A 67,818-nucleotide genomic window follows, 5' to 3' on the forward strand; every position below is an offset into this window, starting at 1 on the left:
GCAGCGTTCAAGGCGAGGCCACACCAACGCTGAATGCAGCGAGACAATCACCACTTTTGTCTAGCTGGCTGTGCTGTGTATAATGCACCCCAAAAAGTGGTTTGCCCTCATGCTGAGCCTGCTGCCACCAGCACCCCCAGGTCCCTTTCTGCTGAGCTGCTCCCCAGCCACACAGCTCCCAGTCTGTGCCTGGGTCTGGCATTGCCCTGTCCCAGGGGCAGAACCTGGCATCTTCTCTGTTGAATTTCCTGCCCACTTCTAAGAGAAAAACATCAAGTCATACTAACAACCCAGCAATTATTTTAGCTGCAAAACAGGAATCAAAGATCTTGATATTTTAAAGACCATGAATAAATGACAAGGAAAAATAAAATAAGAAAGCTAACTCGTGAAGCAACTGAGTGTAATTATTCTTATAGCTGCTCCTTTACAAACTGGCAGAAGCTGAAGCTTAGCGTTTTGCTTCTGGCTGTTCCTATTTACACTTCATCCTCCTTCAGCATCAGTATCTTTTTTAATTCCCCTCAGAGACAGCACATTGATGCAATCCTTGCTGAGGTCATACTGTATCGGTACTCAAACTCATTCTGCATTATTTGTGTATTCTTTTCAAGGGCACAGATACCTACCTCCTAAACTGTCAAGGTCTTCAAGTATCCTTCCAAACCTGTAAGATACATTTTTGACAATTAAATAACTGCTTCCAAAAATACCTTAAAATTAACACTTTCCTGTATGTGTAATATATTTACTTTGTTACCTTACACTGTTGTATACATTCAGATACTTCTCTCTTATTTGAGGTTGACTTCCTAGAGGCAGGATAACTTCCAAATAGCTATCTTTCATTCTTCTAGGGGGCAGATCTTCCTGACGTTTTGCCAGTAAAGTATGGAGAGCTTTTCTTTCTTGCATTGCTTGCACATGATCCCTAGTAAGAAAAGAAACACTTCATCTGGAGTATGAGAAGAGTATATTGGACAGCTGAAATTCTCTCTAGCTAAAAGATGTCACACTGAAAATTACCAAAACAAACAAAAAAAAAAAATTAAAGATAGGAAGACAAAGTAAGTGCGTCTTGAAAAGAAAGAGAAATGCACATAATCAGATAAAGGAAGACTACTGCCAAAAAGTTTTAAATAGCTTTGTGTACCAGTTGCAAGCACATACTTTTGTACTAAAGAGACAAATTTAATTTATACAATTCTGAATGCTACAAAAATAGTTCCCCTTGAAAACAACTTAGTTTTAACAGGAAAAAAAAAACACAGATCACGCCTAATTTAACCTATAAGGTTTTATGTTCATTCACACCTTCTGTAGCTACTGTATTACAACTCTTCCTTACAACTCTTCCTACAGTGTCAGTTTTACAGGACTGTCAACTTAATCTCTCAATGTCTCAAAATGTCAACTGAATCTCTCTCAAGGAGTAAAGCAGATGTACAGTACTGGTTAGCACTGACAACAAAGAGAGCTGATCTGGTAGGAATTGCTATCACCTACAGATGACTTCTTCCTTTACAGCAACAACTGTTATTCATGCGGCATACATAAAAGAGGCACATAAAAAAGGGAAAGTTAATTTACATATTTCCCTTTCTACCCAGTCGTCTTACAACTGCACAGGAAAGGTGTGAAAATAAATAACACAAAAAAGGGAACAATTAATTCAGAGCTGCTTTTTCAGCACCGTGAGGCCAGAGAGGTTACAAATCTCACAAGGGAGACAGCGCCAATGTACTGTCACTTCTTTCCAATTCTTTCCAAGCTGGTTCCTTGCACATGTATCTGTGATACATAACAGCAACCTTGCCCAACACACTCTCTTGCCTGTTCCTCCAAAGCACCCTCCCTTTAGAAGCGCAGCCTAACTAATAAAGCAAGTATTTCATAACATCCCTAGAATCAATAACAAAGCACTAAATAAATGAAAGTTAAGCATGCAACAGTTCAGGCAAAAATCAAAAGAGTGTGCACAACTATTAATCAATTTTGTGGTGTTTTATGCCTTCTCATGCTCTAAGTAACCAAACATAATTTTAAACTTGTGATGAATGTGCACCATTCATTCAGCTGTGCATGCTGTACTGTTGTGATTTGAGAGCCACTCTGTTCAATAAGGCCAAAAAAAAAAAAAACAAACAAAAAAAAAATTAAACAACAGAAAGAAGCTTTTCACCAAGAAGCTCATCAAAAACTTGTCCTCCAAAGTTTTCACTTTGGATGAATTCTGGATATTAGTCATACTTTAAGATGACAACTTTTATGGCTTTGTTTTTTATTTTTGGGAGAGGAGGGGTAGAAAGGTCACATTTAAACATTTATACTCCCTCTTTGCTCTTTAATAATTTTGGGGGAAGTGTGAATCCATAATCAGACAGTAAAGGTTTAGCAGAAAATCTCTCTTTTAAATTTTACTGTTTATAAACATATGAAACACAGCTTACCTCACCTGGGCAACATGACAACTGCAGAGTTCAGAAAAAATGAAAAGAGAACAACCTATTCCAGTGTGTTTATGTTTGAAGTTGGGCCACTGCATAGAAATAGAATATCCTAGATGACTAAGGAAAGGTGCAATGTCCCAGATGATGCTCCTTTATGGGGGTGGTTTGGTTTTCGTATTTGCTTTTTTTTTTTTTAAGGTTTGCTTTCAAGGGCTTTCATTGAAAGGTTTAAGAGAAATCAGTCAGAGACTAAATAAAAAATTTGACTACAAACATATAGAAAACAAGTGATAAAAATGCAACTATGCTCTGTTTTCACCAGTCCTATCCTGGCTCCTCTGAGGGCAGCAGCAGAACTCCTCACTTTGCCTTCAGAATGTACTCTTCATTATATAGAAATATTGGGCTCAAGGCAATAACATTTTTCAATGGCCAAGTACTTCTACATCCTGCAATTATCAGTCATACAGTAACAATATTTCAAAGTATTAATTAATAGCTGCCCAAAACATTCTGGGAAATTGCATTATTTGTTTCTGAAATGGCTACAACTCTACCTAAACCCTAATGTAAGTCACCCCACAAATCTGTTATCAGATTGTACCCCAGACAAATTTTACAGGCCTTCTAATTCAGTGAATTAGTTAATTCTTACTGACTTCAATCAGGTCTAAATCCTCCATAACCTAGATCTAATATCTTTGTGAGACCTATAATAAGAATCACTGCACTATATCAGCAATGAGCAAACTCATTGTTTTAGTCACACGGGTAGGAAAGCAGAAGGCATTTATAAGCAAGGTGTTACTTTTTAAAACAAAACACCACTGACATTTACAAGAGAAATCATGAACCAAAGCTTCCTTTCAGCAAAATTAATAGCTCGAAGCATTCTCCCAACACACGCCTCCCAGCAACCCAGCTGGATACGCATCAGGCCCTCACAGTCCTTCCCCAGCTCCCATTTCACAACCCTATCAAGCTCTTTTCTTGGGTCGGTCCCCTCTCGTCATTCCATGGTCTAACTCGATGAAAGCACTGGCTGTTGACCCTCCACATTTATCAACTCTGTGTCAGTCCAACATAAAAGTGGGTTCTCCAAGTCTACATGACCCACATCCTCCAAACCCCCCCAGATATTAAATTAAGCCTGTCATTCTCAAGCACTCCTGACAAGGGGCTTCCTTCTTCATGGCAGTTTGCAAGACACTGTATGCTTCAGCTGTTCCTGTTGCATTTTTTACTGCACAAGAAACGCACCTAGACTCAGTACAGTAGGGGGAAAAGAAATGGATGGAGGATCAGATTTGACCAGGGCCCTCTAAAGCCTCACTCCTCAGGTGGTATTTCCACGTGGCATGGTTCCTCCCTAGCCACTATGGGCTGCTGGAAAGGCTTTCTGAAGAGCCATCTTCTAGACTCCTTATAAAAATTGCAAGCCCCATGATGCTTAATTACCAGTCTTCCTAAACAAAGCTCAACTTCCCCGATTCAGGCATTTTCTTCAGCAGGCCTATAATGCCGCTGAGATAAACCTATTCAGAGGGCCATGACATAGCAGACACTCCATCCAGGCAAGCCCCTTTTTCTTTCCTTATCAGTCCTCAAAATGTGTAACAGGAGCTCAGCAAATATGGTCATAAGATAATCACCCATCAAGAAAATAAACGTGGGGTCAACCAATCAGCAACACAAGTTCCCCTGATGGCTACAAAGTGTTAGCAGCTGCAGGATTACAGGCAACTCTGGCTCATCCATGATAACAGAGGGGGAGGCAGGTACACTGGGCAAGCCAAAATTTAGATGATTTAAAGCAGATGTAAATTGGTCTACAATTAAGTTCTGGCACAGAAAAGAAATGCCTCAGCTACACCTGACCAGGATAAGTCCGCCAGCAGATAAATCAAGAGGTAACTGCAACATAACATTTCCAGTATGGCCCTAAAGCTCCCAAACTTCCATCAGATTCCAGGGTCGCAAGAGAATCTTGTAAGCATCAGGACCTTGCATTTTGTTCCCCCGGTGCCGAGGATCTGCCAGAAAAATCTTAGCAGTTTGTGATCCACAAAGTAACAATCCAAGAGCGTCTGCATTACTTTTCAGTTTGAATTCACATTTCTACTGCAACTCTGAGCTCTCTCCACGTTTGACAAGTGAAGTAAAATACACTTAATGTACACTGTACCTCCAGTTGGTAGATGCTCCCACTATCTCCCTCAATCTGCTTCGCACTGAAACAAACAAACAAAAAAATCAAAGCAAACAAAGCTTAGTTGGGCACGGGAAGAACGCGAGGCTGGCTGCCTGGTGCGAAAAGGCACAGTCCTCATCCCAGAACAAACAAAAATTAAGCAAATTCATGCAAATAGAAGCCTGAAAAACAAAAGTTTGGCCGAATTCACTGATGCTGTTAGTAGGCATATCACAACAATGGACTGAGTAACATGATTGTGTAGCTTATTTTGTACAGCCAATAGAGAATGCATTTAGAGAGGTTGTTAATTAGCACTGCAGGCATTTGATTGCATTAACAACTGAAAGAGACGGCAGATCAAGACCGGATTGAGGAATTCTGATGTGAAAATATTTCAGCCTAAACACAAACAAACAGCGGAGATAACGCAGATCAGAAAGCTGTAAAAGGAACATTAAAAGGACAGTGCAGCTGGGAGACAGGGAGTGAAAAAAAAAGTATTTTTTTAATTAGACCTACACATGAAGGGCAGGTAACACCAGCAGACAGGCTGCTGCCAGGAGGGTTTTATAGCCTAAACTTCTAGAAGCCTCAAAGAACACAACATCAAGACACTGAAGTGAGACCTGTAAAATTGCTTTCCCATACTGGTTGTGCTATCAGAGTTAATACCAGCTCTGCATAGGCAGCTCTTTTCTGCTGGGGCTATTAAATGTGCTAGGGTCTCACCAAACCTACCAAGATATCCTGTCTCTGTTAGGCAGGTGAATATGTGCTACCCAGAAACACTTGAAAACAAGCAGCAACGATTCCCAAATTCATAACTGAATAGAGCTGAAAATTGGACAGCAGGAATCCCTTGCTTATTCCCAAAGATTTTTAATACGAGAGGGCTGAAGTAACAGGATAAAATAGTGACACATCAGGGAAGGGCTACAGAAATAAAGTGTCACACAAACAGAAAGAGGGCTGCTGGTGACTCATGAGCTGATTCTTTTTACTTAAGTTTTGGGACACCATCACACACTAAATGCCAGGTCAGAGTACTCACAGCACTCAGCTAGCTGTTCTGTGACCCCTGGAGCTAACAAAGCCTGATCCCTATGGACTGAAATCACATACCCCTCCCGCTAGCCCCCCATTTGCTCATCCCCTACTGCAACACCTTCAGCTCCCCGCCCAAACCTCTAAACCACCCTCTGCTTTGCCAGGCCTCCAGCCAAGCACTGTTAGGAGCTGCGGTTAGCCCAGGGCTCTGCCAAGCTAACAGCTGGCCACTACAAAGACCCCAGGAACTTGGCAGCTGCCATCAAACACAGGCTGACCCGCACACAGCACTAACTCAGGCACCCTATCGAACCTCTGACTCAGAAGCTGGTTTTCACAAGCCTTGTGGGAACACAGTTTGGGATTTGTGCTTATCTGTCTCGGCTGGCAGCAAGCAACAAAGGAGTCTGGAAGAAGAAAGGGACAAGAGGACAGACAAAGACAAAAATAGATTACTTAGGCCTGGGTTCTTTCGGAAATTAAGCTGAAAATACGTTTTGAAGTAAGACAAGTTCCATTACTAATTCCAATAACAAAAAATATTGAATGAAAAATAACTGATTGAAAATTTTAGAGCTGATTTTTTGGAATGGCCAGAGGGATCTGATTCTCTTTTTTTTTTTTTTTTTAATTAAGAAGCAACAGGCTTGTTTACATAATAGGAATTACTACTTTCCTGTTACTCACACTCCACCTGTGAAGATGCCATAGCATGCACTGATTAACACAGTGTTAGCAGAAACACTGTCATAGCTTCTAGAACACAAAACCTCAATTTTCCAACAGCGTGCAGCACTTTCTCTGTCTTGGCTTAAACTAGGTTCATCTTCCTTTTCAGCTTTAGAGACGTAAAAAGCTCTGAAAAACCTCGAGTCCAAACCTGCAAACATGTATACAACATTAGTCCCATTTAATATTTCTGATTTTAGGTATACAAGTAAACATTTGCCAGGCTGAGACCACATAACTTTCATTTGAACAATAAAAGGACAAAGCGTAAAAGTGTTTCTAAGATTTTGCCAATCTAAATCTAGTCCATTTACAGGCTCAAAGCCTGTAAGTCTTCTCTTCTTTCTTCCCCCTAGGAAAATTATACTGCTTTTCTAGATTTTAATGATTTTATAACATAAACTTCGGTAATTAAGCATAAAAATTCATGCATTCTCTCTTCTCATTGGCAAATGTCTTAGACACACAGAACAATTCCAACAAATGGGTTTTATCCATCATTAACACACCGCGTATTTCACACTAACTCCTCAGCTGTGGTCAGTGGATCACTAAAGCCAGAGCAGCAGGGCCTGAGTTTATTTGAGCTGCACAGCACAGTAACGAAGGACACGAGGGCAGCTGAACGAGCTTGCTGCATCCATCTCTGCCATCCACAGCCCCTGGTGCTGGTGCTTCCCCGGGTTCAGGCAGACCACGCGGGTGTTTTACCACCAGTCTGGCGTAGAGCTTTGTCTGGCCTTCTGTGAAAGATGCAGAAATCCCCTGTGTCTGAACCACAGCCTTTTTTTTTATTCCAATGTCTAAAATGAAGCTATGTACTGCAGGAGATGCTACATAGGAGATTTTGTATCCCACAAGGCTGTTAAAAAATGCATTATCCAGCATGCCATCAGAAATACACTGTGCTGTCCAAGACCTAGTAGGATATTTCCAGAAAGATGACCAGAGACATTCACTCGTCATGACTCACAACATTAAAGAAGGCAAAGGGGCTGTAAGCAAGTCGGCAGAGAAGAAGTTTTCATTTTTCATGAGCAATAAGGTAAGGCAAAACAGTAGCTCAGTAAGTTTAGCATTGTAGCAAATATCAAAATATGTTCAGATTACCACAACACACCATTATTCACATGAATGGGTAAGTGTCCTGTGGAGCGGAAAACACAGGTTAGATTAACAATTACAAGAAATGATGCAAATGACATCCATTAAGGGGTTACCTGATTATCTCACCTGCTTAAATTCCATTTAAGTACATGTCCCTTAACTTTAACCAACTCTAAGCAAGCTGCCCTTGCTCACTGCCAAGGTTTAGGGCCAGTATCTTTGTGATTTCAGTTAAGCCAGTCACCTCCCTCAAACACAGCTTTCCAGTTCCTCTGTCTGCTGGCTCTGCACAGAACCTGCTTGCAGTCTAAGTCCAAACATTTTTTTCAAGTTTGGTGCTACCATTTATTGCTGACTAACAGTTTTGCAAAGCCTATCTGCAGCATTTTCCAGGAAAGGAGTTAACTCGGAGGAAGCTTCTGAAGATCCACTTGGTGTGCCTCTAGGAGTACCATGGAAGAACTGAGGGTGTTCACAACTGGGACCCACCGGTTGGGAGGAAGCACGTGAAAAGCTAGTAAGAGTATCTGGTGTTTTGTGAAAGCACATACACCAAATTAAAGGGAATTGGTTTATATATCAACACGAGTTTGCAAAATGTTACTTAAATGCTGCAGTTTTAGAACAGAATCTTGAATATCTGCAGCTATTATAGTCCAAGAAATATTAGCATCCCTTAGAACAAAAACAGAGGCAAGGCCAGGATGTTTCCACTACTTTTACTGGCCTTCTAGATAGCATCATCACAAAACACCCAAATAAAAGAGCAAGGTAATATTTGCAATTATGCAACGTCCTGTATCCTTGCTTCTCTCCTTCGACCTCCCAAATTACTATCTTTAACCTATAGTTTTTGTGTTTGTTTTTTTCCCAATAGTCTAGATAAATGTCTATCTAACAACCAATAACTTTCTTCTCTTTTACTGGATAACCTTGAGGTTCTATTTCAGAAACAAAGAGGAAAAGAAAGCATTAGAAACAAGCAGAACTCCATGAAGGAATTCTTGGTATCTTGTTTCAGCTCTTTTTCTGCTCTCCTTTTCTCAGTACATGGGATAAGAATGCAAGAAAACATTCTTAAAGCTTCTGAAACAGGAACACTGGTTTATTATTATTAGAGCATTAAAACAATCTTTCCACACAAAACTCTATTGAGAGAGTGCATTTTCATGAAATTAATCTGATTAAAAAGTTCCTTTCACTGTGTGAAATTAGCAGTAGTGACACCCTAACAGTTCTGTATGACTCATTTCCACTCAGTTTCTCTATTTTTCAGCCATTCTAGCCAAGCTCCTCAGCACCTCTCTGTATCGCACTGACTTTCTATCTAGAGCCTCCTCAAGGAGCAGCTGTCCCTCTAAAAAAGAATCGCATCCTCTTCCAAGTCTAAAGAAGCAGAGTAGCCACTAAGCCTGTAAATTCAGTGTCCTATATGTATTTGTAGCCAACGATCTCCAAACACGTACACTCTGATACTTCCTGAACATTTATACCATGAGCTATGGTATAAATGGTACAAACATACACGTGGTATAAACAGTCAAGGACATGCCCAGATGCGATGTGTGCAAACCACAACAACTAATTAAGGGCCACCACCTGAAAGAATAACCTCTTCAGAAACATTTCCAAATCTCCTTCCAAAGCACAGCCAACTACTTTACCTTCAGCCATGTCTGGAAGCAATGGCAAGCCACTGGTCCCAGAAGTGAGCGTCCGGGCCAGGAAAGAAGGAAGCTTCCACATGGTGCACAACCTATAGACAGAGTGGGAGAATTTGGTGTCATTAGTTTTAACGCCATGAAAATAAGTTATTTTCATAAAGATTACGATCTCTTCAAAAAGATTTCATTAAAAGTTATTTCTGAATGTCACCGATTACTCCAGAAACCCCGCTCCTTATTATCAGCCTGATTTTTTGAATCAGGCACAGTCCGTACAGCACTTCAAGCCGGACGAAGCTCAAACCAGCACCTGCCATTACCTGCACACAGGAAGGAAGAGTGATTCACTGCAGGCACCCGTTCTTTTCACTGACTACTCAGAGGCCCTGTGACAACCAGCTCAGACTGAATGCCAGCTTTAACACCACGGACATCCTGACACGGTGGCTGTGCACATCTAAAAGCCACCCGTGACTCCAAAACAGTCACTTCTTCTGCGCCTGGCTGGCACCCCCTCGGATGGGGATCGCAAGGTGCCAGCACAGTGCCATTCAGCCAGCCCTGGCATCCCCCCCACGGCTCAGCATGGGTGCAGCTCCGAATAAGCCTAACGTGCAGGGTCACAGCGCCATGAGGGCTGGAAGACGCCTTCAGGATCATCCTGTCCAACCACCTCCACACTGCCAGTGTCACCCACTGAGCCCTGTCCCCAAGCACCGCGCCCAGCCTTTCCTCGAGCACCCCCAGGGACGGTGACCCCACCACCTCCCTGGGCAACCCGTCCCAGTGCCTGACTGCTCTCTCTGAGCAGAAATGTCTCCTCATTGCCAGCCTCAACCTCCCCTGCTGCCACCCCTTGGGCCCCGAGCTGAGCCCGGCAGCAGCGCAGAGCACAGCGTTAAGCTCCCCCCCGGCCCGGCCCGGCCCGGCCCAGCCCGGCCCAGCCCAGCCCAGCCAGCAGGGACAGCCCCGAGCCCGCAGCCCCCACGCACCCGCCCTGCCCGCAGGAGCCGGCACAGGGGGGAAAAATCCGCCCCGAGCCCCCGGGGCAGCCCCGGGCCTCACCGTGCGGCCGCTCCTCCGCCACCCGCCGCTGAGGCGCCGCCCGCCCGGCCCCGCCCGGCAGGCGCCGGGCTCGGGGAGGCTCCGGAGCCGCTGCAAGGCCCCGGGCCCGGCCCCGGCACCGCCCCGCGGCGCTGCCTCTGCGCCCGACAGAAAAACGGGCTGAATCGGCGCCTGCCGCGGCTGCTTACAGCGTGTCCTTCCCTGATTTTGTACCCCCCCATCGCTATTTTTTTACCCCCAGGCCTAATGTTATGCCCCCTCTCGCATGTGGGAGATCTGTGGGTGCAGCGGGAGGTGGCTGAATCCCAAATTCATCACCTCACACTATTACAATAACCATCCCAATGTGCCGGCTTATAGGAATAAACTCCTAATGACCCAAAATACGACCTCATAGCAGCAGCCCAAAGCGGCCATCCTTTCATCTCCAGTACATGGACATCCGTGTCATTTTCATCACAGAATCACCTAGGTCAGAAGAGACCTCCCAGATCACCCAGTCCAACCTCTGACCTAACGCTAACAGTCCCCACTAAACCATATCCCTAAGCTCCACATCTAAACGTCTTTTAAAGACCTCCAGGGATGGTGACTCCACCACTTCCCTGGGCAGCCTGTTCCAATGCCTCACAACCCTTTCAGTAAAGAAGTTCTTCCTAACATCCAACCTAAAACACCCCTGGCACAACTTCAGCCCATTCCCTCTCGTCCTGTTAGTACATATTTCTTACAAGTTTGCATTTCTCCCAAATTCAGAGCAGTGCTACTGCAATATTTGTTTACTTTCCTGACAGGAAATAGTATTTTTTACTACGTATGGCCTAGTGTAGATAAACCCTTACTGTAAGTTGCTTGAAAAATAAGAAACTCTGAACTGGAAGCAGTTGTGAACTCATCAATTCAAGTTCTGAGTATTAGGGGAAAAAATCGCTGAAAATGCAAAGTGAATCCCGAATGTTGTCCAGAGACTAGTCAGGAAAAGTAACAGCTCAACAGCAAATACTAACTGAACATGCATTCTCTGTATTTTGCTCCAGAGATTTGACAAAGAGATACAACTTGGATTGAAATGCTTGAGAACAATTAATACTGTAATCAAAAAACAATTCGCTCACTGCATTTTAGTGTGGAATAAGCAGATCTTATCCTTCCCTCTTTTATTTGTTATAAACAGTGAACCTTAGAGGCATGAGAGAGGCATTCATATAGGAATTTGAGGAATCTTTCCAGTGAAGGAGGAAATCAAAAATTAAAATACCAGAAGAAGAGTTTGATTAGTGGAACACTGAAGAAAGCAAACTGGTGCCCACTACGAGCCTTTCCCTCTGGTCTCCAAGATAAGAGGAAATTCAGATATTTAGATGCAAGTAAAAAGTATGCTATCTGTATGAGTGTCCAGCAGAGGTTCCCCAACTCTGCTAAATTGTCAAGTCGCGTCACCATGACAGGGTCCTGCGGAACCAGCAGGGCTGTTTCCTGTAGCCTGAGACTAAACAGGACTTCCATCTGCTGAGGATGTGGGGGAAACGTGCCTCAGTAACATACATAGCATTCTGAATGCTTTTATTAATACCAGTTCCTACTGCATGCTTGAAAAGAAATTACTGCTTGCTTTCTTCTGTTTTGCATTTCAGAATCACAGAATCATCTAGGTTGGAAGAGACCTCCCAGATCACCCAGTCCAACCTCTGACCTAACACTAACCAGTCCTCCACTAAACCATATCACTGAGCACTACATCTAAATGTCTTTTAAAGACCTCCAGGGATGGTGACTCAACCGCTTCCCTGGGCAGCCCATTCCAATGCCTCACAACCCTTTCTGTAAAAAAGTTTTTCCTAGTATCCAACCTAAACCTCCCCTGGCCCAACTTTACAAAATCACTGTAAAGAAAATGTACAGAAAATTACATCTTCTGTCTCCTCACTTACAAGTAAGCTTAAGAGAGAAGATAAAATGAGAATGAGGGGATAAATGTGTAGGATCTTTTCAGACAATTGTAACCATTTTACCCCTCAAGCACCAAAGTATCATCTCTTTTGGTGAAACCACCGATAGATAGCCAGCAGGCTCTGTGTGCAAGAAGCTGCTGGTTGCTACCAGAAGAAAGAACTGATCCAGACTTTAGTGCATATTTCATTGTAACAGGTTATTTCAACATTGTTTTACGTTAATGGCATTTGCTAACCACTTTACAGCACACATATTTACATATTTTTTCCACACATCATTTGAAAAACCTTGATCTTTTTCAGGAATCTTACACTACTTATTCCTGTCCAAAGTGCAGATAAAATAGGCTGACTGCTCAAGGACAGAATATGAGCCCTGTGGAAGTTGTAAGGAATTTCAGTATTGACTTCAACTACATCAAGATGTTACGAAACGTTCTCAAAGGTGAACGAACCTGAGGCAAATCCTAGAAGATGCCTTCCTAAAGTACAAGGCCCAGAAGTCTGATTTATTCACAAAACTGAATTATTTCAGAAGCTCTTTGTAAAATATACTTGCCATTACGCTGAAGAAAAAAAAAAAAAAAAACTACAGTAATATTTATCTAAAAAAAATGCAGCGTAGACTCTGAAATCTAGGTATCTTAGTCATGTGTTGTATCATCTTTCTTTTTTGTGTCTTTTTTTTTTTTCTTTTTTTTTTTCTGTATTTCCTATTGGTTCACAAAACTATTTTGACACTTTAGGAGTTTTTTAAATATTTTCTGCTTCTGCCTTATGATTTCGAGAGATAACTCCAGTGAACTGGGGTAACAACATCGGCATATTTCTAAGCTAGTTAAAGCAGGACTCTCAAAAACAGTCAAGCTGGAAAGTTTTTTTTTTTTTTTCCTGAAACTTCAGTTTCTAATATCACATGACTTTTCTGACTTGGAATTGAAAGAAACCAGGCACTTTCTGCTCTTACACAACAGTAAGTTTTTTGATAGTATGACTTCCTCATTTAAAACGGAAACGGGTTAAGACAACACAAGCACTGCCTGACAAAGATGGTATCCCCTCTTTCTGGTCCCAGAGTGATTATTTCTAGGATGTGGAAAGATGTATGCTCATGGAATCCCTTGTAGTTAGGCTAGGTCTATATTTTGGTAGTTTGTCCAGTCTCCCTACCAGAAGCTCAGTCCCAAAGGATTTCCATATCCCTTACTGTACCAATCTTCTACTAGCCATTGGCCTTAACGTCTTGTTTTGGAAATGCTGCTGTTCTGTGGGCATCTCAATTTTTGCTCCAGCAGAGGGTAAACTGCTTTTAGGGCGTTTGCATAAATTCAAAATTTCTCTTCCAGGACTCTAAGCTTGTCCCACTGCATGCCACAGGATTTTCTTGACTCACGGTGGCCACCAGAATACACACTTCTCCATGCAAATCATGCAGTATCATGTTGCATACCGGCCCCTCTGTCTAAATGAAAGGTGAACCTCCTACGTCATTGTACACATACTGAAAAATAGGGTGTGAGTGTTGTGAGTAAGTTTAGGAATCCAGGTTTTAAGGACTGTTACTCTGCCTGACTTAATGTCTTCCCATACCTGAAATTGCTCTTAAAACAAGTCAGATTAAGCTAAATATAAAATAAGGAGTGGACATGATAGTTACAAAGGTTATAGGAGAGGGTGTAAAGAAAACCACGCGTATTCTGAATAATTACTTCTATACTTATCCAGGCGGCCTCGTAGTGGGCCTACAGACACGCACATCACTGCGGTCAGGATCCAGGTCCCGCTCTGCAGTATGCATTTATGTTAGCTCTGGGTTGTGTTCAGGGGAAGAAGAACCAGGCTGGGGATAATTCCTCCTTCCTTTTGTAGTCCAAAGCTGCCTTGGGGAGCTCTACTTATTCAGGCTGAATTTCTTCAACACGCTTTTGTCCTCCAGGACGTTCACACCTCCTGGACAGAGTATCAGCCTTCCTTAGAGCAGACTCCTGGCAGATTTCCACCTGTTGCTGCCCTCTGTGTGCTGCTCCTCCCTCCCCGGTAAGGTTAGTCAGCCCGGTCACTTACGGTTCTTGTAAATGCTTTTTTTTTTTTCCTGTCAGGCAGGAATACGTGCCCAAGGCAAAACTGTTGTTTGTTTTGAACTTTTTTTTCCCTATATAAACAGCTATTTGCAAATCCTACTCTGTCCTAGGAAACAAGCACGACTAATAATGTAAATTACCAGGTTTCATTCAAACATAGCTAGAAAAAAAAAAAATTTAAAGACTGGGGGCTGCAACAGATAGAAGGATTCCAGCCCCCCCCCCCATCCTGTCTGTGAGCAGCTGGACTCAATATTGTGCCAGCCCCCTTACAGCCTACATGGTTCCTCCTCTCCTCCAGGGGGGCACCTTTGTGTTAAGATTTATTTATTCTTATTTAATGGGTCTGTGTTTGGTCTTTCTGCCAGGGAGCGCGGGCAACCCGGGTGGCTCTGTGTGCCTGTGGTGAGCAGAGGCCTGTGCCGGGGGAAATTCGTGGGGTACAGTTTATCAGTTTATGTGATGCTGCTTGGTCACGTTGTGGCCACCCAGCTCTGGTTGTCACTCAGCTCCCCGGCCCCACAGGGCCCGTCCCTGGCCCCACAGCCCCCGTCCTCGTCCTCGCCCCCGTCCCTCAGCGCCCCGCCGGGGGGCGCCATAACGGGCGGGGGGGGGAGGGAGGGGGGCCTGCTGTCACGCGACAGCCGCACCAGCTGTTGCTGGCAGGGCGAGGCAGGAATCCGCGGAGCGGCGCCGCCATTGGCTGAGGGCGAGCAGAGCGGGCGCTCCCATTGGCTTGTGCGCGGGGGGGGCGGAGCGCGGGCATCTATAAATAGGGCCGGCGGAGCGGCCGGCTCCCCAGTCGGGGTCGGAGCACCGCCGAGGGAGCAGCGGGAGGAGGGGGAGAGCCGCCTGCACGCCGAGCGCCGCCGGGACATGCTCGCAGCCTGACTGACCGCAGGTGGCCGCCGCGCCCGGGACACGAATGAAGAAGCAGCTGCTCCTCCTGTTCACGCACCGGGGACTCGTCAGCCGAGGGGGCCGCAGGGGGAAGCGCCGTCGAAAATGGCTTCGTTCAGTATCCGCGCCGCGCGGCCCGAGGACTGCCCCGACCTGCTGCGACTGATCAAGGTGCGGCCGTTGGGAGGCCGTTGGGGGGCCGTTGGGAGGCCGTTGGCGCCTCAGGAGGGGGCGGCGGGGCTGGGAAGGGGGCGTTGTGGGTGTTTTTGGGGATGTTGGGGCGAGGGGGAGGTGTTTTCGGCTGCTGCCTGGTCGCAAACAAGGCGTTGCGCAAGGCCGGGCGGCGGGGGGGGGGAGGAGGGGACGGGTGAGGGCCCAGGGGAAGGGCTGTTGACATGTCGCTGCCTTCCAGGAACTAGCCAAGTACGAGGACATGGAAGATCAAGTGGTGCTAACTGAGAAAGGTGGGTGTGAGGCTTCATCTTGCCTGTGAGGGTGGCCCGGTGGCCATGCCTTGAGGCTTAGGGGCTGCTTTGTTCTGCTTTTTCAGAGCTGCTTGAGGATGGCTTCGGTGAGCACCCTTTCTACCACTGTCTGGTTGCTGAGTTGCCGAAAGAGCAGTGGTCATCCGAAGGTGAGGCTTCCTGCTGCTTATTTTTAGATGCTAAACACACCAAAGATGTCTTGTATTTAATGCTATGCATGATATATAAGGTTTCAGCAATGAGTTGGGGTAGGAGGAGCAGGCTAACTGTTAAATGCAGTAACATATAGTGATACTCATCTGGAGTAGTTGCTAATCCTGGAGATGTGGGAAGATCAGGTGTAAACAATGTACTTAATTCCAGTTAATTAAATGGCTTTTCTTGTTTGACCCTAACTTAACTTAATGTAATCCTGTTGAATCACATTTTTTCTTTAATTTGTCCCCAATCTTCAGGTTACAGTCTCTAGCTTCGCCATGTACATGGCCCTTCTGTGTACATGGATGGGCGGGGAGGTAACTAAAAGATCCGTTACACAATAAAGTAGATGATCATAACATGAGGTAAGGTCTACAGGGACAAGTGCTATTCCCAAACCTTTACCAAAGACACAATAGAACAGAAACTTGTTTGCACGCTTCTCTTACAGTATGTGCAGAGTGTTACAGCAGATGTGGTTGTAGTTCTCAGGGTTTAGGTTTGAGTGTGCTACAGTTGGAAGAGTTGGTTTCTCTTTCCTCCTGAGTCATGGAATTTTACTTGAAGCTGTAGCTTTACTTAGCGTGACCTGTTGGTGCTGAAGATAAGAGTGTGATAGCATCAGTGCGAGTTGCAGTGCTAGAAATGCTGCTGTAACAGTTGTTTGTGAGCATGCCTTCTCTCAGTATTAACTGAGGAATACACCTTGAAGTTCTATTTAGAGTTTAGTAGACTGTTTTGTTTGCCAAGAAAGCAGAGTTGAGCAGTTTTCTAGGTTCTGAACTGCTCTGTAATGTTTTTATTTGCATTCCAGAATGTAAATACTGATAAATCAGTAGGGTTTGTATTTGTAGAGAAGGGCTTGTGTTCAGTGCTTAATATAATGTTGCTCTTGAGCATTTCAGGGTGCGAAGAGGGCAGTCTTCATTCTGTTAGGCTGTTAAGTTTGTATTTGTATTTTCAGTTGTGCACTTAATTGTTATTCTAACCTAATAGCAAATGGCTGCATGTCACAGCATCTGTGTATTTAAACATGCATGTAAGACTTGAAAATAGTAATTTACCTTTTTAATTCAGACTGGCTAAAGCTGCACATCTTGTTTCAGAACACAGCATCGTGGGTTTTGCCATGTATTACTTCACCTACGATCCATGGATTGGGAAACTGCTGTATCTTGAAGATTTTTATGTGATGGCTGAGTACAGAGGTATGTGTTCTGGAATCAGACAGGTTGCTTCCCATGGGGCTTCTTTAATTTTAAAACTTACTGTTGTTTTTGTTCTTTTAGGACTTGGCATTGGGTCAGAAATTCTGAAGAATTTGAGTCAGGTATGTTGCAGTGATAAGCCTAAAGGAGCAGAATGGTGGATGCAGGATAGTGGTGGTGCTGTGCTTCTGTTACCTGCATGCCAGCTCTCCTCGAGTGCTACTCATTAACCTGTCTGAGTTCAAGGAGGTTGACGGGGCAGCAGGCAGCTTTACACCCTGTCCGGGCTGTTAAACAGTGACAAGTGCTGAGCTGGGAGGTGGAGTGAACTCGATGACTCGCAGTGATAGCAGTTGGCTCTTACCTGGCTTACCTGGGGCTGCTGTCGAAAGGTGTTGTTGCACTCGCAGGTCGCTGTCAAGTGCCGCTGCAGCAGCATGCACTTCCTGGTGGCGGAGTGGAACGAGCCGTCCATCAGGTTCTACAAGAGGAGGGGGGCATCGGATCTGTCCACGGAAGAGGGGTGGAGGCTCTTCAAAATCGACAAGGAGTACCTCCTGAAGATGGCGACGGAAGAGTGAGGCGATTCCAGCGACTGAGTTCTGCCTATATGTGCTCTGAATAAACTTCTTGCTTCGTGTTAGTAGTGGAATAAAGTAGTGTGGTTGCTAATGCCAATGCTATGCAAGCGTGGTCATGGAGTAAGTGGTACCATGAGCTGGAGTTGAGGCATCTGTGAAGTTGAGTGTGCTCGTATGCATCCTTTACCAGTGTGGGCTTGTAATCTTTGAAATGTATGTAAAACTTCATTCTTGTAAGTCATTCAAATGTGTACAATGTACACACTGGTAGGGTTTGTTTTAATTATTTCCTTTTATAAGAATAAATAGTTTTCACTTCACGGTGGTGGTTTTGGCTTTAATTCTCACATGCAGCCTGTGTACCTTCAGTCACCCAAACACCTTCACAAGCAGGGTGCTATTTACCACGGTTCCCAAGAGATGAGGTGGCTATGTGTGCCTCTGGGACCTGGTGGTGATAAAGTGCTTCCAGAAGCACTTTGAATTCCACCTACACATGACTGGACCAGAATGCTGGCACTTGCGGGGCTGTGTGGCTGGCAGCAGGGGTGAGGCACCTCCAGGTAGTGAAGTGCCAAACGGGAAAGCTCACACCCTGCATTCAGCCTCTGTGAAAGTGAAATCGTTGCCTCTCATCAGCCTTCTGATCCCTTCCCAAGCACACGCATCACCTGGGCTTCGCACTGCTGCCTCTGCCTTTCTCCTGGGTTGGTGGTGAAAGCGGGTGTGTGCTGGTTTCACATCGCTCTCCTCTTGCCCTGTAGGAACCCCCAAATGAGAGGCTGCTTCTCACTTCAAAGGAAGGAAGTGCCTCAAAACATGCACTAGGTTAAACGAAACGAGGTTTTGAACTGCTGTTGGCTGTTGCACAAACCACGCATCATCTGGAGGATGTCTTAGTGAGCGGTGGCTGCGTCAGCCATGGGCAGCCAACCCTGACCCAAACGGCACACCAAGACACCCCTCTGCCTAGCTCCTTCAGGAGGCTGTGCAGGGTATTCAGCTGCTGCTCTTGGTTTCTGTTTGGTTTCTGACTAAGGCGTGGGCAGCCATGTGCTGCCTCTGCCCAGGCGTGAGCTGCTCAGGGGCAAGAAGTAGAGGAGCTCCTGGAGCTCAGCTGGGCGTGTGTGTGTCCGAGGGGCTGTCTGGCCAAACAGGCAGGCTGAGCCCAGAGTCAGTCACTGGATTTCACTACTGGAATCTGGTTTAAATTACTTCAAGCTGGTGCTTTTTGCCCTGTGTGTCAGTCCAGTGGGCTTAAACTACTAGCGGGGCAGTTTAAGAGCGCTTTTATTCTCGAATTAACAGCTCATTAGGTATCTGGGACAGAACTGCTTGACACTCAAGCCCCAGACTTCAGGAGCACAATCAGGCTATCAAAGCTGCATGACTGAACGCAAGGAGCTAACTAATTAGGTGTTGTAATTAGGAAAGTAAACAGGCAAATTTTCAAGCAACTTACGAGTGTTTATATCTCACTCGTTTCCTTCTGCCGATGGCAAATGAGCAGACCTTCCCCAGCCACCCGTAACCGCGGCCAGCCTTCACAGCTGCGAGGACAGGCACTGGCTGAACTTTCTGGATGTGACTTGTGTTAGGAGGCAGGGTTTTGAAAATCAGCAGCACCCCTCCTGTGGCTATGACGGCAGGGCTTCTATCGGAGTGATGTGGCCGTGGCCTGGCTCGAGGGAAGACCAATGCTAAGAAGTCCTTGGATCACTTCTTCTCGCCTTATTGTGGCAGCGATTCCTTCCAGCGCAGGAAGTGCGGAACCAGCCCAGGGCTTGTGTGGGGGCTGCAGGCAGCGCGGTCTTCTTATTTATCTTATTTCCTTGTTACATTTCTCCTGCCTCTGGGGAAGAGCTGGAAAGCAGGTGTTACGACAGAGATGGTGATGTCTGTGGGGGAGGGCAACGCTCACCCTTGCTCTCAGGCTGGAGAGAGTCTCTTTACACCAGGCGAGCCAGCAAAGTCGCCTCAATTAAAGCCTTTCCCATGTGGTGGGGCTGAAAATGTGGCCTCGGGCGGAGGGGAAGGACCCAGGGACAGGGACAGGGACACTTGCCGCCGTCTCACTGCTCCTGGTGTTCCTGCTCACAGGCTCCCTCGCAACCGTAGCCATAGAGACAGCGCAGAGGGTGGCTTTTTATCTACACCACTGCAATTAAAACATAAAATGTGCGAGACAAACACCGCTTCCCCCTCCCCTCCTTGTCCTCGCAGGGGTGGCTGCGGAGCTGTCCCGAGAGCAGCCCGGTGGTGCTTGTGGCTTTGGCCTGGGAGCTCTGCCCCGCCAGCTGACTGCAGAGGTCTCGCTGACACGATGTGGAGGGGAAAAACACCAGTGACGTGTGGAGCAGAAAGGCAGGAAGCGATTGCAAAACGTCCTGCCCCGCGGGCAGCGCTACCAGCGGCTGGGCTCTCCCCTCGCTCCCTTGTGAGGCCACAGGGAGGAAACGCGGAAGGCGAGACTGCCCCGAAGGAGGAAAGCTTGCAAACTCTTTGGGGCAGCCTGAAATGCTGCAAAACCAAGCGGGTAACTTAAGCTGAAGGGGAACCAGCTGCCCCTTGCCCAGGGAGCATCCCCCGTGCCCCTGTGCCCCGGCACTGCAGCCCCCCGGCCCACCCGGGTTGTTCTGCAGCCGCATTTCCAGGGGACCCCTCCAAGCCTGCGCAGTTGCTTTGGTTCTGTGGGCAAGGTTGCTTCAGTGGGGTTGGGGAACTTTGGTTTCAGAGGAGTGGCTGCAATTTAAATCAAGGCATCAGGTGCCCTCTGAAGCAAAACAAAACACAAGCTCGTGTTTTGGCTGCTGGTGTTCAGGCTGCAACCTTGCCGTCCCGGCACAGCTCCCTCCCTGTGCTCTGCTTTCCCCCAGGACCTGGCTGATCACGAGCCTTTGCAGCCAGAAACCGTAGCCACATCTGACAGCAGAATAAAGCACAGGTACACCCTGTGACCAAAAACAGGGTGGGGAAAAAAAAAATCCATCTTCCAACTGGTTTTGGTTTCATTTCACAGATTTACAGGAGGCCAAAGCAGAAGCAAAAGCCCCAGGGGACAGCTAGCTCCCGAGGGCAGAAAACAAACACCGGCTGCGGAACCTGCTCTGAGTTAAATGGTTCGGTTTATTCACAGTTTTCTACCGTTCACCAAGCAGGTGTCAACCCATTGTGTTTACTCAAAAAAGAAGACAACTGCATTTCCCAAGGCTCTCTTTTCCTTCTCTGAAACGGGTTCAGAAGGACTGGCCGTGCTGAGGTGACACCTGGCACCTGATCCCCTCTAACAGCACGGGGTGGTGTCCCCACGTCCCCTGGCCACTCCAGGAGCTCCCCGACCTTTCACATTTGCCCCGTTTCAGCGGCTGGCGCAGGAACAACAACAGAGGGGTGGGCGGGAGGAGACAGACAAACAGCACGGTTTCAGGCTACGGTCTCGTGCCTTGTGCAATCGGTTTGGACAGCAGAATTGTGCTTTTTTCCCCAAGCCAACTTCCTACTATGAGCTAATGCAGATTCGCAGAAACACTTCCCACCACACAGCTTGAAATCTTTTTTGCTGCAGTTGCAGGCGCGTGGGTCTTATTCCTTTTTGCTTCAAAACCCAAGATTTATGCCGAGGAGCAGCTCCATCCTTGCCTGGGATGTTACCCGAGCAGGAGGCGATGCTCCAGGGGAAAAGAGGAAACACACCCCCTTTATGTAAGGACACATCTCAGAGCTGGCAGGCTGCAATAAGGCCAGCAGGACCAAGCCCGCTGCATGACGAGGTGCAGCTGGTCCTTATGACAGCGCAGTGGGGCGAAGGTTAACGAATCCCCAAGGAAAAAACCTTTCCATAAGCAGATATTCAGGATTTTAGGCACCGGACAGCTACCTTTGCAGCCCAGGGAAGTAACAAAATGACCCTGCCTTGCCGCGCTGAGCTTGCCATCACCAGGCTTTGCCCGAAATGTGACCGCAGAAGTCCTGCAGGGAGTCACACCCAGGGGAAGCCTCGCACGTGCGAGGAAGTTGTGTAACGGGCAGGACCCCAGGGCTCCTTTTCTTGCCATTTGGGCTCGGCGTCAGCAAGCTGTTATTTGGTGCGCCTGGAAGCCAAAGCACTTTTCACCCCTGTGGTTCAACATCCCCAGCAGCACCAGGTCTGCCCCCATGGCCACGTGCCCCCAGCACGGCTCAGGCAGCTGGGGCTTTGCTTACACAGCTCTGGTGCCTGAGCTTGGGTTAGCTTATGGAATAAGCACAGGGCTGCAGGAGCCAAAGGGCCTTCTAACACACCTCCGAAAGTGAGAAGGGTTTGGGCTGGGTGGAAGAAAATGTGACGCTATCATTACCCATTCTTAGAGAAGGTGTTGGGCCTCTGGAGCTATCAGGGCACCGCATTCACCTCGTGGGGAAGGGAAGGGAAGGGAAGGGAAGGGAAGGGAAGGGAAGGGAAGGGAAGGGAAGGGAAGGGAAGGGAAGGGAAGGGAAGGGAAGGGAAGGGAAGGGAAGGGAAGGGAAGGGAAGGGAAGGGAAGGGAAGGGAAGGGAAGGGAAGGGAAGGGAAGGGAAGGGAAGGGAAGGGAAGGGAAGGGAAGGGAAGGGAAGGGAAGGGAAGGGAAGGGAAGGGAAGGGAAGGGAAGGGAAGGGAAGGGAAGGGAAGGGAAGGGAAGCATTTGTTGCAGGCTGCTGCCTGGCACACTTGGTGAAATGGGCAGCGAGGTTCATGAGCCAAGAAATACAGCACAAATGCCTCCAGAGGTGCCCTCTAACCTTACAAAGTTTAGGGGTCAGCAGGCAGGCCAGCCCCCACACTGGCTGATGCCAAGGGGTTGTGCCAGGGCTTGGTGCTGGTGGCCAGGGGGAGCCCTGCAGCCGCTGAGGGATGACACCAGCTCACACCAAGGGCGAGACACCCCAACAGGCACCAGCACGCTGCCAGGAGGATATTCGGGGCTGACCTTGGTCTGCCCTGGCTGCTGGCACCCACAAGTGACCTCTCATGGACATCCGGTAGAGGTGCTGCCGCTAATTACAACCCTTCTTCAGACTAATTTATTACAGGCATAGGGCCTCGTGGCTGTTTGTGACTCACGTAATGGATGAGTTGGAAGGTGGGTGTGAGCTCCTCTTCTTTTGCTCCGTTAAAGGCAGAGTTAAAAGACTTTTCCCAGATAAATATAGTGGGACTGTAGTTACTTCCCAGCAAGCCCAGTGCCTGAGCGGTGATGTCCCCGAGCAGGCTGCCCAGGGCCATGGCCAGGTGGCTGTTGAAGATCTCCAGGGAGGCCACGCTCCTCTCCAGGCTAAAGCTTCAGTGGCATTTTCATGGGCAACTTCCAGCCAGGTAAGAGGAAAACAAAACACAGGGCTTCTGTGGGGGAGTGCCAGGTGCCACAGCAGCCTCTGAGCGAGCCTTGGCTTCCTCCTCGTGTGCCCTTGCAGTGCCGAAAGGGCTTCAGGCTATTTGCTGGATTCTTCAACAGTATGTTGGTACCAAGCGTGGGAATTAGATCGTATTTTAACTGTTCAAAGGCAATGCTTAAATGCATGCTTCATGCTGAGATTTCTTTTGATTGTTCCAGGTAACGTATTCTTTAAACATTTTGGCATTTAAACAGTTTGACTTCAGGAAAAGGAAATTAATATGAGATGCTAAAAGCATTCCTAGAGAATCTGACTCGTAGTAAGGTGTACAGAAAGGCAAACAGCTTGCTTCTCCTGGGATGGAGGTTTAGCCATGGGCTTATTCACTATACCTACTTAACTTGTCCTAAGGAAAAAGGAAGAGAAAAAAGAAAAAAAAAAAAAAAAAGAGACAAGCAACATTGTACTTATAAAAAAGAAAGAACTAACCAGGCCTCTCCAAGTATGCCAGTGCCATTCCAGTAACCTGGGTGTTTTTATAGGCTGACAAGCTGGAGCCCTCAGTTACCTTACCGAAACCGAGTCAAGGCTCCGAAATAATTTATTGTATGATAATTTCAGCCTGGTGGCGCTTTTGGTTGAATGAATGTTGTTGAATGCCTTGCTGAAAAGGGCACCAGCCACGTTTCATGGCGCACACTTGAAGGCTGCAGCTGCCTCTCATGGCTCCCTGGCAGCTGCCCCAAAGGCAGGGATTTCCTGCAGCACGCTGAGCTGCCCAGAGGCTGCTTACTTTAAGGTGCAGCGAGGGGTTGTCTCAGGGCAGGAAAGAGAAAGGCAAAAAGCCTCTGCATGAAAAGAAACTGACAGGTTTCGGCTTCCTGGCCGGTATTTTTAAGGCTTGTCAGAAGGAAGCCGGTGCTGCAGTGCCCTGTGGCCGTGACGGAGGAAGGCGTTCCTGCAGCGTGGGATTTTGTGCTCCTTGCAGTGCTGCCCAGCGCCAGGCCAAGAGGCAAAGGGCACAGAAGGAAACACACCGGGAAGCGCTGCTTTGCTGTGTGGCTGAGGGAGCCGGCACAGCCCGCCCAGAGGTTGTGGGGCCTGCTTCAGAGCGAGCTTATCGTTCTCCAGCTCTCCAGATAATGATTGACCAGACTTTAAGGAAATGCTGCCTCAAAATCAGTGATAAAAGCTGCCGGCAGTACCCGCATTTGAGGAGCGAGAAGGATGTGGGCAGGAGGAACCTGGATGGCAGGGGAAGCTGGAGCCCCCCTGGAGTCACTCCGGGAGAGGCTGGGCAGGGCCCAGGGCCGGGGGGCAGGGGGATGGCGGCCAGACAGGGGTCTGCAGGGCAGGACAGGGGGCAGGTGAGGGAAAACAAGCCGGTGCTGAGACCTAAAGACACATTGTGGAAACCTTGTGGGGTGTTTGGCAGAGGAACCCCAGGGTTGGGTGCAGGCAGGGATGCTTAAATGCCAGCCACGCAGGCTGAAGTGGGGTTTTCCTCAGCATTAGGGGGCAAAGGGTTGCGCCATGCTGGGCTCGCCAGTGGGGCTGCACCACAAGCACGGCACCAGGGCTGGCTCGGCCCCGGCTCCAGACACCGTCCCCAGACCCTCTCAGTGCGTGGAAGCCGTCCCGGCTGGTGCACGACAGCAAACACACTGCGCCCGGCCAGCCCCGTGCTTCCAGCAGCCCCATTTCAGGCAGGCAGTTTGTAAAGGAAGCTTTTAAGACAGAAGATGAGGGAAAAACAAAAACAAACACCACCGGCAGCACAGCTCGTGGGTACCCGCGGGGATGATGTCAGCAGGCTGTGCTGAATACCAACCCCCCGTCTTGGTCCAGAGCCGAAGTATCAGCGCGGCGCTGTGAACGGAGGTTACCTTTATGATTCACGGTATGAATGAGCACTCTCTGGGCACATACAAGAGCGCCCTACGAGTCAGGAAACGGCTCTTTCAGGTCCTGCTACAAAAGGAAGTGAGCCTGAGGCTTGCTAAGTTTACAGAGACAACACGAGTGAACTTAATCTAGGACAGGGGGTGGGGGAAGGGAAGAATCCCTTTTGCTACGGCTGGATACAGAACTCCGCATTTCTGTACACTCATTTTAACAAAAAAAAAGAAAGGAAAGGGGCCAGAAATGTGGTCGTGAGGGCTGACTTCACGGCTTCCTGCTTATGACCCTTGGCTGATGTGTACGTGCAGCTGCTTAGGCTCATCTGGCACAATGCTTGTCGTTCTCCCTACCACCAGGAAGATGAAAGAGCTTTTTTACACCCCTCGGGGGAAGCTGCGACCTGGCACAAAGGGAGCACTGCTGCACATCTCTGCGCAGGGCTCTGCCTGCTCCCCCTCTGCCTCGCAGGCTCGGGCCGGGTGCCAGGCAGTGACCGTGGTCAGCTCGAAGCAGCAGGTGACTCCGTCAGGGGCAGGGGTGCCAGAGCTGGGTGAAGGTACATCAGGAGAGATTTGTTTTGTTGTTACAGTGGGACAGAGAACGCTGTGCCGTGAAAAATTTCGGTGTGGACTGTGGCGTGGTTGTGTAGCCAGCACACAGCAATAGCCAGAGAAGGAAGAACGAGGTTCTCCTTTTAAGTTTATGCTTTTATTCAGGCACATGGTCACTGCTGTGTTATAATGCATGCTGAGCGAGCCCCTACACCACGACCTGGACCTGTTCACACACAGCCCCTTGGTGTTCATCTGCAAGCTACCTTCCCTGGGTAGGACGAAGCCGCTGATGAAGCCAAGCGGCTACAGGACAGCAGTAAGAGACATCTGAGTGCAGCATCTGCCCTCTGACACACAAAGCACGTAGCAGATGACCCATCCTACGACTTCATGTGGCTGTCTCACAAGCTTAAGCTTAGCACTCGTGCCACGTGTAAAGCACAGCCTTCAGCATTAGTCCCTGTCAAATTAAATTCCTGAGTCTTGAGCAGGTCCTTTATTCATGGTATGAACACACAGAGAAGCTCCCTGAGCAAGCTACTCCATCAACCCCCACTGCCGTCCTCATGCTAGGCACAGAGACTTGAGCTCTGGGACTGTGAGTCTGTGCACAGCTCAGGCTGCTGCATGGCTATTCCTGGGGACAGCAGCAAGCCACCCGGGGTCTGTCTCCCTCTTTCCAGGACCACTGAAAACAAAACAAAACAAAACAAAACAAAACCAGCAAACCTTTAACAGGCCAGGCCTCACAGGACACTGTACCAGTTACCAAGATCATGCCTCAGTAACTGGGCCTGGCGATGGAGCATCACATCCCACTTTCCTGCCGCAGCTGGATGTGGTTCACAAGGCCAACTGGCTTTGGGTGTGGGTAGATGTGAACCTTTAAACAAGGCCTGCATAAGTCAAGAGAGCCTGACAGCTTAATCTGGTGCAGGCCCTGTAGCTCTGTCTCCCTATAGGAAGCCATTTTTAGAAGAACTCTGGTACCTGAGCTACCCTGAGTTATAACCCGAGTTATAGGTGAGCTATCCTGAGCCCACCTTTGATTTCTCCAGCTTTCAGCTCCAATGTAGCAGCTAACAGTAACACCAGGTAAGAATGCGATAGTAAGAGCAGCACTCAGGGGCTTATATCTGTTCTGAGGTAAATGCACTCACACAGATTTTTCTGCCGGGACTAATGAGCAGGGCATCTTCAACTCCCAAGTTGTTCTTTCCTCCAGCTCTGAAATAATTCCCTCCGTGCCATCTTGCTCTTTCTTGCACTGCAGAATTACAGTTCCTTGCAATGGTGACAGGTGCAGTGAGGAAGGCTCCAAAATACTTCAGCTGCAACCTCTGCTAATAAGTCTGTCCAGAGCCTCCTGAAGTTAGACTATTGTCTAATTTTCACAGTGAACACGTGCCAAAGCACTATGTTCTTATTCAAGGTTGCAAGATTTTCCACATTTACCTGGGCTAGCATGATTATTCCATGTTGGTGAAGGTATTTCTGGCAAAAGGAGGGGCTACTTTATCCACTTTTACTCAAATACAAAACTTTCTATAGGAAACTCCGTTTCAACACAAATGGCGTCAGCTAACCTGATGACCTCCAGTTCTAAGATTTTTTACATAATCCAGAGGTTAAAGACTGTGTTTCTGAGACAGCATTGCAACCTGTCCTCAGCGTATCTGCTGACACTGCGACCAAGGGTATGGAGAGAAGTTTCCACATTTGCACAGACTCGGTTACCAAGTTGAAAGGCTTAGGGTAAAAGGTTGATCAAACTGCTGATGCGAAACTTGGGTGGGGAATATGCTGTTTTCAGCTTGTGTTGTAATACCCACAGGCAAAGCCTGGCAAAAGATAACACACACAAAAAAAAACCATAAAAACAGTCCCCAGCATCTGTGTATGCATACATATATACATACATTTGTATGAACAGCGGCCAACTGCTCCTCGTTAGGAAGGCTTGTGCCAAGTGAGTTGAATGTTTACAACCTCTTGCCCCCTCAGCAGCATGAAACATCACTTTTCTGTACTTGTACAAAAAGGTGTAGCTAGGAGACATAAAGGAATGATTTCAGTTAAGGCGATCTCGATCACATTTTGGAACCACCCGCTTGTCATCTGTGTTTGCAGGTGGTTGAAGGCAGTCACTTCCTGCTAGATAAAAGCATTCCACTTCGCAGTCTATTGTTCTGGGACATTTTTAAGCAGCAGCGTAAACAGCCAAGACGAAGATATGAGCAAACGAAAAGCATTTGATTCAAGTGATTCTTAGTTAACCCAGGATTTTTGAAACGCACCCACACATTCGTATATAAAGATTAAAAGCTGTTCTGTTTTAGTTAATGCAGCAGATGACACAATGACTTTCATTTTTCTCTCACAGGTAGCAGAAAACCAAAACAGGCAATAACTGCATCAGAAGGAGAATGAGGAGAAAGCACAGGTTGGTGGAGTCTAGGGGGGTCAGAACACCCGAATTACCAGGTAATTATCTTCTTAAATGCCAACGTGGCATACGCTGAGTATTACTGAACAGAACACAGGTATCTAAATTTGTATTCCTAACTTGGTGGTAGCTCATTTTCTTTAGGATTTGAGAACGCATAAGGGAAGGTCTGTCTGTAAGGGAAGCAAGAAACCTATGCTTGTCTTGCAAGAGTGGTGTAACAGCAGTTCTAGCTCAACTGATGTTTGCCCAGGTTCCTTTCCACTACTGACAAAAACACTACTTTGATCCTCCCAAGCCTCTTTGAAACTACACCAGCAAAATCAAGCAAGGCTTCAGCTCCCTCTGCTAAATCAACATCCCATCTTCCCCAGCCTGAAGGATTCACAAAAACAAGCACCGAACACGTTGCGAGATACTGCTTTTCTGCTTGAGGCGACTCCGTGCCTTATGCCTGCATTAAAGAACCCGCCTGTTTTATAATGCCCACACAGACTGTTGTTTGCATTGCCAAGATTCGTTTTTCTCTACAAGTTTGTGGAATATGCCCAGCCAGAATACCCAACCAAGCAACAACAAAGATGTTTGCAAATGTTTTAAATCCAATTCACTTTGTATTTTCTTGCCTGCTCCTTTCAGATAACCTATGTATCGTACCAGCACTCGTCTAAGTTCCAACCTTCCCACTTTCCTCGTATTCATTAATGATTAATTTAGGAACATTTAAGTCTCACCAACAGAGCTTCAGAAGTTCTGAGCTACTTGGATTACAGTAACGTGTGCAGCAGCACAATTAACCTGGATTACAGTATCTTCTGAAGCATCACCAAGACAGATTAGTGGAAATAGCCACAAATGATGAAAGGGCTTTATTGTGCAAAGATTTCAAAATGCTGGAAATCCTTTTATATTTCCCTTCGCCTCGCTTTTTCTCCCCTCCCCTAGCCAGGAATGAGGAAACAGCCAAGTTATTCTATAGCTGGTTCCCACCACTGCCACGTTCTGATTCCCATCGAGCTGTGCATTCAAGCAAAAACAAGAACAAACGGTAACAGCTCCATTCCCATCCATCCACCAGACAGGAGCTCACAGATGCTTCATTATATACCTCCACTGGCACTGATGAGGCAGACGATTTGTATAGAAAGGAGGGGGAGCCTCAGACAAAACACAAGATTCATTGTAATTGTTCTCATTCATAATTCTATGAGCTAACATTAACCAAAACATCGTGCTACTTTAACCTTTTCCTCACTGTTAAAAACAGAGGCATTGTCAACAACATCTCAAGAGCCTTTCATACATAGGATAAAGGTCACACACATGAGTTTAAAGAAGACGAGAAGAGGAAAAGAAATCATGACCGTTTTATGCAACTGGATTTTTATTTTACATATAAATAATAACAAGACCGAAGAATTTTGAGACTTGCTACTTGCAATGCCGCTCCTGCAATGGGACAAGCACGGCAAACTTGAGTCCCACCGCAGAACTGAGGATTTGGGTATCGAGACTGACCCAAACGTAATGTCCTTTCACGGATTCCATCCCAGAAGCCCAAGCAGCACACTCTCAATCTTTCCTGAGAGGGAAGGCAGATTAGTCACATTCAAAATCAAAATGGATTCAGATGGTTTTCCTCTTTTTCTTGGGAAATTGTTGCTTGCATCTGTATTTTTATTCACCTAAAGAAAAAAAAAAAAAAAAGGGGGGGGACGGGGGAACAGAGGATAAAGGGGAAAGGGAGGGAGAAAGCAGAATTATGATACGATAGGCCTTTTCTTTCCATTGTTGAAGTGCAACTATAACTTTTTGCTTTGACATTGCAGGTTGATCAAACTCTATTTCAGGAACACTCTCGGTGCAAATTTAATTCTAGTATAGAGATTTCAATATTCATATTATTGACAGTATATCACTAATGATTATCTCTGCTCTAGAGAATTTGATTCCTATAGCTGAGCTGTATAGAAATAGAGAAGAGAAAGAACACTTCATAGCAACAAAACCCCAACTGGAGTCTTTTGTAATAAATCAACTTTCTCAAATGGAATTCTTTTTAATTCCCATCAAGTGCATTTATGTAATCTCACTTGCTCTGTATAAATCTAGGGTAATTTAATGGGAACAAATGGAATTAGATAAAAATAAAACTTGAACAGGGTGAAAGTGACATATGCCATGGAAAAACACAAGCTGGTGTCACTTTCAAGAAACTCTTCAGCACAACAGCTGGGTAAAATTAAAACTTGCTTCTCCCATGAAGGGATGTAGCTTGAGCCGTAGTTTACATATAATTATTAACTACAAACATGCACTGAAGGAAGTGCAGTGCTGCCATTTTTTGGAATGGAGAAATATGTTGCTGCTTCCAAGAAAAACCGATTCTGTGAATTGTCAGCCAAGCACAATTCAAGGAACCACGCTGGGGCAAATCCTTATGAGGAAAGTGCAAGAGTGTTTATTTTAGTAACCAGATTCAACTAGGAGCATTGACAACGGTTTAAAATACAGTGAGACTTTCATGACTGATCTCATGCAGAATAAACAAACACGTCTTTTCACAGATCACAGCAGTGGCCCAACCTTTGGGATCACTCAAATCCAACAAAACATCTGGACTTGCGTGTGGAGTTAAATAACTAGGTTTGATTTCAGGCAGAAGGCACGAATCGCCACCCCCACAGAACAGATGGAAACTGATACGGAATTGAACTTTTCACCATCCGGTTGTTCTAGGTCAAAAATCTAGTGGCTGTGTTTATGTATCTCCTCCAGAAACAACACGGGGCAAAGCAAGTAGATTTCAAAGTCAGCAGCACCCAGATGCTTTTAACATCTGAGTAATCTTAACTCCTTAAAAAGAAAGACAACAGCATCTGAGACAGCAGCCACTAAAAAGCATTCCTCAAAATTTATGTTCATGTAGTAAGAAATGCTGAAAGAAAATAAAAGCTATTTGTGGGTTTCTGTTTGTATTGAACCTCAGTGTTTGTACAGTGTCCCACATAAAGAAAATTTCAAATTTTCCTGGCTTTTTAATTATTTAGTAGCTCTATCCTAACTCACCAGCAGCACAATATTTTAGTGAATTTCAGAGAAGCTTTCCTCCCACTTGGTTTTCCTGAATATCTTTACTCAAAACAAGACTGTTCTTCCTATTTCATGTCTTTTTTTTTTTTTTTTTAATCTTATGTGGTTATTGTATAAAATACTAGCAAAACACATTTAGAGACTTTTAGTTTTCTGAAGGAAAACTAATTCCTATATCTGAAGGGAAAACTAAGGTACTCAGTAAATCAGCCACTCAAATACCTTTCCCCTTATGAGAACTAGCCATAGCAATTAAAATTCATGAATGGAAACAACATTAGAAACTAGTTTTGCTGTTAAAGCTGGCTGTGTAATGGTAGAATGCTGCTGCTCAGCAGATGTGTGCACTCCATCACATCTGCATAACATTCATGACTGGTGGTGACGCATGGAAGAAAAAATTGGTGCAGTTTCCTAAATTTGGACTCTACTTACACAGTTGTCAGTTAGGGAAAAAATAATTTTACTGGTAAATGGAACTCTGAACAAAGCCCAAAGAAGTCTCTACAACGCTAGAATCATTTTCTGATGAAAAATAATTCTTAGCATAACATGAAAGTAATATAGGACAAAAACAAGCAACTACAAAACATGTTCAGAAAAGATATCCTTAATGTTTGCTCTCTGAGAAGATAATAATCTGATGTTTTGTCCTAAATGTTCTCCAATTACATTACCATTTGTGATAAGCCTCAGACACACAGATATTTTTGTCTGACAAATTAGAACTACTTTTAGAAGTTAGAAGAGTTTTGTTTTGTTTTCTTATTTTCCTTAACAATCACAGGACTTGCTTGAGTTTAGAAAGCAACCAAGTAGCAAAGTCAGACCAGAACTGGAGCCTCAGCTCTAGTTTCTGTCTCGGAGAACTGGGAAACACTGCCTCCTTTTCCTCCATCACTGGTTCCCAACTGATGAAGCACCTCTCGTTAGTGAGGCGCATCAACACAAAAGGTCAGGCACACCATGGACTGTTACTAGCTGTAAAATGCGGCTGTACCCTGACACTGACAAAACTTCAGAGAAAATATAAGAGTAGGGAAGAGGTTCCTCTCCCCTCCTTCACATCTGTACAGCTGTGACAAAGACAGCAAAGAGATTTTTGCTACAGGAGCCAGAAATGGGAAGAGAAGAAGAAAAAAAACAAACTAACAACATATTAAAAAGGCCTTGTTAAAAGAATTCATAACCCATAGAGGACACATTTACATTTACTTTCTATGCTCTAAAGAAGAATTTAGATCATTTAACTTAAGCACTATTAAGAAGAATGCATATTCTGGACAAACTTGAAGTTTAATAACAATAAAATAGAAATTGTTACCTCTCTTCCCCATTCCATCAATACGAAGAAGATAACTACAAGTCAAACCTGATGTTCAGCTTTTCCAGGTTATTTTGCTGCTGCAGCTATTAGCAGCCTTTAGCCTTTACCTGTTTGATGGCGAGTGATTTGGTGTTCTACTTCAGGGCTCGCTCTTCATTTGAAGCAGCACGGATGTCCTGGGGCTTGTCACCCTCTGCATCACCCTTGAGGTGGCAAAAACAATCACGATTAATATTTTTGCTACAACAGAAGACCTTTTAAAAAGATGAAACAAAAACTTTTGCAAAATCAAGTGGTTGATGAGGCTAATTCATTATGATATACCCCAAAAATGATCTCTCAAACTGCTCCTAGGATTTCAGTCTTCCTGTAGTTAGCTTAGCAATTAAAGGATTTGAAAGAACAAGTAGTTCAACAGAAATGCTTTAATTGACTCATTTTTGCCTGCGTTAATAAGAGGGGATGAATTCCCACAGAGTGGTTGCTATTTTGCATTCTTTGAATTTGTGTGGATTTATACAATAGGCCTCTTTCAGCACATATCCTTTGAAAGACTGTCCTTACACTTTCTCTGAAATAAATTATAGAAATCAAAGAATGAAGAGAGGCTTGTTAGAGCATCTGGTCTATCTATTTGCCAAGTATGCTATAACAAACACTCTCTTCATTATGGTTTCAAATAGATATCAATAAAGAAAATACTTAAAGGGCCACACACACGGCTGGGGGACTGAAGCACGTGACACACGGGACAGAGACCTGGGTCTGTTCAGCCTGGAGAAGACCAGACAAAGGGGGAATCTAATTGCTATCCACCCTTAATGAATATTTGCATATTTGGAAGAGCCAGCCTCTTCTCAGAGGTTCACAGCAGAACACAGTTGCAGTATGCAAATTTTTGCTAGATATAAGGAAAAAAAATATCACTGTGCTGATCACACACAGGAGCAGGTCACCCAGAGAGGCTGGTGAATCTCCACCCTTGGAGATTTAATTGGACAAAACCTGAGCCACCACATCTATCTTCAAAGCTGGCTCTGCTTTGAACATGGGGATGGATGAAATGATTGGAGGTTACACACAACCTCAATTATTGTTATATTTGAAACATGAAAATTAAGTTATGCTTTCTTTTTATTCTAAAAAGCAGATTTTTACCAATATGCCTTAAATAAATGTGATGGAAAATATACCAAAAGAATGCAGAAGAGATTGGAAAACAAACAAACAAAAACACAGGATGGTTTGAATTTACACTCCACTACACATTAAGCACTATGTAAAGGCACTGAGTCTATGAGACTATATATATATGGTCATATGGTGTGTATATATATATGGTATGGTATATATATGCCATATATACATATATACGAGACCAGTATATGCTGTGCTGGAGATATGGACCCAATACACCAACATTTGATTATGGAGATAATACTTGAAGTTCTTATTCAAAATATGTCTAGCAAGATCTTAAAAAGCTAACCCCTGCTTAAAAAAAATAAATTCTTTTGATCACTATCCTGGGTGTTTCATAGCTAATGAAATCACATCCACAAAGCACACCCATTTCAAAGCAATGACCTACTCCATAATCCTCCCGGTACAGGAACTTACAAATTACGACATTTTATAACTCACAATGAACAGTCTGACTCATGATGCCTCATCTCAGGGATTACTCATTTCTGAACAAATGAACTAAAAATATGCTGTTCACAGAGGGCTCTGTGTTCTTCCACTTGCTTGTCTTGATTTGTGGGGAAAAAAAAAATACCACCACCTAGGTAAGGTATTTATTTCATCCTAACAAAACAAAACAAAACAGACCAAGACAACTAGCAATAAAACCTATGGGAAAATAGGGGTTTTGCTCAGTTCCTTTGTATCTGTGAGACTGGTAGGTCTCATCACAGGGCTTGTCTTTGCTGATCTATCAGCCTGAGTTCTAGGCTCAAATCAGCCCGCTGCTAAGCAGCCTATCCTTACACACAAACTCATTAGCTCAATTATCATTTAAGAAGGTCTTTTAACTCCATTTGCTGTATGTGCCCACTACATCAACAAAGAGCGAGCGAGACCGATAAAGCAGTAATATGGGTAGCCAAAAAAAGAAGTCCTTTGAGGTGGCAAAGGTAGCAAACACACCTAATTTTCCTAAGTGTCAAAGTCCTCCAGTCACACCCAAAACAAATCAGGAGCAAAAAACATGTTTAGATCAATGACCCGAAAGACCGCCTCCTCCATGGCATTCTCATTGTTAGAAGCAGGCACATGCTCAAGACACGGTCCTTCTACTTTCTGCTGGACACGCAGCCACCTCGTAACGTGTCTGGGTGGACAGAGTTCGCGCGTCAGAGCTGTACCCCTCAGCAGGGGTGGAAATGTTTTGCATTCTTACACAACTGCGAGCTTCAGCTCAACGGTGACTGGTAACAGATCTCCGTGACACACTCCTAAAGTCTTCAAGGTGCTGGGATTCCACAGGATTAAAAAAAATCATTATTTGATATCCAAGGTAATACTGGAATTAAGGGGACTGTACGCGATGTTCTTTATAAAGCTTTAATACTTAAGTGATTAAAAAAAGTCAGCTTAGCTCACTGTGTCTAACAGACATGAATTGAGACCTAAACTTTAAACAAAACTTAAAAAAAAAAAAATTATTTCTATCCAAATTTTACTTACGTATGAAGAAAAAAGTCCAAAAGGAACTTAGTCTAATTAAGAAACCAACCAAACAAAAATGCTGGCTTTCTCCTCACATTACATCCTACTTCAATGCAAAAGTCAGTTTCTGTTGCTCCCTCTGCAAGGAAGCAAGCAGATGGCTGGGCCCCTTTACAGTGGCACCTAACCACGGGAATTATAACTAAAGAGGCACACATGTCTCTTATGTTTATGGAAAACTCCTAAAAGGTAGAGTCTGGCCACCAGAACAGAACAACAGTTACAAGAGTAGAAACAAAGCACAAAGATTAATAATTTACCCTTTCTTCTGTCTCTTGTTTGCAATGTATTGCTTAGAATAAAGATAACAGCACTGTTTAACCTTATTCATCATCTCCTAGTCAATCAACAACAACATGTTCTCAGTTTTGTGATTTTTGCTGAGCTTGAAATTTACTCTTAGAAATATGGAGCACTTTAAAATGTTACCATGTTTCAAGTTGCTCTAAAAAGCACAACTTTATGTAGGGTGGATTCTTCCTTTCCCACCACTTATACACTTAAATTTATCATCCGCTCATGTTTTATTTTACAAGATACTCAAAACACAGTTTAGGTTTGCTGCGATCACAGTTTATGATGTTCACAGTAAAGCCATCCAGTCAAGACACCGACACCACAACTTCCACTTTCATCATTTCCTTAAGGCAAGTACAGGAACCAAGCCCACCGAAGCTGAGCAGTCTTTGCACTTGGAAGCACTCTGTCACCAGCTGACACTTAATAAAACACCCAAGCAGCTGTGCTTAACTAAGCGTGCGTACATACACACATACTTAAGTACTTACGTTATGTATACGCAGGGAGTATTGGTAAATCACAGATGGTTTCTACCAACAGATCAGGAATGAAAACCAAACAATAAGCTGTAAGAGCTTCTTTCAATTTCTGAAGTTGTTTAAACAACCAAGTGGCAGGCAACAAGGGAAGAAATACAGTAAGCAGCAGTCTTCTGCGAGATCTTACTACTCATTGGAAGGAAGTGGGGAAGAGCACACAAAGAAGTGAACAGGGACTGAAAAAGGGGATGTTTGTAGAGCTCTAGCACTGTTCTGCCAATGTGTGCCTGTTCAGTGTCATGGCAAGAGGAAGAATCCAAAATAGCTGAAAATACAGCTAAACACTTTGATTAGTGTAAAGAAGAGAAAGTGAGAACTGACTGACTGAAGAGAATGCTATTTCTGTGTGTTTCACTATGTTTTAGCTCACTGGCTGGAGCAAAACCTGGGTCTAAGCGAGCTGGTATCAGAACACAAGCCTTTGTCACTTGAAGACGAAACCACTGAGCGAACAACCCTACAGTACAGCATGAACGACAGAAGCGTAGAGACCAGAGGCAGAAGAGGAAGGGCAGAAAGGCTGCATTTCTCGACAATAATCATCAAATGAGCTGACTGACAAACAAATAACTTACAAGTCATCTGTATTAAACCATGGCTCTGAAATACTGATGCCAAAGCAGTTTTCTGTAAACAAACGATAATCTGTTGTACATAAAACTACAGTCCTTACAGTTATGTTGCTGCACAAAAGTCTTCCAGCTGCTATGGTCAGTCCAGCCCTCTGACCTAAGAACAGGTATTAAAGCTGACAAACGCAGCAAGAATTAAACAGAGAGCCTGGGGGGGCGGAGGGGAAGAAGCTGCAATTCTCTGGCTTAACAGTTTCAGCTAGCACTAAAAGGCAAAGGTAGAAGAAAAAAAGCGCAGAGAAAGATCTTGCATAACATCATGGGCCAGAGGAAACAGTTATTCACAAAGAAGTCACTGCAGGGTATGAGCCTTCATAATTGTGAAACCCCTGTAATGAAAGTTTGATGCTGCCTGAGACTACTCAGAAGTGTTTCGAACACTAGACATCATTCTTAAAAACTGTTCAAAGGCATAGATATGATTCTTTATAAATTTTGCAAACTAGCATAAATAAGGTTTGAAGGACGTATCTTCTACTCCACTATCGCTTTTTCCTGAAGACTCACAACCTGGCAATATTAATTTTAACAGTAATTCCACTGATTTTTGTGGAATTATTTCTTGGGTGCAAATATGACTCAGGTAAGCAAAAAATTTTCAGAAGACAAAGCCCATAAAATACACCTGGCCTATCAACAAGCCGGCTACATTTCTTATACCATCTTCTATTTTGGGAAGAAGAAGTAGTAAAGTTGTCCACTTCATATCAAGGTAATGTATACAGAAGCTAAATAACTATTCCTGCCATCCCTTATTAGGAAAATGTCTCATCCTTCTGTAAATAAAAAATGTGGACACAGATTGTCACTTATGATACCTGCATAGTTTTACCAGAGAGCTTTCATCCTGACAACTACTTCCCACAACGAGCTGGCTTCAGGATACCAGAAGTCTATACTGTAAATAGTGTATTCACAACTTTACAGACTGACTTGCTGGATGGAGGGACTCCAGCCAGTGTTTCAAAATGTTGCAGCAGAAGATCCAGGAATTCATCTTTCTTGGCAGAACTTAGATTGGAGTTGATGATGACCTCAGTTTGGCATAGCTTTTTACCTCATAAAACCTTCAGAAAATTAACACACTGCATCTATTTTAATGACCCACTGCTGCACAAACATGAAGTTATTTGCAGCTGTGGTACCTATGACTATCAAACAAATTATGAGCAGCGTAACAAATTATCACGAGCCAAGAAGAGCCACCCATATATTGTTTGACTATTTGCAGGGATCCTTTGTGTAGTAACAGGCAAATGCTAGAGCAAATGACACAAAACCAAAAAATAACATCTTTTGCCCTGGCATGGTTTCATGAAATGGGTTACAACAGCCGTATCGACAACTCAAGAGGAACATTTGTATTTGCCTTTACTAGGAAAGAAATCTAGGTGCGTACTATGGCAATAAGGAACAAATATACAAAACCAATATGATTCTTTCACCAGGCTGCCAAATTAGGGCAGAACTTGTCCCAGATTAGGGTAGAAAATTAGGGTAGAACTTGTCCCAGAAAACTTTGCCAACTTTAGTACATGAGAGTTAGAAGTATTTATTTTTCTTCCTTGGCATTTCTATACCAGTAAAAGCTCCAATAAAAACACAGTAACCAAAATCCTTTTGCTGGAATAGTTGATGCTGATTAGCTGAATCTTATCAGCTGTATGAACCAAAAGTACTTTTTTTTTGTACTAGTATAACACAGCATTAGAGATAGACTGAAAATGTGTTTCTTGGGTAGACTTCCTCTCTGCACTGCAGTGGCATGCTGATGCTTGTACATACAAAAAAAGTAGAGGCTTTCATTATTAAGTGTGACTGACCACATCCTGACAGAACAGTACTGCACGGTCTTTAATAAAACAAACAAAAAAGCAAAATCTCCCTCTCCCTTCCCCTGCAAAACCAAAACACCTTCTCAACCACATATTTCGTACTGTTTCACAAACTCAGACCAAAGGAAGTTTCACAGCAGACTTCTCCCATCAGAAACACTTTTCACTCCACCAACTTCTGAACTGCTGTTTGGCTTCTCTAGAAGGCATAGAGACAACAGCCTCTCTTTAACAACTTCAGAGAACTAAAAAAAAAAATAATAATAATAAAAAAGAGGCTGCATACTTCAGTGGTAAGCAATCACTGAACTTCTGAAATGCAGGAAATTCCATCCAATTCATCTTGCTTCTTCATTTTAGTCACATTTTTCTTTTTTCTCTTGCCTAATTCACCAAGTTAACTGGCAACAGTTAACAGTAACATCTGATCAGTTAGATGAACTTTAAAAGGAAATTGTTCAACGGGATTTCATTTTTTTGTCCAAATAACATTTTGGCATCTAAAGGGTGTGATTTAAAGACTCTGCAAGGAGGAAGAGAAAGAGCTGTGTTTACTTAGTGGTCTCTCCAATTTCACATGCCCTTTGTTTTTCTGCTGAGGTAGCAAGTGCTTGAATAAACCTTATAATAAGATAAAAGCTTCAAAAGTTTTCGCCTTCCAATAACAACCATGTGTTTCCTTTTGAAAGCCTAGGACACAATAAAATAAAAAGCTCAGCTAAACCTTACTAATGCTGTCAGTTTGTCTTTCTGAAATATTTTAATGTTGCTTATTTTTTTGATGCATTTTTTGACAGCCTAGGTTTTACGAAAGGTACAATATGATTGACTAAGCTTTGTTTATTCAAAGAGTTACACAAGTACATTTACTCAAGTGTCCAGGGGCCAATACAGGGTGAGTATCCACTGATGAAGGTCTCCACCAGTGTTCAACTGGTGACCATTCTCAAAAGGATCAGCATCTGATAGGACATGTGAGCATTTCTCCAACCCTGTTTGTCTGGAACTATTCCCACACCCAGACCCACCCAGAGAACTCAGTTCCATACCTGCAACCTCAAGTGCAATTGCCTCTCCAAAGCATCTCCCCCTCAGTGGCTACCCTTCTCATTTCTTAGACCTCTGGGTTGCAAATACCTTGTTCTGGTCAGACAGGACTTCTGGTTTCCAACAACCCAGAACAGCACCATTAAAGCCACACACCACTGACAACCTAGGATGAGCTGTTACCAGTTCTGAGCTAGGGCTCAATCACAAGGTCCATAGTGAAACACCAAGGCTTTCTGCTGGTTCAGAGTTGTTTTCAAAACACCTTTTAGTTCTGCTTTGCTGCCTTAAACAACTAAAGTAAGAGATGGGAAGCAGCCTGCTGCTAGGGCAGCAATTTTTATCAACAGAAGCAGCTTAGAACAAGCTTTTTGCTTAGAAATCAGGAATTAAAGATACAACAAGTCTAGCAGTGGATTTAAAACCACTGAAACTTTACGTTACACTTCTGAATTTTTATTTCTTCAGTTAAAAAATTCCCTGAAAACCTTACTGGCTCTCCCTCAAATATATTTTATCAACTCACACAATTCTTCAGCCTTTTATACTCCAATTCACTGAGCCATCTACATATATTTCTTAGAAGTCAGTTTGTTTATCTGTATCAGAGAGGTACAACTATTGAGACAGCTTGTTCCTGTGGGATAATAGAAATGTCTAGCAGATAAAAAAACAAAACATCATTAAGACAATTAACTGCAGAAGCTTCAGGCAAGTTATAAATTATGACCTAGACATTATATAGTATAATGTTCATTAAAGCAAGTTCATTTTTAATGCACATTAAAACATGTCTTCACAAGTCAATGCTAACCTTCAGCAAGTATCCTTAACCGATCATAGTGCACTAATATTGAAACTTGCTAGTATTTTGTAGAAAGTGAAATTCATAATTCATTAAAAGCAGCAAAATAGAATCTTTTTTCCTTACAGTTTTATGAATAGTTGCTCTAGCATAATTATGACACTGCATTCTGCTCCGCTAGACATTACTATCGAGTCACAACACGTAGCATTTTATAGAAGTAAACAACTATAGATAAACAACCCTAAAATCCTTCGATTCATTGCTGTTGTATATGATATTTGACCACCTCTACAGGCAAAGTATCAATTTAGCATTCAAAAAGGCAAGAAAGTAATGTCAGACTGAAAAAAAAAAAAAAAGCAACTTGTACGATAACGTTCATCTTTATTGTCTGTTCTAACTAATAAATTGACTATGTGAATGTTAACCTGACTGTTAGAACAATGTTTAACAAATGGGTATCTGGAAAGCAGAAACTTTCAGCAATGACTGCACTCAGTACTGCACTGGGACACAGATTCAAAGCTGATTCAAAAGAAACTTGGTGCTTATTGGTATTCTTCCATATTTTCTCCTAATCCAGAAATCAAGTTCCTCCGACTTCTTACCTTATCATCTTTTTTCCCAGATTTCTTCTTCTTAGCATTATCCTTCCAAAGAGATTCTACGGCAATATATCCCTGAAGACTCCAGTCATACACCTGTGTACCAGCAACCTTTGAAACAAAATAATTACAAAGCATGAATTTAATAATCCGAGGAAGATTGTTCATGTGGAAGAAATCTCAGAATCCAAGATCCGTAACATCTTCCCACTTAAGCTCAACGTGACACATAAGGAATAAGAAAAGCCAATCTACTAAAAAAACTGTTTGAAGACTACATGAAATATATCTGTATAAAAGATTGGGATAATGCTGCATGGAAACAATTCTGGATTTTACAGTCTTAGCATTCTATGTTCAATAGATTTAACATATGCAAATTGTTTCTTAATTTGACCAAACCTGCTTTAAAGACAAAATATCCCTACTTAGTTTGTCACTAGTTTGCGGTTTTACAGTTTTCACTGTTGTGACAGAACAACAGAAGTACTCCTTTGTTTCTTTTTATTTGCAATTTAGAAGAAAGACATGATTTGCGGATAGATGGCTATAATAAATAAGCAGCTGTCAAACTTCAAAACCGAAGACATAAGAAAGACAACGTTTGCTATCTTACACCAACAGATAATTTTATAACGGGAAAAGTCCCTAAGTCTAATACAAGAGTATCTCCTGCCCCTTTGCATCATATGCAACCATAATATTCATAGCATTCGTCGATCCATAGCATCTTAACACTTAAGAGCATTAGGGTTTTAGAGCTCCAGACTCAAGTCAGTCTGAAGGCTTAACTTTCAAATTAATATGTTTTCTTACCAAAAAAAAATGGAAATAAAAAGGGACAATTTTCTCAACAGACATTAAACAGACAGACATTAAACTAAAAAAAAAAAATGGTATCAAGAAATGAGAAGCTATCACCCTATCTCCAAGAGAGGACAAAGCCGGAAAACTACAAGAACAGGGCAAGTGTTTCTTCTCCTTACGTTTCTTCCAGTCTCCAACAATTTGCTGCTCATAGATTTCCTTAGCCAGAGGCGATTTCTATATGTATAACCATGCCCAGTGAATTTCTCTCCTATGAACTCATCTTGTCTCCTAATAAGCACTGCATAACTTTTTTTAGATCCAAAACAACTTTTTTGGATCCAAAACATCACGTGCTGAGGAATTTTACCACTTGGCACACATAATGTGAAGAACCACTTCCCTTTGTCTGAACAAAAATTAACTACACCAGTTGTGCACCACCACCATAACAGATGTACTTCTGGGCAAGTCACGTTACCACCTTTGTGTACTGCAGCTCACACAACACGTTTTCAAACCACGCTGAGACCTCTAGCTTTGTATCATGACTTTCAGTGCTGCGTTAGATTTTAGGTAGAGCGCAAATACAAACCTGCCCATTTACAAACTGCATACAAGGACACCTAGTTTGCAGTAGATTAAAGATCGTGGAGTGATTTTCAGATAGCAGTTAAAACTCTACTGAGATCAGTAAGGATTTTAGATATATATTAGATGAGCTTATGTCCACAAATGCACAAGATTGTTGCATTCAAAGCCCAAAGGCTTTATGCAGCATCAGTGTGACCTTCTACTACTACACTAAAATCACACATTCACATTGCAAGGCAACTGACATCAACATCTCAGCAACAAATCCCTTGTTCCTTAATCTGTGTCATGTCATAGAGAAACTCAGATGATCTCAACAGTCAGCCATATCTGCACACACTTTACTAAAGATGCTATTTAATAATGAACGTATTTAGAATTAAAACAATACAAACCAGAAACCCAAACCCAAATCAGCAACTACTTTTCTGAGTCACAACTAAATCCAAACTGTAGGATGTTTTCAATACCAAGAGCAACCATAGTTGTAACCGCCTTTGACAATTATAATTGTCTTTTGATTTTAAATGAGTTTGTGTGATGCACTGAGTTTTTCCTATATTTGAAGGTGATAAAGGTCATCAGACAAAAGGCACACCAACTGCATTGGAAATGAATGTGTTAAACCTCCAAAATCAGGCATTACAGTTATAAATATTTATTTTCTTGTACAGTATTCAGGAGTGTTCACTCTCCAGTACTTCAGCTAACAAGTTCTGAAAACCTATGGCTCAGCTGGAAGGATAGTGCTAGCAAAAGAGAAACGCTAACAAGTAGTACAAGCAGTGCAAAGCTACCAGGACTGGAAAGTAACTACTACAAACAAACAAAAATGAACAAATGAAGGCTGGTGTTTTTTTTTGTTTGTTTTTGATTTTTGTTTTGGTCTGCAATGTCATTGAGGGCACGGCTATCAACATAAAATGAGAAACAACAGGTATCCATAAGCCATCTTGTGTTCCTGCTTAAAAACACGCTCAATCTTAACAGTACAATATAAATATATTCTAATTATAGAAGTCATATGATCAAGGCAAGTATGAATTATCCTAAATGAGAAACTGGCCCTTCACATTGCTGGAGCAAAGTGGCTGCATCGTAAGTTACGGCAACCCTCAAAGTTTGTTTTGCTCTGGTCAACCACTGCTCCAACACCATGCACACCCCCCCCAAGAGGCTGGACCCACGCACAGGTTCACAGTTCACATGGGGTTGAGAAATACAGTTCTAGGGAGACTGTAAGCTGCAAGTTACAGGGTCAGCAGGAACATATCCAAGATGTTTTTGATAACCACCTGATGATTACTCTCACAAACATGACACTGGAGGTTGTGTATTTTATCTCATACCTTTTGCATTTCATATACCTCTCTTCCCCATGGAGCAGTTTAAGAGGAAACAGTCAGGTACTGCAGTTGCCACTACAGTTCTTGTGAGTGACAGTACCAACGAGGAAAAGTAAAAGGCACAGGAACAATACAAACCGTTCATTTGAACACTAATACAAAGAGTTCCTTTCAAAGAGGGACATGCTTTTCCATATAGTCATCTGGAATTCTGAGTTTCTGGAAGATAATTTCTAGCTTGCTTGTGTTAAATTAGCACATGCTAACATACCACCTCTGTTCAGTGCAACACTGTAAGAAAGTCTGTATGCTAAAATGTGAACAAACAAGTTCAAAAGTCAGATTCAGCAGTTCTCAGCACAGACTCTGCAATATTTTGAAAACGACCTTAGGCCACAAATACCCATATTAGATACTGCTGTGGTGGCATCAGCAGTTCCTAAGACCAAATATACATACAAACAAGCTTCCGTCTCCTATTCCACTCAAGATAGTAAGTATATAATATCAAATATTTGGTATGCTGTACATCAAGATTATCAAGCTGAATTATAGCCAGCAATTCTTTACCAAAATTGTATGCTAAGAAACTAAATTGAGCATCTGCAGTCTTTTCCACATTTATACTGCTAACGAAGTTGTCAATAGCACAATTTTACATGCCTTTCATCCTGCAGCGAACATGGGCTACACGACCCCAACTCTTTCTTTTCAATTCTTAGTTCCTGTAATTGTGCCATGCTCTCAGTTGTGTCACAACAGCTGTTTATGCCTTACAGACTAAACTGGACAAGGGAAGAGTTGTACTTTCAAAAGAAATACAAATATAATTTATTTTGTTGTCAAAGAAACAAACTTCTGTATTAGGGGGGTTTTATTTTTCAAGAAGCAAGCATAAAACACATGCTGCTTTATGGAACTTCTAATACCAAGGAAAAAAAATAATAATTCTAATGATAGAGAGACTGATTTAAGTAACTTCATAATGGGAAAGTTTTCCAGATGGAAGATAAACCACAGTTAATACAAAACATTTTGAAATTTATTATGATTAGCTGGAACACAGTGCAGTTCCAAAACACTAGTTAAAGTTCCACTACAACAAAATAAACATTAGTATTAAATTCAGTTCCCTTACCACAGAAACAGTCTGACCATTCAGACAGTTCAAAGTTATACAAATGAAAGTAATGCTAGCAGTGATGAAATAAATCCCTTGCAAATTTGCGATTTGCTAGAATGATTATGAAAGGATGGAAAAAAATCAAAAATAAAAATAAAAAACACCTAGTCCTTGCATTTCTTCCATCTCCAGTTAGAGAAACAATGTCTGAAAACTACATTTGGCCAACACTGAGCTCTATTGCTATGACTTCAGTTAACAACTTCGACATCTTAGCCAAAGAAAAAAAGATTTCTTCCAGACAGATGTATCACATGTTGTACCTCAACTGCAAGTGTACTGTGTTTTTTTATTTCCAATGGTAAATGATTAATAAAGGTGGGAAGGAAAAAAGTACGGCCAAATCCAAAAGTTTACCAAATGAAGGGAACAATTCCATCGCAAATGAAAATCAGTGAAGTAATCAAATATAGAAGAAAAAATATAAAAAGCAAATTAAAAAAACCTTAAAATGTGTGTTCCAGAATACTTCCTATAGTGTTCTATTAACTCGGCACATAAACTTTGTCCTGCAGACATCTTTCTTACGCTTACAGGTCTTTTTTTCAAATGCTACTAAACATTTCAAAATAATTACTAGAGAAGAAAGTATTTCTGATTCCAGATTAAGGCATAAAAATAGTAGATAGTAAGATGTGGTATGCTTAAATGTTGCTTGTTTAAAGAAAGAAAAGCATGTGTGAGGTTAGAGGAACCAAAACAATATCTAAGATTTCACTCTTTCCACAGAAGTTTCCAAACTCTTGCATCTATTGCCCTGCCCAAGTCAACAAAGCTAAACCCACTCCAATCAAGTTCCAGGCTCAGGGTCTCTCACTGGATTTTTTGTTATGGTTGAACTAAGAACCGTGAATTGATCAAAGTGCAATCATACACTTCAAAGTTATGGTAAAATAAACAAGGCATTGTGAAGCTGTTAGTAGCAAATCCATAGTTAAGACTGAATTAAGCTTCTTTAAAAACAATAACATCAGTTTGATCACCATTTAATCATTTCCCACTTCACTGTTCAGAAGACAAATAGAATTTCAAATTTCCCAACAGAAATGTCTACACTTCTTAAATTTTAATGTTTTCTTTTTCCCCTGCCAGTTGTATAATTTTCACTCCCCGAGGATAAGCCAATCTCTATTTAGAGCATCTGAATTCTGGAAGCATCAGTAACAAATTCCTTCCAAGATGAGGGTATCGCTGTGCTGTAAAAGTTCAAACACAGCATTTTTAATTCTCCCTAGGCCTTTCAAACCTTTCAGGTTTCAAAGAACACCATATGTTCTTGAGAACATTGTGTTTTCTTCCTGACATCTCCGCATCAAACACAAGCCATCTGTAAGCCAATTAATCAAAGCACCAAATAAAAAGTATTTTTGATACGCTAAGGTATGTGCACTTCAAGTGGTTAAAGGCCAGATTTGAAAAAGAATTTGGTGTGGAACTGAAGAATCTCAGTCAGCACAGTTAAGAGTGCAGGGACAGCAAGTCACATGAAATGACATCAGAGCCTTTAAGTAATTGTCTGGTCACTTCAGTTCTTTCTTTCACAGAAAGGCGCTGTAACTGGAAGATAGCACAACATGTACATGCATGAAACAATGAATACAACAACAGGAAAGGCATCCAATAAGCAGCACAATTCTCACCCCATTCCAGAACGGGCATACAATCTTTCTTAAAACTACCCAATAAACCCCAGAAAAACTAATTAATGATGCTTATGTCAAAATGTTGTTCCTACGATTTCTCTGTAGAATCTCCTTTTAATTTTTTTTCTTTAAGCCCTTTTATTCCCGTTGCTCTCAAGACATTTCAGGCATCCTCAGTATTGTAACTGAACATGCAAATTGTACATGCTAAGCATTATTTAATGTTTTATTACTTGAGGTTCAAGATTCAGAAGGAAGATTATGTACCTCACACTGAAGATTCTGCGCAGATTTTTAAAAACAAACTTACTAAAAGAAATGGAATACCCAACTTTCTCTCAGTCTAGACTACATGTTTTTTCATGAAAAATCTTATCTTGTTAAGTGTCAAGCACGCAGACAGGACTTTTACGAAAATGGATTACCAGTTAATTTGAAGCAACAAACAAAATAAAAGACACTTTTCCAAAAAAAAAGGTATAGTCACTGACCTTTGCAACAGCAACTGCTTGCTGAGGATAATACATGGAAGCACCAATACCCATGAAGCCTGCAGGATACACCAACTTCTTTATTTTTGAGCCTGTTTCACAACAAAAAATATGTTGTTAGAATATATGTTAACTGAGACAACTGAGTGGCCCTACTCAACTTTTACTTATAAGCAGTGAGATTTTATTTTTTTTAATATAGAGCTTAGCATATTTTTTTTAGATACAGCTTAGCTGGTTTCATAATAAACATTATTATGCTGATCAGTGACCTTTTTACAAAATCATTAACATCTTTCCAAAGTGACAATTTACCTTACAACTATATTTTCTATAGTTATACATAATTTATTTTGGCACTAAATAATGAAGTCATTTAGTCACAGTTCAGAAATATTTAAGAGAATTATACCAACTGATACTCTTTTCTAAACCAAAATGAAAAACTGAGGCAAAGAAAGCTTAGGTCAGCATTCTTTCAATACATTAAGCAGAACAAGAAAAGTTCTACTACAAAGTTTGTAAATTACTTTGACTCACAAGTATTGGTACTTCCACAACTGCTACTTAACAGCTAATTATGCTGTATTCCCACTACTCAATCCCCAGGTAAAATTTGAATATTTCAATCAGTTTGAACTCGCTATTCAATTATATACAAGTCTAAAATGATCTGACTGCCTAAAAAGTTCATCCTTTACTACACTTGGCCACAGGTTACATATCCTGGCTGTCCAGTGAAACTGTATCACGGAATTGGCTACAGGGCACCCTGCAGTTTATCAAGGCAAAAAAGGGATATAGATGAGAGCCGGTATAGGAGCAAAGCAAGCAGTAAAGCAGAAAAAAGGGAAATGGGGTCACAGAGCAGACATACAGGGGTCAGGATGAAGTGTTTCTCTTCCTCAAAGAACAGCCTGTTCTATATGCAAAGCCATATATGCTAATAGGGAGAGAATGGACTTTGAAGCAAAAATGTATATCCAAAGTGTTCCTGCAACATATGCTCATAATGAGATGAGGAACTGAATGGTAAAGAACTCAGACTTTCAGAAAGTGATGTTTCTGTCTCATGAAAAGGAAACTTGGTACCAGTTAGCTATAAGAAAGCACAGAAAAGGCAAGTTTGTCTCTTTACAGCCAGAAAAATTATGCTTTTGTTGTAATACCTGAGAATAAGAAAATCTTCCTTATTGATAGTGCTTCAGAATGTGCCTACAGTATTACTTTAGGAATAAAAGTAATAGTTGAAGATCTTAGTGTTTTCCATCAGCCTGCTACCTGCTGGAGACATCCATTAGAAGGAAGCTCAGGAATACTCCCGTATCTGTCCAGTGCTACTCACCAAAATTAGAACTAACTACATTCAACAGCATTTTAAACCAAGCACAATGACTCTACTCCAAATACAGTACTTCCTCCCTAGCTAGCAGCAATACCTTCAAGTGTTGTGGTTAGACCTGGAAGATTTGATCTGTATCTTCCGAGAGGACAACCTTTAAAGTGAGAGCAAGAAAGGAAAAGGGGAGGAAGATGAAGGGGAGGAAGGGTAGAAAAAAAAGAAAGAACAAGGAAAAAAATTTGGTTCTAACTTTCTGTAGCACCAAAAATAAGAGGCGTTTTCTCTTACAGCCTGAATAACTTCTTGAAATAACGGTATTTTGAACTATAACCAGACAAAAATTTACAGAGCAGGGCTTCAGTCCTAAAAGGTTCACGGCTCAGATATTTAAATAATAAAATAAATAAATAATAAAGGATTTTTTGTTAAATTTACGACTCTCTAATCATTCAGATTCATCCCTAAAATGGCTATTTTTCCCTATAACTTTGCTGCAGTCGTAAAAGCTGGAAACTGATTTCAGTCATAACCACGTAACTTGAGAAATAGGACTTTGAAGAGAAAGAATATCAAATGTTAGAAGTTAAGAGACGTTTAGAGACCTTGATCTTCATACAAAATCATATGCTAGGAAAAACATGCTTTGAATATTTTCAGGATTGCATATAGGAACGCATATATTCACAGAATGTTTTCCATTTCTGAATACCAAGCACACACTTTCTTCAACACATATGGAGACCACTAAGATGTATTTTTAACCCAAGCAAGTCCTCTCTAGTATTTAAGTTCTGCAACTTCACAGTTCCTTTATTACAAGCATTCTTCTTGTTACTTTGTTTCACTGTATTAAGAATATTTCACTACAAATACAAAATATTCTTCATAATTAACACTTCTTAAAATAGTTTTTATTTCTGTGAAAGCATAAACGTATTACTTTCTTCAGCCAGTGTTATGAAATTATCTGTATCACATTTCTATGTCACAAAAAGTGTATATATCTATAGTACACCCACGATTCACAAGTATTTTCCTAGATATCACCATATGCAGGAGCCCTGTGCCTGGACACACAATACTTTGAAGGAACTTGAATGCACAACTAATTGTACATGCATCATCATTCAGGAACCATGTGTTTCACTATAATTTATTCCTCTGTAGTGTTCTACAGTAATATGTGATCAATAACTTCATAAATTAAAAAGATTTTTAGGCTAAAAAAATCCTTTCCCACTTTTGTTATAATAATCTAGAATCGAGAAAGATCAAAGACTAGATTCCAGTAACAAATACAGTATTCATAAACAATAATTACTGGTTATTATACATCTTTTACATTATACCTTCTGTATAATTGGAGGAACACTGTAGAAACATGCTTGTACAGCTAAGTCAGATCTCATGTGTCACATTTAAGAATTAGTAACAACGACAACAACAACAAAAAAAAAAGAAGTGATTTATCCTAAATTAAACCATAAGCAGTTCAAAAGGTTCCCACTTACCTCTAGCAAGAAATAATCCAAGAATTCCAGCAAAACCTATCACACCAAGCCTTGGATAAAATCCATCAGGGGGATTTTGCAGAAATTCAAAGCCCTCTGAAAAGAAGTCAGAACACAGTGCATTAATGTAATGTGAAAGTGTTTTTATGGTAAGAAATCATCAATACATGCTGGCAACTGTTACTAAACATAAAAGAGTTATCAAAACACGTTTAACTATCATGCACATTTTAGATCTGCTGGCATAAAATTCAAAGCCTCTGAGATCTTCTCTAGTGACACATGAATGAAACTGAACATTGTATTGTATTTAACAATTTTCACAGAAGATTTTGCCTTTGCTCCTGGGCCATCTGTTTTGCTTTGCTCTTTTGCATCTTGATTTTATCTTTTTCAAATTAGTGATAAAAACCCTTGCAAAGTGGATTCTTGCATTTACGTGTTAACAAGAATTAGTTTCAGTGAAACACTGTACAAAAAACAAACCACAGAACAAAGGAAAGACACAGCAAAAACAAAGCTCACTTCAAGATGGGAATCTGATGGGGGAATGGTAAACTGTGGAAAACCTTCCATTAGGGGAGTTCAAAAGACTAAGAGTATTAAATTCAGGAATATAGAGGCGCAGTATCTGAAATAAGGTCTAAATATCATCCAGTCCCAATGAGCTTAACTATGAAAGGATGCTCTCAAAACAGAAATCAACAAAAATTACTTTGAATTAATTCAAAATTCTTAGGAGATCCAAAGAAGTAAACCAACACGAAGTATGATTTAGTTACTGGGCTGAGTCACACAAATACCAGTAAATTATGCTTGGTTTTGACTGGGAATAATTTGTCAGAACCTTTTTCCTTCTTTTTCTTGTCTGTCATTTTAAATGGCATTGGCTGCGATAGATGCAGACCTCACATTTTAATTGTTTAGAATAGCAATGATCTAGAAAGGAAACTTAATTTGATATATAGTGCGCAGAAAAATAGTCTCAAATGGAACAAGGAAACTTACAGAATGATGCATAATGAAATTCCCTTTTAATAGAAGAGAGAGTACAGTCCTGCATTTTAAATAGCTAGTTAAGAAAACTAAACTGATTTACCTCTACCACGCTCAACAGCTTTTTCTAATTGGGGCTTAGCTTTGGCATAAAGATCCTAAAAAAAAAAGAAAAGAAAACAAGGGTAAATGGATACCAATTAAGTAAATTAACTGCAGATTTTCACTGATCTGACCAAAAAAAAAAGAGGAATAAAAAAAAAATTGGGGTCCCTAAGATAGCCTCCAGGTTAAGCTAACGGTAATGCATTTGTAGGCTTGGGCCTGTAAAACCTGGCTGCAGTTATTTCTGTCAAAAGAAGAAATAATACTGAGTTGTTTTATACTAATACACAAAAACAATGAAGGAACTGAGGAAAAACAGAACACCTTCGCAGTTCCAATTTTACCCATCTCAACAAAGTTAATTTATTCCCACTTCCCCCGTACACTTACAGGACTACGTTTGCTCAACATTACATTTTCTGTAACATACATACTTTTCTCAAAGTAGTGTTTGGACAGCAATCAAGTATAATACCTCAAAACACTGAAGTCTGCTTCAATATTTTATTGAGTTCCTGAACAAGTAACTGAATTTTGGGATTTCCTCAGATTTCTCAGTTTATTTAATCATTGCAAAAAATACTTGAGTTAATGCAAAGAAGGGAAGTACGACACTGCAACAGACTCATTCCTAGCTCTTCACAGGGGGTACATGACTCATTTGGCAAGGTGCTACACTACCCTTTCCAAGGAGCTGTATCTAACAAAAACACATTTCCAAAGTGACTTGGAAAAAGAGATGCCCCTACACTGTCCAAAACAATTGGGCAGAAATATGCTGATATAACAGATATGCAGATATAACATACACATGCAGAATTCACCTCAGTTTTTATCAGGTTAGAAAAAAAGAATAAAAGCAATCTTGCTAACTGTTATTTTGATAATAATCCTTTAGAGGTTAAACAGTGTAAGACTGTCTATTGATTAGGGAACAAATTCATCAACGTGTATGCCCAAAACTAAAAAGAATGGTCTTGCAATATCACTTGAGCTGCATCTGTGAAGAAATAAAAACAATTGTCTGAGATACTGCACGTGGATATCATCTTTAGAAGAACTTTCATTTCCTCATTGCCAATAGTGACCTAACAAAAATGTGATGGGGAAAAAAAAAAAAGCATTAGCATGTGACACACAACAGAGCCTTAAATAGGTGTTGGTCTTATTAAAAGCCAGTGGGGGGAAAAAGTCAACTCAGAGACAACTAAAATGTTATTTTTTTCAGCATAGGTAGGGGGAGGGTAAAAACCAAAATGATCTCTGACTATGGTCAAGCAAGCATGATGATCCCAAGCCTATACAGGTTGCATGCTCTCTTCATAAAATGAGTCAGTAAACCACTGCCAGGAAATGGTTTGTTGTGTGTAAGCAGAAGAGCACATCTTATGAGACAAAAATAAATAAGGTAAATAGGAAGACAACAGGCCAGCGAGACAGATGCAGTGTTCAGGGCTTACCTGCAATCAGTCCAATGGGGAAACTGAACTTGTCTCAAATCCCATTCCCAGTTACAGTTACCACAGGCAACCAAACAGAACCCATGCATTTAGGAGGTCAGAGCTCTAACTAAACTGTGGAAAATTCCCCTTCCCCTTCAAAACTGAAGTCAGTGCTTCTGCTGATGATGACAGTTTAGAAACATGTAACCGGACTGAATAACCCTGAATATTTCTGCAAAACAGTTTCGGTATTGTTAGTACCAAAACACAGAACTCCTAGGCCAAAAGGACACCCTGATCTGAACATCCTGAGTGTCTGTATAGAACAGGAAGAACAATTTGCAGCTTAAGAGGATTCGGGACAGCCACTGTGCAAAGCGGAGCATCACCTAAAGCTGTCAAGAGGCAACCAGATGACAAGGATGCCCTTGCTTCAGAAGTAAGCGCCACCATTCACCGGGTCAGGAGAGAGCAAGAAAGCCATGATACAACTCACTGGTCTAACTCTAGATCTTGATTGCAAAGATCCTAGTTATCCTCTATGCTCCACAGACTAGTTTTGTATTTAACGACTGTTTATTATCAACATGATACCTAATAAAAATATAAAAGAAGTTTTTGGGTTAAGACCCAGGTCATGTTTGCCACTGAGTAGCAACTAGAGAGTTTTCCCTCTTCTGGAGGGAAACCCAGGTATCCCACATCTTGTGATACTATCAACTTTCAGAATATAGCTTTTCAGGATATAGGAGTGGAATGTTACCACTGCCTCTTTTAGACATTTTTCCCCCTGACTGAAGTTACTGCTGTTTGTGGTTTTTTTTGTTTGTTTGTTTGTTTTTTGTTTTGTTTTGTTTTAAGAAATAAATTCTACACCGAATGTGTTCAGCACAGCATGAAAAGCTAAGGGATAGGGGTGAAGGACATACAATGTAAAGACACATGGATTTAGATGCGAGTAACATACTAAAGGGCACAACCCTAACAAATTGGCAACTGTGAAATTTACACACAGAAATGGAATTGTAGGCAGCTAGTGAACTATACAAAACAAAATATTCAGGTGATGAGTTTGAAGCTGATACTCTGACTTTGTATCAGCCCAAATCCCAGTTGGTATCAATTATGGGCTTGGGCACAAGTTCTTAAATAAGTGCTTTTACTAGCCAGTCTTAAGGCCTGCTACACAAGGGTTACTTTGACTCTGCATGATTAGTGTTTGTGTGCTTAACATTTTAGGTACTTGAACATTTTTTATCAAAAAGACAAAAGTTTCTAATATCTAGTTATCACTGAAGGCACTTTGAAAAGCTTTGTAATACTCCCTGCACAGGAAATTTATTTTAAAGGTAATGTTACCTTAAAAAACATTTTACAAACGTTATCAGAAAGCTAACCTGAAATGATACTCCAAAACAATAAGCTTTTCCTGTTGTGAAAAAAGAAAATAAAGCCACGGGGAAGATTTGTTTGTGGAGACATCAGCTCTTCCAGCAACAGCAGCTGATTCTCAGTTTACGAAGTTAATTATCAACCTCTCAAGTAACTTTGTTCCCTGATAACTACTTCCCTGTAACTACCTTACAGAAGTTAACCACTTAAAAAGTGTTACAGAAAGCAATTCTAAGCTTTAGTTAGTTATTTTTTTCGAGGGACAGAAAATGTGAAAAAGCAGAGGTTTAATTCAGCAAATTAATAGAAAGAAGCAATTTACATGCGAAAAGGGGGTAAATATGAGCTGAATTGTGGAAAACTTTAAGTCATGCAGCACTTTGGAAGAACGCTTGTATAGCTATTATTTTTTTTCTAATTTTTTTTTTTTTTGCTGTTGTCTATTAATTATGCATCTAAAACCAAAACCCAGCTTGACCCTTACCACCAAACCACTACCAGATGCAACACAAAACCATTATACCTGACACCAGGCTGTGTATGGCTCCATAGCATGCCGTAAATGTGAAACCCCCTCTTCCAATTGGGTTTGTGGATTCTCCACATATTTAGTCTCACGAGCTGGAGAGGAGTAGAGTGACAGCTGTGAATATTAGCAAACAAGAGGTTAAAAACAGAGGTGTAATTGTGTAAGTAAGTCTTCAGGGTATGAACAGCCTAACCAGAGAACACCTAACATGGTGCTTACTGTATAAACAATGCATAATATAAATTCAGGTACAGCTGTGAGACAAGCATTATGAGCAAAGTTTAATTATACATTATGATGAAGATGACTTTAATTGCTACACAATTCATCCATAGCTGCTATATGATCCAAGTCACAGGTTATAAATTAATATTAAACCAGATTAATAAGAAGACAAAACATAATTGTGCAAAATGTTTCTGGTCTTAATCAGCACTTCTGGTTCCCAGCTAACATACTACATGTACTAGAACTCTGAAATCACAATCGATCATCTTCTATATTTGTACAAGCCATCATTAAAGAGGCTAAGTTGTTTCTAACAAAGGTAACATCCACTATAAATTTGGCTGTGACAAGCAGGAAAATGGTACTGCATTCCAATGTTGCAGTCATTAACCGCATTAGCAACCGCCAGCACCAACAGCACCATATGGCTGAGCAAATAGGAACTGTAACACCCACCTGAAGAGCAATGGGCATCTTCATGTAGTAAATACAAAAACACAGTGTTCAGGGTTTAACATCACAATGTATTTATTACAATTACCTGAACCTATTTAAGATTATTGTATTTCACTTAAAAAAAACCAAACAACTAAGTCCACAATATTGAACAGCAAAGTTCAAATGAAAATGAAAACTATTCCTAGCAGTTTATATCCTGCACTGATGTTTAGAATGAAAAGATTCTATTTTATACCACATCTACTTTGGGAGTTTATTTTAAACTAATGTTTTTGGCAGTTTATTCTCAATTAATGTTGACACACATTGCTGCTTCAAAGCACAGCTAGACCTCTTTTCAAGACAAGTTGGATAATAATAGTGTCTCTACAGTAATAAAAAATGCTGCTAACTGTAACAAGATACATATTGTCATATTCTTTGACAAATTCTGTGTCAATCTGTGCAGCTGGATTTCCCACAATATTTTAAAAGACACGCATTTGAAGTCTCATTTCCCTTGGAAATCTGGTCACCTCTGGCAATCGTTCTCACAACCAGTTTAACTTTGATCCTGTTAGACATCCTAATGGACATGTCTGACACTAGAAGAGAAGTCTCAGAGATAATGCAATTCCCATACATTTTATAAAACTGGACAGCTGGCAGATCCCAATTAACATACGCTGAATGTTAAGAATGGCCACCAGAAATCCACTGCTGCACATTCTGCTCTGCTGAAGCTGATCAGGAAGCCAATTATTCAGCACACACACAACTTCAGCCTGCTGCCTCATCACTGACTCATGCCAGTGGCGGCACAGGGCACGGAGAAGCCCAAGCTAAGGTTACTTCACCGAGGTGAAGCCAGGAGGTTGCTCCGACTATTGATCCTCTCAAATTGCGTATGTAAACTGCTGATGCCAGCACATCCAAAAGACCTACATATGCACTAAAATTAGTTTCATTTAGTTTCACTGCTTGTCTAACACTTACGTGTAAGTACTCAAAATTATAAAATAACTATAAACTCTCATGTATATAAAGCCATATTTAGTTATGAATTACAAAAAAAAAAAAAGTCTTTTAATGCTGGAGATTGTTAAAAGCTTATGCAACAATGCCGGTGAGTCACTACGCTACAGTTAAAAGTGTGCCTTATAGCTCTGGTTGTGATGTAACCAAAACATCCGTAACACTTCAGAGAAGAAAAATCAATACTATTGCTTATCGTACTTCTTGTTAGTTAGCTCTGAATGCTGAAAAGCAAGGCAGTTATTTAATTCTGTGCAGATGCAGCATAGCCTGTAAGCTGCAACACAGGATTCAAAGCATTACCAGGGCAAGTAATTTTGCCTGAAAAAATTAGAATTACTGTATTTTTAGTAAAACAAAAACTATTGACTTTGCTGTTTTACTGGAAAATATGAATGGCATCTTATTACAAATACTATTCGTGAATTCTAATTTTAAATATATGGTGTTTCTTGGACAAAATGCAAAGAAGATAGTCCCATGGATTTAAAATCCACATGATCGCTGGTAAATCCACAAACATGGAAAGGTAACTTCCGAAACAAGTCTACACTATCAAGCAGTAGACATCAGATGCAGCCCTCAGGTTTAAAAAATAAAAATTAAAAAAAAAATAAGCACAGCCATATCAACATCTCTAATATAGAAAATTGAGAAGCAAGTTTAAAGGTAAGAAACTAAGAAGCTAAGCAGTAAAGAGAAGTACCTAACTGGTTTCATGCGTCAAAGTGTGTCATCTTTCAGAATTCTGCAGATGTTTCTGCACTAGGGCTCTAACCATACTTACCTCATCAATTTTCAGCAACTCTTTTTTGGCAGTTTCTTTCTCTGAAGAGGAAGCATAAACTTGGATAGAGAGCAAGCTCAGGCTTACAGGGGTGGCCCCCAGCCGAAGTACCTAGAAACATTATGGGAGGACAAGCAAATAACTGAGTCCAAACAAAATGGCATTAAACATACCCCACACAGACAATGTGTATGCCCCAGTATATGGTAATAAAAGATGAATTAAAATGCTTGGAAGTTGGGAGAAAGGAAGGTCAGTGGTACAAAATCTAATGCTGTCAGGCACTCATATGATAACACCCACATTTTTCAGAAAAACCTAATGCTGAAGGAGAAGTAGATATAAATGCTGACCTCATTGGTTTTCATCTCACAAAAACTTCTTGTTTTCTCTCATGTGAAATATAATTTGACAATTTTGCCAGTATAGACATTAACAATACAATATTCATATTTTAACAACTTTATGAATGTCCATAACTCTCCCATTTTTCTGCTTTTAGTACCAAAGAGTTCAGCATCTTATTTCTAGTTATTGTCTATATCTAGATTTCAGAAAAGAATAAATGAGACCTACAGTTGAAAGTATCGGAATGTAATCACCAATTTCTAAGAATTTTAGGAACATCTCCTACTTTTATGTGAGAAATGTGAATTACAGCACATCATGTCAGACACTTGACAGTTTTTGAGTACTTCAGGTTCCATCCAGACTCTCAGCCACAACGTGGAAAGTGAATACAATTATTCCTGGATTCACGACCTACACTAAGTTATATTTCTTTGCAGAAGAGAATGCTTTAACAAAAAATGGAAGATAAAAGTCTTAGCTGTGTAGCAAATAAAGAATGCACAGAAAAACATTTTCCAGCAAATGCCTATCCTTATTAATAGCAATGCTTTACTCAAGAAACGCAGTTCAGACGGGAAACCTTTCAGTGCCTCACACTCTCGTTACTACTCAGATCAACCTGTGCCTTAGATGTGCAGCGTTACAGCAGCCCGTGTTTGGTTGGATCAGGTCACAACACGAGTGAACCTAATTGCCTGCGCCCACCAGACTGGAAAGGTCTGGTTCTGCCCACAGCATCCATTCCGAGCAGTCCTGCTGCCCACCTGGCCCTAGCTTTGGTGGCCGGACGTTTCCACCCCAAGGCAATTCACCTCGCCCTTTTGGCAAAAGATCTGCCCTGCAAAAGAAGAGAGCTTTGTGTGGGTTAGAGAGTTGAATCTGTCTGTGAACCTATTCATGCTGACAAGCACTAGAGGGCTGCATGACCAGGAAAGAGGGGATGAAGGAGGAGAAGGCAGCAAGACCTCTTCCTCGTCAGTAATTGTAAGGGTACGTTGCACTGACCTAGCTGCTTGTGAAACTGAAGCCGTGATCAAATCGATTCATATTTCACGACAACTGACTTAGTAGCTGCATGACTTCTGAAGCTGTTTCTGCCCACTGCAGAACTTCCAGGAAACAGCTTTAATGTTATTCAGGCTACATTTTCATTGCACGCAGATCAGTATTTCTCCCACTGCTTTGCAAATTGAATATATATCTATGTATTAAGCATGTAACGTAACCAAGAGACTCCTTCAAATTCAAAAATAGAATATGTAATTGTTGAGCTTTCTGAAAACGTTCATCTACAGGCAGAGAAACAGCACACAAGAACTAGGTCGTAGGCCTGCTTTTCAGAAAAACATAAGGGATCTGATGGATCAGAAGGTATGGAAAAACTTCCTTAAAGGGGAAGTTTTACCTTATTTGTGTTTATGGACACATTATTACAGCACAATAATGAAACACCACAAAGACCACCGGGTCAGCTCAGTTTCACAGCCAACGAAAGACGTGAAAAGTCTGCAAAAGTGCTTGCTTCAAGACTGGTCACGTACTTTCATTAGCCAAGCTGCATGAACACCACTAACCAGTAAGAATTGTAGAATATATTTCCTCATTCTTTCCTTTTCTCACTGCAAAACTGTTCTGCCACCGAAACGGCAAGAATCTGAAATGCATTTTCATTCTGAAAAATATGCTTTTAGTAAAATATTACTTTCTGTGATTTCTCAAATGCTTATGAACAAAACATGTGGCTAAAAAAGACATCGGGATATTCTTCACTCCATCCACTTTCCTCAAAGCAGTTTCAGATTTATTTCAACTGCACCTAACAGCCATGTTCAGTGGAAACATTTTGTGTGAACCTAAATTTCAAGCAAGTCTAATAAACTCCAAATAGCTTTGTCAGAACTGCTATTCCATCAGTGGCATATACCACACTCCAAAGAGTTTAGCAGCGGGGAAACCTTTTGGAATAAGCCTTGAAAAATATAACTTCAGAGAGCCACTCAAAAATACAAGTATATAAAATATAATTCCTGAATATGGCAGAAGCCTGTTATGTGAATACACATGAACAGTTTTTACATCATCTTCTTCAGGGTAATGCTACCACACATGTTTCCTGTATTAAAAACAACAACAGCCAGCAACATCTCCAAAATAAAACTTTAATTAAAGTATAATTCATTGTTGAAAACTTCTGTTTAGGACAAGCAAATCCAGTCTACTGTGTTAGACAGCAGGTGTGGGGTTTTCTGCTATTTAACACCATTTACATTGTTTGAAAGTTATCTAAATGTCACCAGAAGTAGCAAGTTCAAATGCTTTTAAATAATTGTGCTTTTTATGTTAATATGCATGCAAACAGCGGAGCCTAAGAATGGAACCAACTTGGTTTCCCAAAGCGACTGCTCAAATAGAAACTTCCACTGTTCATATTGATCAAAATATGGCAGTGCAGGTAGTTACCAAAGGTTTCAAGTTTATATGTTAAACAAGAAAATGAAATTAGCCCATAGAAGTGCAAGATTAACGCCTCCTTAAATGCATGGTTCTCGCTATACTGCAGTGGTCCTCTAGATCAGCTACGCTTACGGGACAGACAGGACCAGCACCGCAGCGGTGTATATACACACGGGCACAGCATAACCTTTAGGCCCTCGCCCCTTAATTCCACGGTAACCAGATATCGCCAAGCCGAGGGGCTCAGCAAAACATCTTGGTGTCACCGTGCCTTCTGCTCGCCTTGCAGCTGCTCAGCAGGCTAAAAACCCAAACCAACACGATTCTGCCTGGGCGGTGCTGCGGGTTCACGTTAACTGAAGAGCACCAGAGCGGGTTTCCTGACAGCTTTTGTTTCGTTTTGTTTTTCGAAGTGGAGAATCCACCTTCACGCGTAGGCACGGGATGGCTCCTGAGGGAATCACCCCCGAACCCTGCATGCTCCACCTGCCTCATCGCCTTTCACCCCCCTCCCCTCCCCCCCCGGGTCGCCAACGGCCGCCAACGGTCGCCAACGGTCGCCAACGGTCGCCCGGGACCGTTCCCGGCCGCTCGCGGCCGCCTCACCTTGAGCATGGTGTCGCCGCGCTGTGACGTCACCAGGCCGCGCGCCGCTGAGCGGCGGGCCGGGGGAGCCCCGCCGTGACGTCACGCGCCGCGCGTGGCCCCGCCCGCAGCGCCGGGACCCGGCCCCCAAGATGGCGGCGGCCGGGCGGTGGGGGGGCGGGGAGAGAAACTGCCTCTGCCTCCCCTCAGCGCACACAGATGTGCACAAAGCGACTTTCATTTACTGAATACCCTTAATTTTCAGTAGCGGTGAAAAACTCGCTTTAAGATTGTGAGGAATGTTTTAACAATTCGTGTCCATGAAGAACAATTCTGTTTGAATCCTGTCTGCCTCTGGGCCCTGCACTGGCAATTTAATTCTTGAACCACAGATGCAGTGTGTCCCAGTCTCCCCCTCATTCTAGTCAATTTATCAAGTCTTCAGAAAATACTCCTTAAATTTATGAACCTGTTTACTTTGTTATTCCGGACTTCTATTTCTAACAGTTACAGCCTTTTTTTTTTCCTGTCTTCTTCGAGATTAACTTAACACTGCTATAGATGTGTCTGTGAATGGCTGGGGAAGAATGTTTTAATTACTCGTGAAGCGTCAAATAAGAAAGCTGTTTGTGTTTGATGTCTGGGAGTTTCAGAACAACTGATAACAACTAGTGACTGTTATGGGATACTATGCGGATCTTTGGTATCTGGTTAGGGGGGGCCGAGAGATTAAGAGGAAGGAAAAAGAAGCTGAAGGACAGCTGGGAGACAAGACCTGCAGAGAATGTTCTATAAACTTGGCATGGTGCCAAGTAAGTACAAAGGGGGAGAGGAAGACTATGAGCCTTCAGCATGAAAGACCCCTGGAGACCCCCAGAAGAGACCCCCAGAGGAGACTGCGCATGCTCCAGTAGGAGGGACTGGACCCCGGAAGCTAATTATAATAATCTATTTTTTTAGAAGTAGTAATGAATATGTATTAGTCTAGGAGCATAAAAATCAGCTGCTTGATGTAACTGGTGTGCGTCCTGGTGGAGCGGAGACTCCCGGTGCACCCAGCGCTGTTTGCTTACCTCTATTCCTTTATATTCTTTCAATAAAACCTATTTTTTTATTTAATCCTAATTTGAATCCTGAGCCATTTATAACAAAGATCAATACAGAAAGATATTTTCAATCACCTCTCTGTCCTCTTTGTTCAGAGTACTTGTCATGCCTGGAAAATGCAGGCTCCAGAGCTGCGCCCTGCAGCGGCCGCCGCAGATCACGGCTTGCACTGAAGAGGCGATTCAGACCCTCCAGCCTGACAGCAGCCTGTGCTGCGAGCTGTGGGTGCAGTGCAGGCTCCAGCAGAGGGTGTTAAGAGCACCGTTTTTCTGCTTTGAAACGTGCTCTATCATCTGGTCCTTTTTTTTTTTTTTTTTTTTTTTTTTTTTCTGGGACTGGAAGAGAAGCTTGCACTCCTGATTTAGACACGCAGAAAAGACACCGAGAAAATAATGTTGATCCTCTCTCCATGAGTTTTGTCAAGTCCAAACATTACAGTAATTTAGAATAGGTAATACTGCTTTTAGAATATACAAAAGCTAGTGTCCTATTAGTTCTGGGAAAAACGCATCAAAAAGATCTTTTACCTAAAAGGTTAAAGCACGCAAACAATATGGTAGCAAATAGCTCATCAGGAAATTCAGGAAATTCATTGTGGAAAGGCAGATGAAGTACTCTAATAATCTTACGTTTTCTTTGTGATCATAGTTCTTATAGTTCCACCTTAAAGAAAATTCCTCCATTTGTTTATCGTAGTCTCTTTGTAGACTTGATGAAACCAGGAATTTTTTATTTTCCAGACTAATGGAGAAGTTTAACCATCATATTATTATACTGGGCAATGCTTCTCAATGAGCTGTTTACAAAAATAGTAGATGATCCTTCTTATTTGTTAGATTGGCAGATCGAACTACTGTCAGAAGCAATCTGAAGTAAAGTAAGAAGACTGTAGTTTGTGCCTGCCATTTCTTTTTACAGTTGTATTGCATTTCATTTTTCTGCTATATTTTACAGGCAGCAGCTGATGCTTGCAAGTTAAATGAGATATCCAAAATATTTCAAACAAATGGTGCAAGATGAGCTTTGGTACCAAAACATACAATAACAGATGAAACACATTACTACAGTGAAAGATTACATTCGTGAAGGAAATGTTTTCAGATATTCTATTAGAGGTTTGATTACAAACATTCTCTCTTTAGCAAGGAAGAGTTGTATCTAAAATGTAGGTATAGAAGTGACCTTCGGTTAAAGAACGGGCCTCTTTCACCAGTGAATTGTAGTTTGTGCAGTCAGTTAAATCTGCAGAAAATAAGCAGTCAGGATGTAGCAAACATTTGTGGAAAAATGTTTCCTCAGTGTTTTACGGCAGATTTGTGAGTATGGAGAGTGACAGGGTAGTTTGCAAAGCAGGCACATTTCTTGATGTGTTTTATTCATCAGTGGTGTATGTGATACGAATACACATTTTTGCGATCTGTTTATATGCAGTAACTACACAGCAACTGATAATGCAGATATAAATGTTTGAAGAATAGATAGTTTTATAAAATTTTCTAATGCAGATAATTTTATTGGCTCCAATTTTATCTTGAGTTCATTTTTTTTGTTTTGTGAAAGTTCATCTTTTAAGTGATTGATATGACTGATTAAAAAGAATGGGAAATTCTTTATAGAGAAGATCAGTGGAGATGTATTAGTTTTCATGTAGGTGTATTATTCTTTTACAGTAATCTGGATGAGATCCCTGCATACTTTGGTGGCCCAAATAACTGCTGAAGAAGGTTGTCTCTACAAAATTTCTCTAGGACAGTGATAGCATATGACATAATGGACTGTGCACAGCCCAAAACACTGTAAGACAAACTTAAAAAGGAGCTGAAGTTTCTGCTGCTGAGGCCACAGAAAAAAGACCTTCGGCATGATCAGCTCCTGGCTGCTTCTAATGTTAGGTAGGAACCTGGACCAAGCCTGAGTTTTAACTTGCAAGGAGTATTCTTCCCTTTCATTGGTAATTAGCTTTTCTAAATACTCATGAAATAAATATTTCCTTTAGAAAGCTGCAGCTCAAAGAATTTTGAAAATGTTGTCACAGTCCATAAATTATGTCAGTCCAGGCAGAAACATAATTTAAGATACTAATCCTTTGTCTTAGCTATTAGGGTCTGATTTTTCATAAAGTTGTATTAGAATGCTTATTTATAGTTCAATTTTTTGTCAGTAAAATAAGAACAGTCATTTCTTAGCAACATGACAGCTATTTGCTGCACATTTATAGGTACAGTAGAAAAAAAAATGGATTTGCTGCACATTCCTGTTAAAATTTGAGGTTGTAACATCTTTCCATTAAATATCAATGCTGTTACCTACTGACACTGACCCTTGGAAAACATCATATATATGAAAGGCTGGCTTATTTTAGGGTTCTCTTTCATGATAATTTTTTTTTTTTTCCAAGCACTTTTTCTTCACTAAAATTAAATTATATTCTTCATTCATTTTTCACTAATGCCAGGACTTGCCACTATTGTTTTGTCAGCCTGTTTAAAGCTTATTTTTAAAATCTTTATAAAATAAACTGCTTTTCTGCCTCTCACTGCTTTTTTGTGTGCTTTAAGTTAAAGGAATGCTGTTTGGCAGGTCCCTTTTCCTTTCAAGTTACTGTGAAACTATGTAGTTAGTAGAAAATATATAATCACAAGGGCTCCAATAAACTGAACTGAAAGTGGTTGTATATTTTGGTGGGCTTTCTAGACATTCTGCACAAAGTGCAGTCGGATGTGACACATCAGGAATACAGCTTTAGTACGTAGGCCTCCAAAGCACACAACCCTTTTCTCATGTTCCTGTCACTTTTAGCACATATTTGTTACACAGCTAATTGAACTGCTTTTTATAGGGGTGGCTGATGATGGACCTTTTCCAAGTTCCTTTCTGAAGGGAGGGTATTTTGTATATTCACAAGCATCCTATTTAATTCTATTTTATTTGTTCCTTAGTTTGAAAAAACAACAACAAAACATGCGTTAAATATGTTTTATTATTATTATTAATCGTACGGTTTTATCTGAAGTGAAACTTACCTTGTGCTTTTGTTTTTCGTTCTTAAACGTGAGTAGTTCTTAAAGTATTTTGAATTTAATGCTTGTCAGAGTTGCTCTCCTAGAAGCTAAAAGGTCTGAAATAATACACTAAATGACTAAATTGAAGGATAGAGATACCATTGCAGATTTCTTCTTGCTTTCTTACTGACCTACCTTTAACTGCATGAAAGGCATTACTGCATTTTAGTACATGCTGTGCCATCAACTTTGTCACATACTGACAGCGTCCAAAATATACTCAGTGGCTTCTAAATCCTTAGAGAAGCCAGGGAAAAGAAAGAAATGTATCCTGGAAAAAAGAAAAAAAGAAAAAAAGAAAAAAAGAAAAAAAGAAAAAAAGAAAAAAAGAAAAAAAGAAAAAAAGAAAAAAAGAAAAGAAAAAAAGAAAAAAGGAAAAAAAGAAAAAAAAGAAAAAAAGAAAAAAAAAAGAAGAAAAGAAAAAAAAAAGAAAAAAAGAAAAAAAGAAAAAAAAAAGAAGAAAAGAAAAAAAAAAGAAAAAAAGAAAAAAGGAAAAAAAAGAAAAAAGAAAAAAAAGAAAAAAAGAAAAAAAAAAGAAGAAAAGAAAGAAAAAAAGAAAAAAAGAAAAAAAAAAGAAGAAAAGAAAAAAAAAAAGAAAAAAAGAAAAAAGGAAAAAAAAGAAAAAAGAAAAAAAAGAAAAAAAGAAAAAAAAAAAGAAAAAAAGAAAAGGTAAGTGTAATCCAACTGAATATTGTTTCACTTTCGATATTGCTATGGTTAAACACCCTGATGTTCCTTCTGTAGTTCAGATCGTTGTCTTCTTACTGCAGCATTCAGTAGCTCTAGTTCCATGTTTTTGAATTACACCTTTCCAGCACTGATGAATAATTCTTCTGTTAACAAGTTGATCATACTTCCAACAGAGGTATTAGCTAGAAGTGTGATGTAACGATCATCTTCAAGTGCACAGTTGTAACACTGCTAATGGCAATGAGAACATATAAACTAACAAATTTTTTTTGATATTTTTGGCACCCATCACAACAAAGTCCAACTCTTTTCAAAATTTAACTACATCTCAAATTTCAGTAAATCTGGATATATTTTGGACATTAACTGAGGCTAAAACATAAAAGATGTAAATAACCTAGAGACCATCACCAGTCTCTAGATTATTTACTACATCAAATTTTTTAACTTCATCAATAAGTTATTTTCACAGTAATGCTTCATTTCTTCGCAAGAAAATGTGATGTCGTTCCTTCATTTGCCTACAAATATATTGATATTGGTATCTACATATATTCTAACAGTATCCACTCACACTTCTAGGACAGGAGGAGTTACATGAAGTCCATGGGACTTACCAACTCACACAAACAAACAAAGCTCCTGGAGAACGCAAGGTAAACTACTATATGCTGTGCTACACCTTGCATGATAAAAGCTAGCTGTACTGAGAAAGATTTGTGTATGCTGAATAGTAAAGCCCATACTTATGCAGTTAGTTAACTCTTGGTTTAAGCTTTGATTTGCTTCCCTATTAAGCCCTTAGGCTAGAGTGTGAAACCTTGGAGGATCCTAGGAATCCTAAGAGAAAAGGATCATTCTCCAGAGGTTTATTGTACAGCGTAAATGAGGAGTGAGACGGAGCTGAGTAGCACAGTAAGGACAGCGTGAATTTCTTTTCCCCTGATGCTGCCACCACCATTTGATGTAACAGGAAAAAAGAGCGCAACAAAAACCCTGTATTGTTCTGTTGCCAGAAGGTAAAATTTAGTTTAGTGGTTTTATTTGTTCAACCTAGAATAACACCCTTTTTGGGAGGAAAAAAATGTATTTGGTTATTAAAAAGGTTTGCTTTTCTAGGTCCTCATTTCCATATAATTCATTAGTCACCTCTTCACTTTAGTTTTCTTGGCCCACTATGGCGTCCATGCAGTCAAACGTTGTTCTTATTAAGCTTGACAGAAAATAGCTAAAATTAAGAGGGTGTGTTTGAAAAAGAATGAATGGTATGAGGCAAAACTGGAAGCATGATACATTTTACAGGATATAATCCAGCATTTTTGTGGAGAAGTCATTAGCCAGGAAGTCCCACTACAGTTTCTTGCTCTTTAGTACTGTGGCAAATTATGGTTGTTCAGGCTTGTTTTGTACCTTTGCATTCCCTTTGCTTTCTTTGCCTTATATTCATCAAAAAAAAGATCACATCTGCTACCTTCAACTATTTCCATTCTAGGAGCCTTCTGTTTCTCTTTTCCACAAAAAAAGTAACATTTTCCAAGGAAGAGCAACACTCAGCTTCACACAGGTTTAATCCTGAAGTGCATTTAGGAAGTGCTAAGACATGTTTCAGGCTCTTTCAAAAGCATTAAAGAAAACCTTCACCCGCATAGTTTGCTGCAGCTTTTTCTTTCAGAGCAATCATTGGCAACCTTATATCTTTACCATGTTACCACCTAGCACTTCTTATGGGAAGTGAGTTACATTTTCACCCCTAGATCCTATGGAGAAGGGCTGGGGTCATAGTTTCTGTTGTAGGAACTAAAGAGGTATTTGGTAATGGTATAAATACTGACAGGCTTCACTTTTCACTGTTTTTCTCTAGCACAGCGTTTGGAACCACCTCTTCAACTTGTCAGCTGCATCAGTCTTGCGTAGTACAACACAGCCCCAGTGCAGCTGAGAAAACAATGCTTTAGCAGTTCTACTGAGGAGAAAAAATGTCACGTTTCTCAAGTGCGATTTAATAGATTCTTATTCCTATATTTTTGTAACAATGTTTGGTACTACACAGGTACCGAAACTGAATGTTACGAATAGGAATGACTTTGCTGAACATCAAGAAATGGCAATTTCATAAACTGAAAAACCTGAGGATCAGTCTACTGTTGCAGCAGAACAGGAATATGAAGCGGCTAAATTGTACGCCTGGTCACAGGCATTATCTCTTGAGGACACTGGATGATTTGCATCCTCAGCTGATCCTCAGCACAAGTCTTCAAAGTTAAAGCACTGGAAAATTGCTAACCCACATAGTTGCTTTAACACATTCTCTCCTGCTTTGTGAACAGACTGCAAATATGAAAACATGGCTTCCTGCATTTATTTAATAAGTTTAGCAGAACTGATATATTCACTGTAATTATTTAAAATAAATAAATAAAAACGCTAATAAAAACCACACTCTGTACTGCAAACTTTGGATAAAACTAAAACAATTATCACCCTTGCTTAGGTTCAGAACTTCTCTGAAGAGCAGCTGGTTGATTATTTGGGTGTTAATAAGCTTGTATGGAGATTCCTCTGGCTACAGTATTTAGGTTAGTTCACGTACTCACCTTGGTTTCAGAGAACAGCACTGTGCCAAAATCCAGCTCTTTCAGAAATCAGCTAAAAATTTCCAATAAGCTTGGTATAATTGGATCAGCTCCTATCTTTAGGGACATGAAGTTTCATTAAAATAAAAGCTTTAGTTCAGTTACTTATCATTACTTATTTTTCCTTATCTACAAGATTCTTTCCATAGAATAATTCGGATATTTTTATTATCCAAGTGTTTTGGATGATTTGTCAGGAGAAACAGTGAAGGAAAAATATGAACTGAGGATCAG

The 67,818-nt window shown here is 41.5% G+C and overlaps 3 protein-coding genes across 9 annotated transcripts in view; 1 reads left to right on the top strand and 2 right to left on the bottom strand.

The window, feature by feature from the left end:
• Window positions 1-10,366, bottom strand: part of ACOT9 (acyl-CoA thioesterase 9) — a 23,075-nt gene extending 12,709 nt beyond the window's left edge. The window contains exons 1-6 of one of the 7 annotated variants that reach the window (XM_082755519.1): window positions 10,257-10,366; window positions 9,192-9,283; window positions 7,541-7,567; window positions 4,636-4,681; window positions 761-931; window positions 630-667 (exon numbers count right to left, since the gene is read on the bottom strand). In XM_082755519.1, the coding sequence (XP_082611645.1) occupies window positions 630-667; window positions 761-931; window positions 4,636-4,681; window positions 7,541-7,567; window positions 9,192-9,273 (364 nt within the window). In that variant the 5' untranslated portion in view covers window positions 9,274-9,283; window positions 10,257-10,366. Of the gene's footprint in view, window positions 1-629; window positions 668-760; window positions 932-4,635; window positions 4,682-6,004; window positions 6,099-6,461; window positions 6,572-7,530; window positions 7,568-9,191; window positions 9,284-9,511; window positions 9,531-10,256 lie in introns of those variants that run through there. The other 6 variants (XM_082755524.1, XM_082755520.1, XM_082755521.1 and 3 more) reach the window with 6 other exon arrangements.
• A 4,731-nt stretch (window positions 10,367-15,097) lies between these two features.
• SAT1 (spermidine/spermine N1-acetyltransferase 1) lies at window positions 15,098-17,981 on the top strand. The gene is made up of 6 exons (XM_082768635.1): window positions 15,098-15,360; window positions 15,602-15,653; window positions 15,740-15,823; window positions 16,979-17,080; window positions 17,162-17,202; window positions 17,491-17,981. Exons 1-6 carry the CDS (start codon window positions 15,295-15,297, stop codon window positions 17,659-17,661), a joined length of 516 nt encoding a protein of 171 aa, XP_082624761.1. The 5' UTR covers window positions 15,098-15,294; the 3' UTR covers window positions 17,662-17,981.
• An 11,296-nt stretch (window positions 17,982-29,277) lies between these two features.
• APOO (apolipoprotein O) lies at window positions 29,278-60,202 on the bottom strand. The gene is made up of 9 exons (XM_082784930.1): window positions 60,114-60,202; window positions 56,703-56,813; window positions 54,209-54,328; window positions 50,850-50,904; window positions 49,751-49,846; window positions 46,898-46,989; window positions 40,837-40,944; window positions 32,442-32,537; window positions 29,278-29,599 (listed from the first exon to the last, which is right to left on the bottom strand). Exons 1-8 carry the CDS (start codon window positions 60,120-60,122, stop codon window positions 32,469-32,471), a joined length of 660 nt encoding a protein of 219 aa, XP_082641056.1. The 5' UTR covers window positions 60,123-60,202; the 3' UTR covers window positions 29,278-29,599; window positions 32,442-32,468.
• Between the last annotated feature and the right edge of the window lie 7,616 nt (window positions 60,203-67,818).

The sequence above is a fragment of the Aythya marila genome, assembly GCF_965140915.1.
Source record: "Aythya marila genome assembly, chromosome: 1".
Taxonomy (NCBI): Eukaryota; Metazoa; Chordata; class Aves; order Anseriformes; family Anatidae; genus Aythya; species Aythya marila.

Bases quoted from the DNA above. Each gene is read 5' to 3' on its own strand.
- APOO (XM_082784930.1), bottom strand. The intron at 54,329-56,702 runs GTAAGTATGGTT...TAATATTCACAG, and splicing joins AGTTGCTGAAAATTGATGAG to CTGTCACTCTACTCCTCTCC. The intron at 49,847-50,849 runs GTAAATCAGTTT...ACTTCTTTTCAG, and splicing joins AGCTGTTGAGCGTGGTAGAG to AGGGCTTTGAATTTCTGCAA.
- SAT1 (XM_082768635.1), top strand. From the start codon at position 15,295: ATGGCTTCGTTCAGTATCCGCGCCGCGCGGCCCGAGGACTGCCCCGAC. The intron at 15,361-15,601 runs GTGCGGCCGTTG...GCTGCCTTCCAG, and splicing joins ACCTGCTGCGACTGATCAAG to GAACTAGCCAAGTACGAGGA. The intron at 15,824-16,978 runs GTGAGGCTTCCT...ATCTTGTTTCAG, and splicing joins AGAGCAGTGGTCATCCGAAG to AACACAGCATCGTGGGTTTT.